This window comes from Myxocyprinus asiaticus, chromosome 27 (assembly GCF_019703515.2).
Source record: "Myxocyprinus asiaticus isolate MX2 ecotype Aquarium Trade chromosome 27, UBuf_Myxa_2, whole genome shotgun sequence".
Taxonomy (NCBI): domain Eukaryota; kingdom Metazoa; phylum Chordata; class Actinopteri; order Cypriniformes; family Catostomidae; genus Myxocyprinus; species Myxocyprinus asiaticus.
Window position 1 is genome coordinate 25,467,832 of NC_059370.1, and position 70,996 is coordinate 25,538,827.

Sequence of the window (70,996 nt, forward strand, 5' to 3'; positions counted from 1 at the left end):
ATTTAGCAGAGAAGGGCCACTTCTATTAAAATGAATGGAAGAAATCAGAATGCCCAATGGCAGCCAACTGTCAACCTGATGTAGAAAGGAAGTAACACCTTACATGTTAAATAGCCAATCACCTTTTAGTTACAGAAATCGCCTGTCAGTCAACTCGATAACGCGCATTCGCATTAGCTATACAAGTTTTTTTTAGTGAAATCTGAGTTAAAGATGGACAATTTATTATAGCAGTTGTGACGGAACGACATGCCCCTCCCGTGGATCATCGTCGCCACCGTTTGCTGGTGCGAGATGGGGCTCACCTGAACATAATGAAGAGTCTCATCACTGCTGCCTTTAAACACAGAGCAACCGGTCTCCCGAGCCTCTCCTCGGGAGACCGGTTTCTACCTGCTGGTGTCTTCGCCGGTCCAGGAAAGGAGCGGGGAGGGTTCCAGTGCAAGTTAGATGCATAGCTTGGCCCGCACCCTAGAACCCCGGTGCGAGTTAGATGCAACACTGGAGATTGGAGCACTCGTCGCCCTGTCTTCACTACTCTTCCTTCACATAGCACTTTCCACCGCGAAGGCCCCAGATTCCCCTTTATTTTGGACATTTTAAATAAATACCTCTGCGAGGCCTGATGCCACACCCACTGTGTCCGTTTCTTGCTCACCCGCCACACAGTGTTATCAGATTTTACTGCTTATTTGAAATATGTTCTTTTGTCGTAAACATGACCAACCGTTTTGCAGATTTCGGTCTTTCCCCATTCAAGATAGGAGCTGCTCTTTCATAACTGCACTTTTCATAACTAATTACCTTGTAATCAGATTACACTCAACACTGATAATAAATTGGAAAATCAGACTTTCCTAATTGAATGGAGCACAGTATAAAACTTATCGCCTCTTCCACTAAATCTCCCAGTCTTGCTTTGTTCAGACAAACAGGTTGTCCCAGCCAAAATTCACAGAAATTGGTTGAGCCAGCAGCTGACATGTTGGATCACTTAATAAAAGTTGGATAAAAGAAAGCAATGCTTTTTTAGCATCACAGTATACACTGTCTAAGAAGTGGCTGAGAGATAAGGAGGAAACCATTTTGACTTTGAAAATATTAGACACTTCACCTTCAAGAGCTTTATTGATTTTATCGTGTTTTAGATATATAGCAATTTTAAAAAGCTGAAACCAAGCAATGAAAATAAGATCAAGTGCAATTTTGTAGATTGTGAGGGTAACAGTCTGTTGTATCTGTTAATTTCCCAGTTTATGCCTCTCAAAAGAATATTTGTGGTTTCTATCACAACATGCTCAGTTACATAAAGCACATTAATACCCTTGCACAGTGGAGAATCTCTCATGCATGAGCTGGGTAATCACCACACAGAAGTGGTTGCTATAGAAACTCATGCAGTGTGAGGCTGCAAAACACTAGTTGAACTTTGGCACAAATGAGTGTGTTCAATAACTAACACAGCCAGTGCCTACACGTTTGTGAGGTCGAAAAATCACATGATCAGTTGTTGCAGACATGTGTTAATGACTTGTAAGGATGGCATGGAAACGTTTCAATTACAGCATCATCTTCAGATCGCACATGCTAAACGGCATCCTGTTCCTCACACAGGAAAAAGCACAGCCAAAGCTGTTTCCATGACAACTCAGCCAGGGGATAACAGGTTCTATTTTTTGCCTCCTGTGCCGAATCCCAACCCATTACAGCAGGAGAGAAAAAAATATATGATTTTTGTTCTGTTGTCTGACGATAGCCTCAAGAAAACAAAAGCAGGGACGAATGAAGATGAGCTATGAGCGATGTCCCTGATGTCAGCCCTACAGAGAAAAGACTTCATATCATATGTCAAAAAAGCAGATGTCATCTGCAACTTTGAGACAGGGCTGGTGGTCTGTTCCCTGTGAAACTATCTCCCAGCTGAATTGTGGGTCATAGACACACATATCACATATGTGTGTCTATGTTTAAAAACATAAAGCATGCTTTAGGGAGGGAATTTGTTGAGATTTTTATCTTTCCCATCTTTCAAATATTGATATGGGTCATTCCTGTCATACAGTCTCACTTTAATGTATAGTATTCCATAAAAAGGTAGGCTATATTAAACCTTCAGAATTATGCTCTAGTCAAGCTCAGGCACTTAAAATATTCATCATAACTTGATTATTTGCACACTGACAAGGAAATGAACAGGATGACCAAGAGAACCTAACAAGATGGAAATAAAGAGCTAAAGTTAGCCATTGTTCAGTGAGGGACTGAAAGTTAGCTTACATGTGGGTGTCAACTTGAAGGTAATTTAGATTTTTTGTTTTTAAACCAACTTTTAACATTTTTATATTATTACACCACTTGGTGTAATTTTATCACAAACCATCATATAAATAATAAATGCTAGTACTTACACATATCTGTGCTGTTTCCCTACTAAAAATGATTTAATTTCCTGGAGGATGATGTCATAAAGGAACTGACTCTTGTTGGTTAAAGGGATGTTATAAAAACTACGAGGATGGAAAGTGAAATTTAGGACATAGAATCTGAAGAAAACATGTTTTGCTTGAAATCTTTTATTTATAGAAGAAAGAAAGAAAGAAAGAAAGAAAGAAAGAAAGAATGAAATAAAGAAAACACCTAGAATATATATATATATATATATATATATATATATATATATATATATATATATATATATATATATTTAAATCTGATCAAACCAAAGTACAATTATTTAAAATGAATCCATGTAAATATGATTTCCATCTTTACTGTGAGTTTAATATTTTATCCAATAAACTGAGACATACTGTATATGATGATAGGGTATGTAAAAAAAAAAAAAGAAAAAAAAAGAATATACACATATATATATATATATATATATATATATATATATATATATATATATATATATATATATATATATATATATATATAGTGCCTATTTTTAAGATTTACACATTTGAATTTCATAGTAAATTCCATAAAAGTTAAATTAATAAAACTTAAAATATTAAGGGTTTTTTATTTTATTTTTGATTACTTGTTACTTTGATTACTTGTTATGAAATTGAAATGCATTAATCTTGAAATTATTTTTTTCTGTGTATAACTGAAAAATTTAAGACCACTATTATTTGAAGAGTTTTAATGATATTTGTGGACTCTTCTATTTCTTTGCAATGTTTGTTTAAATCTCTGTGCACTCTGGGCCATGTCCATGAATCCTTTAATTTGAAATGTACTGGAAACAAGAACAGAATACGAGTTTGTACTGCTTACAATGCTGTCATTATCTCTGTAATGGAAAAATGAAAATAATAGTGAATGAATACAAATTATTTTTTAACGCGAATTTAGCCTCTGATCGTAATTTCAAATGATTATTTCCTTGAATTGTTCACAAATTCAGAATTAGTTGCTAGGGCAAATTTGTGAATTCAAATTCAATCCAATGGGCTGTCAGTCAGTCAATTGCACAAATATACTTTTCTTTACACCATTCTAGATGGAGGGATATTGAGGTCAGGTTACATTAGAGGCTTATCACCATCCATACTCTGCTTGTTAAATAATTAAATATATATATATATATATATATATATATATATATATATATATTATGGAAGAGGATATATGTTCTCATGAATATGTAGATACATGCAGGAATGTTTGCATGTCTTATGCCAGAGCTTGTTATTTGAATTAACCACTGTACTATTTCATACACAATCACATTTTGAAGTTGGGGTAACTGAGATTTACCACAAGTAATATGCTTGTGCCAGTTTTGCTCCACTTAGAATGTTTTCATAAAATATGCAATCATATTCTTGCAGCCCACACTCTGGCTCCTTTGCAGACCCCTTCAGGAGTAGAGAGATGAACGGTAAGGCTATATGAGGTATTGTTGTCTTCAATGCACTGGCATATTCAGGGCAGTCCTGTTGTTGCTTCTGCTGTGCTATGCTTGAGTTAATCAATGGCTGCTTTGATTGAGTTGCAAAAAGGGACACTGCAGCACAGATAGCCATCTGAGCCCCGGCAGTGGGTTTTTAAGTTTAGCTCACCAACCCCCATTGCTTATCATTGACCAAGTAACTCGTAAGTACTGGATATAACCCAAAAGCCACTGTTTCATTGATGTAGATTTAAAGGGATAGTTCACCCAAAAATGAAATGAAATGAAAATGAAAATAATTTACTCACCCTCATGTCACTCAAGATGTGTGTGACTTTCTTTATTCTGCTGAACACAAACAACAAACAAAGATTTTTAGAAGAATACTTCAGCTCTGTAGGTCCTCACAATGCAAGTGAATGGGTACCAAGATACAGATATAGACCAAGATATATGAAGAAATAGATTTAACCACTGGAATCCTGTAGGTTTCTTTTATGCTGCCTTTATGTGATTTTTGGAGCTTTAAATTTTGGTACACGTTCAATTGCACTGTGAGGACCAACAGAGCTGAAATATTTAAAAAAAAAAAAATAGTTGTGTTCAGCAGAAGAAAGAAAGTCACACACATCTGGGGTGGCATGAGGGTGAGTAAATGATGAGAGAATCTTCATTTTTGGGTGAACTATCCCTTTAACCGGGTTTATTCATCTTCTTAGTTGTGATTCAGATGATACTGTCTTCCTCTTTGTAATCCATCCTTAATGGTCTTTTGAGGAAGCCTTTAATGCAATATCACAGCAGTTTGACTACTGTATATTGGATATTTTTATTATTACATACTATTGCTCAAATATAAATAAAAACAGTATCCAGTGTTTGGACCATACAAAAGAACAAAATTAGGACAGGCAGAGTCTTTCAACTGCAGGTTTGGGAAGAGCCTTAATATTTTAAAACTAAATGTTAGATGAAATATAAAATGGATGTCTCCAGAATTATTGAGCACCATATGGGCTGAAAGTGTGGAAGGGGGATTATGTATGAAGAGCAGGGGGAGGGTAGCTGTCAGCTCAAACGTGTGACATTCATTAACACCAATGCAAAGATGTCACAGCATGATTATTTATGATCATCAGAAACACCTCTCTCCCTCTCACTTTCTATCGGCTAGCAGACACATTACAATCCATCTCACAGCAACAAGAAACGAGAGGAAATCACTTCATGAATTACCTATTGGGAAGAATGAAATCCTTGGTTTTGTCTGTGTGTTTGATTGTCATTATGCTAGTGAATAGAATAAACACTTATATAATAATCATCCTAAAAATACTTTAAACTTCAAGAAGAGCATTGATTAGCACATATTTTCCAGATGACTTGTAAACATATGCAAAAAAATAAATTCCATGTTGATGAAGCTCCATTATCACAATCACAGGGACAAGAGTCACATACTACTTGCAGGGCATATTTTGTCACATCATGCTTGAAAAGAGGATTAAGTCTCGTCATAAATCACTTTATGATGCAATCTGTCAAGTGAAATATACTGTTACTTTGGCATAAAGCATCTTTTTGAACACCTTGGTCAGCCAACATAATTGGCCATTGAAAACTTCAATTAACACATAAGACAGTTAGTCAGATTTATTTAGAAAGGATCCCAAAAAATAAACAAGTTGGCACACATTCATTTACAAAATGGTACAGAGAGCGGTCCTTAAAATTACATGGACTTGTTCAACTTATATAAAGTATATTATGACAAAACTGAAAGTGATACCCAGTATCTGCCCCCTGTCTAGGATGCAAGAAAAACTTTCCAGAGAAGAGCTGAAGAAGAAAAGGTTGAAGAGAGAAAAAAATGACAAATAAAATTTACAAAATTGTACATTTTGACAGTTATCTGTGTGTACAAATGTATTCTGTCTGCAGGGAACATCTTTTTATTTTTATTTTTTTATCTTATTGCGGTGTCAAGTATTAACTATTTGTCATTGTTTTTGTAACACATACTGAGTTATAAACTGTGGTCATTATGGAACAAAATGTTGTTGTGTCCCTTATGGTATCCTAAATACTGTCTGTAAATACTGAAGAATAAGCACAGATGCTTTGGCCTTGTAAGAATATATTTAAACTGGATGCTCTTCCATATTACTATAAAAATGCAAACAAATTCTAGAGTGAAAATGAAAAGCCATATAATGTCTCTTTGTGATGCTAGTGCTAACATGGCTATAAGCAAATCATAAAAATAATCATAATAAATAAAAGCATTGATAAATCACTGTGTATACCATCTAACTGTACATTTAGTAACAAAACTTACAGAATGTATTGACTACATTCACAATGATGACAGATTAATATATGACTATATTTATCAGTAATTTTGGCACAATTATTTGGCTTTTTTTAACAGAGCATTTTGTTGATGTGTATACTTCTATTCATTTTACAGCAAAACATATGTAATAATACAATAGGTACTTTTCTTTTTTTAAATCTTTTTTTTCCTTTTTTGTCATGTTCACATTGTAAACATCGTTTTAATGTTATAACTGCTACCCTGATTTTTGATCAACAAAAATACAAACAGATTCTTAAAACCAAACAAGTTAATGAAGGTACTGCAGCACCCACTTTTCAAATGTCAAGCATTGCTAGATATTTCATATTAACACCAAAATGTTAATGAATGTATCAGAAACTTTAGAGGACTAATAAATTACAAGATAAGCAACATATTTGGCATTAAAATGTTAAACTAGTAGCTAAATTCTTGAAAGTATATCAAGATTATGATTTACAGGTTTACTTAACTGGTAATGTAAGCAGATTTATTTAAAAGCCATTTGTGTGAAAATACATAAAAATACTTTTTGATAAGAGATTTTTGCTTGTTTTATTAATAAAAAGATATTTCACATCCTGATGCAGACAATGTAAAGTGTGCTCGAGCCGAAATAGTGTCAGCTATGAAAACATACATTATTATGTTATTACCTTCTCTTTTTCTTGCTCACAGCATTTCACAGAGCTTCTGTGAGTTTCACGTTAGTCATGTTTGTTGTCAAAAATATCCATTACAGGGAGATATATGTCACCAGCACAGCAAGTGACTGTCTTTGTGTTAGTTGGTGCAATTCCAATACAAGAGTGCATCTTTTGTTATAAAGGGCCTAGAAAGGATTATGTCTCTATGACATCAAATGAGGCCTCCATCCTCCATTCAGCCAAAAAGAAAGGTGAGAGATAGACAGGAAAGAGAATAGAACACGCTCTATTGAAAACCATTGTGTAAGGCACTCAGCAGGTTCTTATCCATCAGGAGAGATCAGTCAGACTAACGTTCATTCCCACACCAGGTCTAACAAAGGGCACCGCATGTACTGCTTTGGGGAACTCAGGACTCATCACACGTCCATTCTCACCAGTACTCCCAGTTATAGACAACCTTGCTTTGCTCCTCATGGCATCTGAGAAGGTCACCTGGAACATACGCACACAGAAGCAAACAGAGAAACAAACACACACACAAACACACATGCACACATTCACACAAAAGAGAGAGTGGAGGAGGTTAGATCAAATCCCGCAAACTGACTTCAATCTTATTTTTAAAATGTTTATTTCAGGGGTCTTCAAGTTTTTTGAGATGGAGATGTTACATATTGTATAGAGATTAATGTTGCATTTTAAGCCTGCCCAATAATACCATGTATAGTCCCATATTAATGTATTAACATGTATTTCTTTTTGATGGTTACATTGAAAAGCCATTTTAATAATCATTAAAGGAATATTCCAGGTTCAGTATGAATTAAGCTCAATTGACAGCATTTGTGGCATAATGTTGATTACCACAAAAATTACTTTTGAATTACTCGTCCCTACTTTTCTTCAGAAAAATGCAAAAATTCAGGGTTACAGTGAGGCACGTGCAATGGAAGTGAATAGGCGCCAATTTCTGAAGGGGTTTAAAGGCAGAAATGTGAAGCTTATAATTTTATAAAAGCACTTACATTAAAGGGTTAGTTCACCCCAGAATGAAAATCCTCTCATGATTTACTTACCTTTAAGCCATCCAGATGTGTATGACTTTCCTTCTTCAGTAGAACCAAAGTGAAGATTTTTATAAGCAGATTTCAGTTTGATTTCAGCTCAGTTTGTCCATACAATGCATGTAAATGGGTGCCATCAGGCTGCTGGATCTTTGATGGTCCAAAAGGCATATTTAGGCAGCATAAGTAATCCACACGACTCCAGTCGATCAGTTAATGTCTTCTGAAGCAAAAGTATAGGTTTGTGTAAAAAAGTTATCGATAATTAAAGCTTTATTAACTTAAAAAAATCACTTCCTGCCAGCAGTCGACACATCAGTGACGTAAGTGCTATTGCACGTTCACGCAAGAAGTCGGAAGTGCACACTTTGTTTACAACAGAGGATCGAACGTCATGCGAGAGTTAGTTCATTTCAGACAGAAATACAGTGCTGGGCGGACGCAACGATTTAAAGTTAAAAATGTTTTAATAATCGATTTGTTTCTTACACCAACCTATCGGTTTGCTACGAAGACATTAACTGATAGATTGAGTCATGTGGATTACATTTATGCTGCCTAAATATGCCTTTTGGACCATCAAACAGCCATCAGACTGATGGCACCCATTTACTTGCATTATATGGACAAACTGAGCTGAAATCTGCACATACAAATCTTCACTTTGGCTCTGCTGAAGAAAGTAAGTCATACACATCTGGAATGGCTTAAAGGTAAGTAAATCATGAGAGACTTTTCATTTTTGGGTGAACTAACCCTTTAATTCATCTCTTAAAACTTGTGTATTATTTGAGCTGGGAAACTGTAATCATTACATCGTCATGGCAACAAAGTTGTAAAACTGGATATACTGTAACTTTACACAGAAAAGGTTAGTAAGCGATCATGTTAACACGCATTTTGTTTAAATTTTGTGGCTAAACTTATGAAACAGTGAGTATTTTAATGCTTACGGATTGGCCCCATTTACTTCCATTGTAATGCCTTACTGTAACCCAGATTTTTGCTTTTGTTTTTTTTTTAAGGAGGGAAATTATTTTTTTGTATTCAACAAATGCTGTTGATCTAGCTTAACTTGTATTGAAGCTGGAATATTCCTTTAATGATTAATGTACACTTTAATACATTTTAATGTGGGAAAGACAAGGAAACATTTAGCTGAACTTTGGCCTTTTAACTTTAGCTTCGTCTAACATAGCTTAATATTGCATTTTTGTTTAATGCATATTTTATTTTTTTCCACAATAATTATTTTGAGATCAAACAATAATGAAACCCCTGTTGAAGACCCCTGGTTCAATAGTATGTGAAAATGCAGATGTGAATCTGATATAATATGGTGTAAATACATGAAAATGATACTATATACAAGTACACTGACTGACAAAGTTACAAGCAATCACATAAGCATATTTAGAAAATCATATTGCAAGCAGGAAATGAGGGAGATGAGTGAGTGATACAACAGTCATACATGACATTGATGTTTACGGAACAAAATCAGGTGGATGTACAAAAAAACTTTTCTCTCCAATATGTGTGCAGTGGGCGAGGAGAAATTAAGTTTTTTTTTCTCTCTCTCTAGAAACCAAAAGCAATCAGAACACCAGTACATACTACTGTGCATACGATCCAGCTTTGTCCAAACCTCAATAGAACATTCAGGGAATGGGACAGATGGAAGCCAAAAGAAGCGTGCACGGGGAGAGATTGGAATGACGGCCGCGTATCCTACCCCCTTAAATTTTTACACTTTCGATCCCATATACGTTGTACCCTTCCTTATAAGTGGCAAAATTCTGTGAATTCTGCGAAGAAGGGGGATTAATGTTCTGTGCATTCTTTGCCACCTTCATGCGCTTGGCCTCAGCTCGGGACTTGTAACAGAACTCGACCAGAGCCACCAGCATGGCCAAGCCCAGGCCACCCACTAGGATGTAGAAGACCCCAGCTACATTGCTCAGGCTGAGAGCACTGGTCTTCTCCTGCAATTGCACATGAGACATAGGTCAGCAGTCAGGCATAGAGCAGCAATGACAATACAACATGCATATACATAAATAACTGCATAGTTATGTGGCGGTTTTATTCTATGTGAACACAAATGCACAGCTCAGGACGGTAATGTTAAAAACAATAACTGTGCCAAGTAGAATGTGCTGCTGGTTAATGTTGTGCCCTTAAAGCAATGCAAATGGGCATGTCCAACAATTCTGCTTCAATGGGATGGATTTACTAAAGCCTTTAACATTCGCTAATAAGGTTATAAACAAAACCAATAACATGGTATGTGCTGGATAAATGACAAGTCCTGATATTCTAACATGCTAACGGCTGTAGTAAATATTATTTCTACATTGAATTTACAATTATAGCAGGGGTTAATGTGCCATGCTTGGCTATGATATGAATTACGCTTGTGTAAGAAAGCCTACAGGACCATTTAAAGGGATGCTCAAGAGGGGCATCATCATGAAGGGCATAGCATTAAACACAGGGATGGCAGATGACAGGCATTGTGCTTAAAAGAATGGAGGAGATAAACACACATATGCATACCTACAAAAAGGTCTATGGGGATTAGGGGCTGTCATTTAGATATTCTTTCCAAACATTAGTGTTCTGTACTGTGCACAAAATGACCACGCAGAAAAGACACAACACAGACAGATAGACAAAGCTCACTTTCTTTAAAGATCCCATGAAATCCAAATTAGAGTTTTGTGGCTTTAAGGTCCATGACTATTAGCTTTGAGGTCATCTATTTGTTAGTTCAGTCCTAAATTTTAACAAAATTCACTTAAAGCAGATATACACATTTAAAATTTAGTTTTTTCTTCCAGGAAACAGACCTAAAAATATTGATGACTCATACAGCACTCACTCATTTTGTCCAATCAAATGCTCTCTAGAATGACAATGTCCCTCCACCTAATAACCTACTTCTGATTAGCAATAGAAAGTAGAAAATCACGTTCATGGCTGTAACATAAAATAAACCATTAGAAAATAGACCATTGGCTATTTGAGATGAGCACTTTGACATGTCCCGCCAACACAGGAGAGACAATTGCTTGTGCTTTTCAATTGATTTCATGGTGTCTTTAAGATTAACTTTTTTTGTAGTCAATAACAGCAATAAATTGGGGGTGGGGGTGTTCAAACATAAAATTTGAAGAATTGGACATTTAATTTGTTGATAGACCATTAATTTAAATATTTGGGGGTACATGGCCCCCTCAATGTCTATGGTGGTCATGGCCCTGAATCAAAGCATAGCAAGCCTGTACTTTGACTTTCGGAGTTCATAAGACTGTAATAATGGCAATCTATGCCTTGTGGCAGAAAGTATATTTCTATATACACATTTTTTGTATTCTAAATGTGCAAACATGGCAAAGCATGATGTATCAGGTTTCACATCCATATAAATATTTTAATTAGCATTGAAGTAAAACTAGGACACACTAGGACAGTTAGACAATCGACAAAACACAACCAAACACCTTAACACACAATGAAACAAAGACATTTATTAATCTTGGACACCCTTGTAGATGGTCCTACAAATGTCCTGAGAGAGATCATGTTCATACTTGAACAAATTGAAGTCTTTATTTGCTGAATATGAACATCTGAGAAAGCTATTCTGAACTAGGCACAGCTCAGGTCTGCAAGTAATAGCAGTATCCATGATTCTTAAATTGAGAAGCTGAAGGTGGACCACTGGTTGTGTTGCAGGTATTACACAGTGCATATGACTTTAGTGGCATGCATTACTTTATAATTATCAGTGGATGGGACCAGATATTAGTAGCTCTGCAGGCATTAGTCAAAAATCTCACCAAGGCATCTCATGCTTGTCTGTGCATTGTCTGTCTAAAATTTTTGTTCTTTAGTCATTATTTCAATATGGGTCATTCCCACTAATCAAAAATGTACTTGATCACATAGAACCTGCAGCGACTAACCTTACTTCCAGAGTCCTTGGCTCCACATTCACCTTTATCGTACCACCATTTGTTTTTCAGCTTGTCTAAGGTGCCTTGCTCACTGAGTTTCAATACTGCAAGGTTTACTGGCGTTCTTCACGTGGGAAATAACATAAATAACATTATCAATGTTATTTTATGTTATTATTACATCACACTGATTCAACTTTCTCCTAGATTTCACCATTTCTCTCCTCTTTTCTGTATTGCCATAGCGATTATGACGTTGATGCCCCATTTGGCCTAAGCAAATGCAAGTTTTGCAGAGCCAAATGTGCATTAACGTATCGCCTGAAGTAAGCAGCAAGAGCAACAGCAATGTGTCCAGCAAACAATAGCCAATCAAAGACTTTATAGTTGTTTATGTGTCCTCTTTATGCTGTGGGCAATATATATGTTTCACTTGTCAGTGTTTACAATGTGGCCGCTTTTGAAGTTTTGGTTCCTGTGCGGTTTTGCTGCTTACTTGAGTGTTGCATAGAGTTACCCATCACTTTGCTCTTTGGGGCTGACCTTGGAATCACCTCCCCCGCTGCCGCACTCTCCCTTGTCGTACCACCATTTGTTTTTCAATTTGTCCAACAGGCCTTGTTCATTCAGTTTTAGTACTGCGAGGTTAACCGCATTTCTTGAAACGATAAAACATAACTTGTAAGACAGGGTGAGCCAACTTAGCAATTGTCAATGGTCCTCTTTCAAACCGGATGATTGCTTTCCTCTTTTTCCTCTCCCTTTTAAAATGTGTAGGTGTTAGAACTACTATCTCATAACATAATAGTAAGGCAAATCAACTGATAGTATCAATTAAATGTATTTTAGGGGTGCTGTCCAGATGAAGGTAGCTCTGAGCTATTTGAGAGGATAGAAGGCAGAGTGCCATGGATATAAAAAGTCTAGCGCAGTACTCATATATTTAACAGTGGCCTGTAAGTAACATTACTAGGAGGACAGCAGAACAGCACTGGCAATATAAGTCGGTTATATCTTTATCGTACATAATTCAGTATTCTCCTAAGGCCCACCCACCCACTAAATGATGGCTGTCTCTAATATGGCTCTAAGATGGCATTATGAAATAAATCTCAATCAAATATCAGCACATTGTCAATACATGCATAAAATCCCAACACAGGTAAACCCAAGCAGTGCCACCTATTACGAGAATATGACTAAATTTTGTTTGATTGGCCAAATTTGAAGTTCAAAGAACATATTTGTTAATGTCCTTTAAATAAAAATGTGTACTGCAGGGGTTTGGTAAAAACATTTCAAGAATTGTTGCATTATTAGAAATAAGCAAAGACAACATAGTAATTAGTGAATAAAGAGAGATAACAGACATGATAGAAGAGGATATTAGGCAGAACCTTAAAACATTTAAAAAAGACATAAAAATGAGACAAAACTCTTGAAAAGACTAACTTCAGAGACAGAATTGTGGGGATTAGCATTCTGTTAAACTTGTATCTAAAGCATTAACAAGGGTACTGACATAATGTATATATCTATAATATTTATATAAATATAATAATGATAATATATATATATATATATATATATATATATATATATATATATATATATATATATATATATATATTTAATTTGTAAATATATCTGCATGATAAATGTATTTTTTCTACTATATTTCCATATTTCTTCTTTATTTTTTCTATCATTCTTTCTTTGGCTCTAAATGTATCCGGTTATCTCATCTCTTTTATACAAACCAGGACACATGAGTACAGCTACATCAGGGTAGGTGGGATACTATAACAACATTGGACACATTGTTATACTATTCCACCCACCTTAATGAGGATCCTTTGGGGGTGGCGATGCCATAGCCTTTGGAGTCCAGGTTCCCTCCGACCTTCATAGTGTCACAGGGCTTGCGCTGCTCGATGTACTCGTTCATCGTGGATTCCAGCAGGTATGCGTACTTCCCTTTGGATTTCCTTACCCGCATTACTCCCTCTGCTGTTGTCTTAACGAACACGGAGGGTTCCGCACTTTTCATGTATGTCCACATTTTGTCAAAAAGAGCAATTTTGGAACGCTGTAGAGGAAACGAAGGGAAACAGATGCATAACAACACAAACTGTTTAAAACTGTCATGAATAATACTAAAATAAAAAATAAAAATGCAGAAGACAGTGAAAGTAAAGTTTAAGTAAAGCTGTGTGTTTTGGGGTGTTGAATTTGGATCATTTTCATATTATCAGTGAATATACAGAACACAGGCATAAAGTTAATGGAATATGCAGAAGAATTAATGTCTTACCCTGAAAAACTCTTTTGTTGAACCAGAATCTAAAGTTCCATAAGCAATCTCTGTTTGCTTTGCTAAATCCTCTGCACTCTCAATTGGAGACACCATCCTCTCAACTGTTAGAAAGGCAGCCAAGTTAGCTGTGTAGGATGAAATTATGATCAGGGTGAAAAACCACCAGACTCCACCAACTATGCGGCCAGAAAGAGACCTGATGAAAAATTAACCAATAAGGTTCATTAGACACGACAGTAGGAGCACAATTAAGTTTTCATTCTCAGCTAATAGGCTATGCAAATGATGACCGTAAAATACTCTCAGTATGAAACTCACCAGTCTACATTTATGTTTGTATTAGTGCTTAATCACCATTCTGCAATTCTGAATACAGTGTTATATTAGTCACTTCTGCACGATACTAATAATTGATCATATATCAAAATCTTTAGGTATTTAGAGAACTGTAAGCTGTATAGTATAGTATGACACTTTTAAGGGAGTCAGAGCATTTTCTTCTTGTGTATTATCCAATTTGGACCTAATCTATATTAGTATGACTTTGTATTTCCTGTCTTGTTAGATCATTAAAAGGCCAATAACACTTACATTGAAATCAAATAACAATGAAAAAATAGAAATTAAATGGTTGGTTATAAAGATCACTATATGAATTTACATGTGCAAAGCAAGCCCTTTATAATCAAAGACTAAGGATGTGGCTACTGTTTGGCTTTATCTTTCATACAAATACAAGTCTGGATTTGCTATACTAAAACTAACATTTCTTTACAATATCAAGAGATGAAGAACAAACCTTGGTGAAATATCACATCCTTGTCTCATAAAAGCTCCAAGAGAGAACCAAAGGCTGTTGAAAATCCCAAACTCATTGGTTGACTCATTGGTCTGAATCTGGCCATCCTCATATTCTTCTGTGTGCCACTCATACGGGCTGAAACGACTGACCAGGAAGAGCACCACACTCACACCAATGTAGGCAAAAACAATACACATCCAGATCTCATAGGCAAGTGGGTCCAGGAAGGAGAACACACCAGGCTTGGACTTCTGAGGTTTCTTAATCATGATGGAGATTCCCAGGCTCATGAATGGTTTTGAGAAGTCAATGACTTCTTCTCTGACTAATGTGATAGTCAAAGGAGCCACTGCTATGTCAGCTTTCTAAAACAAAATAAATAACATTTTGTTAAAGGAATAGTTCACCCAAAAATAAAAATGTACTCATACTCACCCTCATGTTAATCCAAACCCAACTGAATTTCATTGAACACAAGAGAAGTTTTGTAGATTGCCCTGGGTGCTCTTTTCCATACAATGAAAGAATGTTCACTAGGGCTGTCAAGCTCCAAAAATGACACAATAAAAGTACCATAACAGTTGTCTATACAACTCTGGCACTAAATATTCTAAGTCTTCTGAAGCCATACAATAGATTTACTGCCTTTCTGTCAGCTCGAACCAGTCTGCCCATTCTCCGATGACCTCTCTCATCAACAAGGCTTTTCCGTCTGCAGAACTTCAACTCACTGGATGTTTTTTGTTTTTGGCACCATTCTGAGTAAACTCTAGAAACTGTTGTGTGTGAAAATCCCAGGAAATCAGCAGTTACAGGAATACTCAAACCTGAACTGAAGCTCCTGACCCGTATCTGAATGATTTTATGCATTGCACTGCCACATGATTGGCTGATTAGATAATCACATGAATAAGTAGGTGTACAGGTGTTCCAAATAAAGTGCTCGGTCAGTTTATGTGAGGAAAAGGCCGAACAGATCAATCAATCAATCAATCAATTTATTTATAGAGCACAATAAAAACAACAGTAGTTGACCACTGTGCTGTACAACCATAATAAAAGAAATATCACCAAAATACATCAATACAGCTATGCTGTACAAACCATAATGCAAGATAAAGAGGTACATCAAAGCACATATATAAGTTTACACCTTTGGACTCTAAGGACAATCGTAAGCCTGTGCAAAAAGACAAGTTTTTAACTTTGATTTAAATTCTGATTTTGTAGAAATTTCTCTAAGGGATAATGGTAAACTATTCCATAGTTTAAGGCCGGCAATGGCAAAAGTACGATCATCCTTCGACTTCAGTCTAGACCTAGGAACCATCAATAATCTCTGATCAGATGACCTTAGACGTCTAACAGATGTATTTGCTCTCATATCTCTCATATCTCATTCTCACCTATGTATACAGTATTTAAACTTTGTCGCATGACACACAGAAAACAATGACAGTTGGCATCACTGACGTCAAACCTGGTGCAACGTGCCATATTTAAATATACACAAACACGAGAGTTGCAGTGAAGGGGAAGATTAAACTTACAGTCTGTTCACCAAACAAAGCTATCTTGGACTTGGAATACAGTGCATGATTTGTATCAACTACTTTTTATGGTACTTTTATGATGCTTTTTTGTCATGTTTGGAGCTAGACGGCATCTGTCCCCATTCACTTTCATTGAATGTAAAAGAGCAAATTGGACATACTGCTGACTTGAACATACTCCTTTTGTGAAAGAAAGTCATACAGGTCTGGAATGATATGATATGATATGATATGAGGGTGAGTGAATGATGACAGAACTGTTTTTTCTTTTTTTCTTCTTTTTTTTTTTTTTCTTTAGGGGGGACTACCCCCTTTAAAATCTTCAATCTATTGTTTGAACCAGCATTTTTAATGATCGTTGGAAAATGTGGATTTTGTTTGAACTGAGGAAGTTCTTTTACTGTAGATAACTACTCAGTTAAGACTACAACAAATACTAAATATAGATAATCTATTATGTAAACTTGATGTTTAAAAACCATCACTCTCTTACCCCGTAAACTAACTCTCCAACCATACCATTCCAGATTTTTGTCTCTGCATCTCTAGCTCCATATTTGCCATCTCCTACTATTTTTAGCTGATATTTAAATACACAGTGCTTGGCAATTTCAGCTGCCAAGTCTACACAGTAGCCCTCATATCTGTCATTATCCAGAAAAAGGTCAGCATTCTTCTTCAGCATTACATATGGTGCTTCCTGAAAAAGACGGCAGGAAACACCTCATCAAAGAGCTGTGCTTTATCACAGTGCACACATTTCAAAAGACCACAACTAAGACTTACAAGAATGGTGGTGACTATCACAGTCTTGTTTTCCAGCCCCATTGTATCATTTGGAAAGAGATCAGACTTTGTCACGACCATTTTATCCACTTCATTCCAATAGCCAATCTGAAAAAGACAGGGATTTATGAGGTTTAAGTTGAGAGTCATTGTAAAATGTAAGAGCTAAGTTTTTTTCCCCCCTTTCTTTCTATATATTTTTCCTAGAACTTAGTCTTACCTTAACTGGACCATTGTTTTTCAGTTCCATGACATTGACAGTGTAATTCACCCTCTTTCCATATTGGTCAAATTGAATGTTACCCGTGAGACCATCAACTCTCACCTGCATGAAACGGATATGAATGTCAGTATAGGGAAAGTTATGTTTTTGAATCATTGCTTTCCTTTCCATTTTCTTTAAAAGGTGCAATATCTATTTGGATCATTAGTAAAGGATAATGTACATTCAGCCAGACATTATGGTGAAATAAATGACTGGATTCATACATAAAAGTAGCGCAGAGTAGGAGACTGATTGCCAGGGACAAAGGTTAAATATACAGTTTAGTGGACAGTAAACAAAAACATATGCTGAGATTGACCAATCAGAAACAGGAATTCCAGAAAGGCATGTAATAACACAAATTTAAACACTCCACAATACTTAAAAGTAGAAATAATAAAAGTACAATTTTGTCCAAACAATGGGGTCGTTAAGTCTTCTCATCTATCAAACTCTGTTGTTGTAACATGGCCTCACCTGTTTTAGGGCACGTTCTATCTCCACCCCCTGAGCCCATGGTACAGCAGGATTGGCCAGGCAGTCACCATTATTAGCTCTGCGGGAGATGTCAATTCGCTGTTTGTGCAGGTAGCGGAAGGCCTCAGTCATCACTTGTACTGCATCATAGGTCAGAGCTGAAGTATACTGGACACAAAGGGAGGTAGTGAGGGATTAGTTATCATTTATAAGGTACATCGATGATATGATGTGCATATTTAGGATTTAGTGGTTATGTTAGATGAAACACTTGACTTGTAGTCTCAGGGAATTAAACACCTACTTAGCCATAAGTGCAAAGTGAACTGGCTAGAAGATGGATGAGACCACATTTGAATCTAGAGTGGAAAATGACTAAAAGCTTGTCCTGCAGATGGTCTATTAGTTGGCCTGTACAATAAGGACATTTAAATTAAGAGGTTTTATATGCTTGTAGTAATTTCCTGAATATCTCTTTTAATCATATTCAGACAAATTGCCTGAAACACACACACACACTCGCACACACACTGTTCTAACCCTTATCTTGCTGTCAGCTCCAGGATATTCTTTTTCTTCTAGAGCTTCCCAGCGCTGGTCAAATTTGGACACCAGGGGGTCATCAAAATCGACAATTTGAAAGCCTGACACATTGGCTCCACCATACTGAATTTTTGAAAGATCCCCATCCACAAATCCCTGAAAACAAGACATGGTTTCATGGCATTTTCACATGTAAGATCATAATTATTTTATTTTTGTTATCAATTTTAACAACTGCACACGCCTTCTTGAAAACAATGTTTTGAAATAGGTGAAAGTTTAAATAAATTTTTTAACATTTATATTTATCCAAAACAGTGTACAGTGCCTTAAATTGGTGTATAGAAAGATAAGTACACAAAATTTATCTTTGGGATTGTTAGGTAAATAAGTAATTTACCAGGTTTGCTATGATGTAATGATATCCCTTTACATGCCTGCCAATAGTTATAACCTGAAAAGAGAAACATTTTAAATTAAAAATTGCATGAAATCATTGGGTGCCATAATAAAGGAATAATTAAGTTAACACAAAAAGCAAATGAAATACTATATTGTTATATTACAGTTAACCTCTAAACCCTTACAAATACATTTATGAAATGACAAGAACAGGCGTACTGGTCCACACTGCCAGTCAAAGAGACAAACCGAAATAAAAAAAGCTAGAATGGTTTATGTGTGACCAAGGAAAAGGTATTGGTAGTGTGTGTGAAGAGCTATAGTATAGAGCCCAGATTAGCTGCATTGATTCTGAGGGTTGGTTAAACACACTTCTGCAGGTCTTAAATACAAATCAATAGCTCTTCCCTGAGGGCACAAAGTGTGAATTAATTACCCATATACTCCTAATTAAGGCACCCTTTTGCTTCTGTTCTTTTACTGCAATTATTATTTATTTAATTATCATATGGGTAGTTAACAAGAAATACTTTTGGAAAGTTGACGTGCCATGCAGTGTGACATGCTACATACTCTAAAACTATTTTATACAACAGTTAGTTCCAGTCCTTTATTCTGATTGGACCAACAAAAGAGTGTGATAGTATAACAGCACTGAGATGATTCACTGTTTGTTTAACTTTGCTTGTCTGTGTTCCATTCCAGTCAGTGTGTTGCTCAGTGGCACTCAACAGTTGATCCTAATAGGTCATTCTTGCTAATTCTTTTATAATTATTATTAATGCAGTTTTTTTTTTTTTTTTTAACCTCATATTAATAAAGAGACTACATACTATTTGTACTTTAAAAATATATTTGTCATACCACAGGACCACTTAAAATGAACTAGTGAAGGCAAAAAGGTGATAAAAAAATGATGAAAAATAGTAATTAGTAATAGGATTTAAGATCTCTAATACACTGTCAAAGTTAAGGCTGGGTGTTGATACAGATTTCCTGATTCGATTCATTTACGATTTACAAGCTCTCGATTCGATTTCAATTTCAATTTGAATAAATTAGGATTCATTTGGGTATATACACTATATTGCCAAAAGTATTTGCTCACCCATCCAAATAATTGAATTCAGGTGTTCCAATCACTTCCATGGCCACAGGTGTATAAAATGAAGCACCTAGGCATGCAGACTGCTTATACAAACATTTGTGAAAGAATGGGCCGCTCTCAGGAGCTCAGTGAATTCCAGCGTGCTACTGTGATAGGATGCCACCTGTGCAACAAGTCCAGTCGTGAAATTTCCTCGCTACTAAATATTCCACAGTCAACTGTCAGTGGTATTATAACAAAGTGGAAGTGATTGGGAATGACAGCAACTCAGCCACGAAGTGGTAGGCCACGTAAAATGACAGAGCGGGGTCAGCAGATGCTGAGGCGCATAGTGCGCAGAGGTCGCCAACTTTCTGCAGAGTCAATCGCAACAGACCTCCAAAGTTCATGTGGCCTTCAGATTAGCTCAAGAACAGTGCATAGTGAGCTTCATGGAATGGGTTTCCATGGCCGAGCAGCTGCATCCAAGCCATACATCACCAAGTGCAATGCAAAGTGTCGGATGCAGTGGTGTAAAGCACGCCGCCACTGGACTCTAGAGCAGTGGAGACGCGTTCTCTGGAGTGACGAATCACGCTTCTCCATCTGGCAATCTGATGGACGAGTCTGGGTTTGGTGGTTGCCAGGAGAACGGTACTTGTCTGACTGCATTGTGCCAACTGTGAAGTTTGGTGGAGGGGGATTATGATGTGGGGTTGTTTTTCAGGAGCTGGGCTTGGCCCCTTAGTTCCAGTGAAAGGAACTCTGAATGCTTCAGCATACCAAGAGATTTTGGACAATTCCATGCTCCCAACTTTGTGGGAACAGTTTGGGGATGGCCCCTTCCTGTTCCAACATGACTGCGCACCAGTGCACAAAGCAAGGCACATAAAGACATGGATGAGTGAGTTTGGTGTGGAAGAACTTGACTGGCCTGCACAGAGTCCTGACCTCAAACCGATAGAGCACCTTTGGGATGAATTAAAGTGAAGACTGCGAGCCAGGCCTTCTCGTCCAACATCAGTGTCTGACCTCACAAATGCGCTTCTGGAAGAATGGTCAAAAATTCCCATAAACACACTCCTAAACCTTGTGGAAAGCCTTCCCAGAAGAGTTGAAGCTGTTATAGCTGCAAAGGGTGGGCCGACGTCATATTAAACCCTATGGATTAAGAATGGGATGTCACTTAAGTTCATATGCGTCTAAAGGCAGATGAGTGAATACTTTTGGCAATATAGTGTATATTGTCCATTTTGCTTACATATGAAAGGAATTCTCTTTCAGCTAATGCTGTTAATCATACAGGGCACCTTTGAATTTGGTACATTATGAAAATATTCATTTAAAATTTTTATTTTATTATTAGTTCTTCATAATTTTGGTCACATTTTAGCTTTTTAAAATGTACAAATTCCATTTAGTCCATCAATAAATATGATTATAGACCATTTCAATGATGTAAACAATAACAAAGGAATTCGAATGCTGCCAGCCCTGAAGCATTTTCGGTATCATTACCGGATCCTTTAAATAAGGCATTATTTATGAGTTGAGTTGACATATTTTCTCAAAGAACATCAAACGTTTACCTGAAGTGACTTATACAGACTTGTTGTTAATACTGAGCATCTACGCGAGAGAGGAGATTAAACTGTATCGTAGTTTGGATGATCACAAATCTTTCCTCATCTGAAAGATCTGGAATATTGGATAGTTCCTATTATAATCAGTGAAGCCTTTCATTGAAGCTGTCTGTGTGACCTGTGGACAAGTTAAGGATTTATTTTTTCATTATAAAAATACTTTTCTTGTCTCCTTCTTCTGCGATAGCTCTTATACTACTCTAGCTACTCTGAGAACTTAGCAGTTCGATGCTGCAGATGTTTTTATTTGTGTGACAATTTGCTTATTTTCCTCATTCGTAAGTCGTTTTGGATAAAACCGTCTGCTAAATGACTACTGTAAATGTAATAATAAATGACTTGTGCAGCTTCATTTATTATAATGGGAGCAACCTATAGTCACTTTTAGAGCTCTTCCTATCAAACTTACAATTAGTTGGCATAAATGTTGTTCACCTACCAGAGATAAGATATGTGCTAAAGTTCTTAGTACTGCACGAATCCAGCCGTCTTGCTTTACTGCTGCGGTTCATGCGTCCATTTGTTGTTGCTTTTTTGGAGATCTAAACACTTTAATTTCCCTTAGTTCCAGGCATCCAGGGAGAATTCAGCCATCAAACAACATGGTCCACATTTTAATAGTGACATTTTATGACAATCATGTTAACGTTAGTATCGTTTAATCTTGTCAAGAAAATATTTTCACATATTCCTGTTTGTCGGTTGTTAATGAATGTTCGGTGTTCATGGCTTTGTGTGCATCGTACAGTGTAACGGTTTGCTTCTGTCTGTTCCTGCTCTGATCTAGATTTCCCCGTTCTGTATTTGGATTATTTCTTGTGTTTGGATTTTGCCTGTATTCTGGATTTACCCATTTGTATTGACCTTTTGTGTTTTGCACCTGGATTACATGTGAGTTTTGCACTGTTTACGTTTGTTCACACCTGTCTGCACTTCAATAAATTTCAGCTTGCACTTGGATCCATCCCTCCTGTGATTACTCCTGGCAATCGTCACAACTATGAATGAAGCACCTCCTGCTGTTGTTTTGAATGAGTATGACAACTAGCAGGAAATGTTCACGGGACAAAGACGTTACTTCTCTAAACCAACAAATAGTCCTTGAAATAGTCTTTGCAAAATTTCTGTTGCTGTGAATAGTTAAGTGAGTAGAAGATGAACTGATCTCCAAAAGGCATAAAGATGAAACATTCTTTTCAACATTTTAAGCAGGATTAGTGTATTATTTTTGTTTTGCACAATTTTAGAGTGAAAAAAAGGAGCACCATGCAAAAGTTTGGGCACCCCAAGAGATTTTAGCTCTCAGATAACTTTTACCAAGGTCTCAGACATTAATTAGCTTGATAGGGCTATGGCTTGTTCACAATTATCATTTGGAAAGGCCAGGTGATGCAAATTTCAAAGCTTTACAAATACTCTGACTCCTCAAACCTTGTCCCAACAATCATCAGCCATGGGCTCCTCTAAGCAGATGCCTAGCACTCTGAAAATTTTAATAATTGATGCCCACAAAGCAGGAGAATGCTATAAGAAGATAGCAAAGCGTTTTCAGGTATCCGTTTCCTCAGTTCGTAATGTAATTAAGAAATGGTAGTTAACAGGAATGGTGGAGGTCAAGTTGAGGTCTGGAAGACCAAGAAAACTTTCAGAGAGAACTGCTCGTTGTATTGCTAGAAAGGCAAATCTAAACCCCTGTTTGACTGCAATAGACCTTAAGGAAGATTTAGCAGACACTGGAGTAGTGGTGCACTGTTCTACTGTGCAGCGACACCTGCACAAATATGACCTTCATGGAAGAGTCATGAGAAGAAAACCTTTCCTGCGTCCTCGCCACAAAATGCAGCATCAGAAGTTTGCAAATGAACATCTAAACAAGCCTGATGCATTTTGGAAACAAGTCCTGTGGACTGATGAAGTTAAAATATAACTTTTTGGCCGCAATGAGCAAAGGTATGCTTGGAGAAAAAAGGGTACAGAATTTCATGAAAAGAACAGTGAAGCACAGGGGTGGATCGATCATGTTTTAGGCTTGTATTGCAGCTAGCGGCATGGGGAACATTTCACTGGTAGAAGGAAGAATGTATTTAATTAAATACCAGCAAATTCTGGAAGCAAACTTCACACCATCTGTAAAAAATCTGAAGATGAAAAGAGAATGACTTCTACTACAGTATAACGATCCTAAACACACCTCAAAATCCACAATGGACGACCTCAAGAGGCGCAAGCTGAAGGTTTTGCCATAGCCCTCACAGTCCCCCGACCTAAACATCGAAAATCTGTGGATAGACCTCAAAAGAGCAGTGCATGCAAGACGGCCCAAGAATCACAGAACTAGAAGCCTTTTGTAAGGAAGAATGGGTGAAAATCCCCCAAACAAGAATTGAAAGACACTTAGCTGGCCACGAAAAGCGTTTACAAGCTGTGATACTTGTCAAAGGGGGTGTTAATAAATACTGACCATGCAGGGTGCCCAAACTTTTGCTTCGGGCCCTTTTCCTTTTTTGTTTTTTTTTTAAACTGTAAAAGATGGAAATAAAAAAGAAAAATTGCTTAAAATATTAAAGAAACGTGTCATCTTTAACTTTATGCCTTTTGGAAATCAGGCCATTTTTTGCTATTCACAAGAACAGAAATTTTGATCAGGGGTGCCCAAACTTTTGCATGCCACTTATATATAATATGTATATATAATTACAGTTGCAATCAAAATTATTCAACCCCCCTAACAAGCAATACATTCTGGTGATGTGAATTAAAACACATCAACTAAAACCTCAGTAAACAAAGTAAGTTTTTAATACACATTTGAGTGATTTTGAGAACAAAGAGTTCAGTTTACCCAAATTTTAAAATAAAAAAATAACTAATTCTCTCCACAAATGTCATGTCAAAAATATTCAACCCCCAAAGTCGATCATTTGTGGAGCATCTTTATCCTTAATAACAGTAAATAAATGTTTCAGGTAAGTGTTCTCAGGCTTCGGACACCTCTCTATTAGAATTTTTACACATTTCTCATGAGCAAAAGCTTCCAGCTCATTGACATTCTTTGGTTTCTGTGCTGCCACTGCTTCCTTGAAATCCCAACAAAGGTTTGCAATGGTATTTTAATGATGGACTGAAAGGGCCATTTAAGGACATTCCACAACCTATCCCTGAACCACATTTTGGACAACTTGGATGTATCCTTGGTGTTATTGTCTTGCTGGAAAGTCCAGTGATCACCAAGCTTCAATTTACACACTGAAGGCATCACATTTTTCATGCCAAAATGGCCTGATACCTGAAAGAATCCATGGTGTCAGTCACATAGTCAGGATAGCCGTTTCCTGCAGCTGCAAAACACCCCCATAACAGGACTGACCCACCTCCATGCTTGACTGTGGCAATGGTGTCGTTCTTGTCATCACCTTGTCATCTTACTCCAGACGTACTGCTGACCCATGGGTCTAAAACTCATTTTCAGTTTAGTGTCATACGTCTATAAAACTTTCTTCCAGGACTCCACAGGTCTTTCCTAATTACTTCTTGAATATTCAGGTCAACATTTCACTTGAAGTTTTGCTTTCTTCCACACCCCAAGAAGGTTGCTGTTGTGCCATATTTAAAAAATGTATGAATGGTGCTGCCAATTTTGACTTTTGGAAATTGAAGTGCCTTGGAAATGTACTTTTAGCCATGACCTTTCTTGTGTAATGAAATAATCTCCTCTATTAGCTTTTGAGATTTTTAATTGCATTTTTTGCATAGACATTCATTTTTGCTTACAACACTATCTGCCATTGCAAATTGATGACTTAATTGTGTTTTAAAACAATTACTTGTGTAGCCTTACATATTTAAGAAACAGCTACATGCAGTAAGGGTTGAATAATTATGACATGGCTGTATTTTAAAAAAAATCCTGCTATTTAGAAATATTAGGTTATATATTCACACTATGACTTTGAATGTGTCACTCAACTGATATAGATGTAAAGTTTCAAAATTCTGGGTCATCAGAAAAGCTTACCTTTGTAAATCCTTACTGTCTTGGGGGGGTTGAATAATTTTGATTGCAACTGTATATACACTGTATATACACATTTCATATAATGAAATGTTTTTTTATTTATTTATTTAAAGAACATAAAGGGTATTAAGACAGATATTCAGTGACAAATGGATTGCATGGATCTTGTCTTTAGACACATTACACAGAACGAGTCAATCCAAACTTTAACTCTCAAAACGCAGTGAAAGGATCTCAGTGCTCAACTTCTACGCCCCTGTACCACTCAATCACTGGCAGGTGAAATCAGAATATTTACTAGCCAGTGGCCACTGACATTTTTTGTTGCATAGCGCAAAATTGTAGAGGGTTGCACATAGAGTAAAAGATCAATCTTGGGATTTTAAGAATCAATATTGGGATCGTTCAAATGAAGATTGTGATTAATTGGAAAATCTGTATTTTTACCCAGCCCTAGTCAAAATATTTTAGAAAATAAGTATTCAACTGAATTTTGTGCATGTGTTTGACCTCTGTACCTGTTCCATTATGTCTTTAACCTTGTCCTGCTCACAGTCAAGGATGACCCGCCGCTCCTTCTTGGTTTCCAGGTCCTGAAAGAGTGAGCGATATGCCTCATCCTTTCTCTCATCCTTCATGTTACCCACATTGATGGCAGTCACCTGCCATTTCTTCTCTGCCGCTGTGTCCAGCACAACTTGGAGTGTGGTAAGTCCTGATAATGAGAAAAAATAAATAAAAAATGGTTTGGGGATATAGGATGATATTGAAATTATTTCTAGGATTGTCCTCAGTATGTTTTTCTACATCATGAAATGTGTTTTCAATGGGACAAAGGCATATATTCTAAATCTTAATTATTAGAATTATCTTTCTAAATATCCAAAAGTGAAATTAAGTCACTAACAAGCCAGAAATGGTTCAGGTACATTTATTTTCTTCAGTGACGAAATACGCAAAAATGAATTAGGTTCTTGTGGTGTTTCTCTGCACTGATAAATTCCCCAGTTTTTGGACCTAGCATATTCTTTTTTTTATTCTTTTTAAAATTTGTTCTATTTCTAGGGTCTTTTATCTGTGCACTACAGATAATAAGTTACACATTATTTGTCTTCAGATTGTTTTTATTTAGTAATGTTTTTCCTTTTCTTAAACCATTTACAGTGCTTCAAAACCATTCTGGGCTTGCAGTTCTCTCCTTATTAATTCTCTATAAAGGATTTGATACAGATAATAAAAATCTAAACTTGGCATTTTCATTTCCGCCAGTCAAAGAGGAGGTAAACAACTGAAACAATCGATTAAGCATGACGACACAACAGCTACATGTTCATAAATAAGTACATGTCAAAGTGAGTGAATATTCCAATGCTTGATATGTGTATTGGATGATTAAGAATATGAATCACTGTATTTGTGAGGAATTTTTGTTGCTCTGTTAAATTAATCATGGGTAAATGGTGGAAATCTTAGGGAGTGCAAGGAACAGAGGGGTCCCATGTTTAACATTTGTCAGTGTGTGTCTTAGAGACTTGAGGATCAAGGCTTAAAGATATTATTGGATATACTGTAAGTGGTTAAAAGCTCGCTAGTGAGGGCCATTAGCATTGACTTTATAGTAATTGTTGCCTGCAAGGCAAATGAGATGATGGCATTGGAATTCATTGTTACTCCAGCACTCTCCAATTTTAGGAAAAACGTGTTGTGGATCACTTAATAAAGACTAAAGAGGAAATAAGAGAGTAGCACTTATGTTATTATTATTCCGGCATACTCCAATCACTTCCGAATCTAGGAAAGCCTGATGTGGGTGACATAATAAGGACTAATGCAGCCATTAAACAAGGGTAAATAAAACAGTACCACTTTAATTTCAAAAGAGACCTGACAATGCTAAATCCATGTGATTCATGTACTGTAAATATAACCAGGCAGTGGAAACTTTATTCAGTAGATTTTCTGTTTATGTCAGCACCTTGTAAGCAGGCCTAGCTGAACAGCTACTACAGAAGCAAACATGCTATTGTTATTGCTGTTCTTGCTGACAAAACAGAGATAACACTGCCAAACATTGTAAAAGAGTGCAGTAAAATATCTAAGTTCCCCAAAGTGGTCTTATTACTCAAATTATTACTTAAAAGTAAATAACAACTTAGTCTCAGCTTCAGACAGCACGTCTTCCAACCACCTACAGTCAAGTGCTGACTAAAAGCGGCAGTTCCTATATGAAACACAACTTCCGAGAGTCAGGTGGTGCAAGCTGTGTTTTCAAGGTACCAGATACATACAATCAGCATTTGAAGTAGAACTAATCACAGAATTTGCCAAAGTTTTCCAGGTTAGTGGCATAAAATCTAACATTTGTTTAGGTGCTTAAGAGCAAGTAAAGATAACTACTACATAGAAACAAGATATCCTTTATTTAGCTTATTATTATTACAAAGTCTAAGAGAACAACCACCGCAACAAGAACAAAATGAATTCTGGTTGGTCACTTTTAATGTCAGTCAGACAAACCTTTCCTGTCTTAGAGGGTTTTTGGCCAGAATAAACAAACTGGACCAGACTTTATGACAATAGTCAAAAGCAAGTTTTTTTCACCCCTAAATCTACATAAAAAAAAAAAAAATGATATTTGAAAATCACAACATTTAAATACTTGTTTAAACAGAACCTGGAAAAAAAGACAGGTAATGTATTTGTGGCATGCAATGTTTTACATTTGACACCCCATAATCTTGATACATACAGGTGCATCTCAATAAATTAGAATGTCGTGGAAAAGTTCATTTATTTCAGTAATTCAACTCAAATTGTGAAACTCGTGTATTAAATAAATTCAATGCACACAGACTGAAGTAGTTTAAGTCTTTGGTTCTTTTAATTGTGATGATTTTGGCTCACATTTAACAAAAACCCACCAATTCACTATCTCAACAAATTAGAATATGGTGACATGCCAATCAGCTAATCAACTCAAAACACCTGCAAAGGTTTCCTGAGCCTTCAAAATGGTCTCTCAGTTTGGTTCACTAGGCTACACAATCATGGGGAAGACTGCTGATCTGACAGTTGTCCAGAAGACAATCATTGACACCCTTCACAAGGAGGGTAAGCCACAAACATTCATTGCCAAAGAAGCTGGCTGTTCACAGAATGCTGTATCCAAGCATGTTAACAGAAAGTTGAGTGGAAGGAAAAAGTGTGGAAGAAAAAGACCAAGAGAACCAACCAAGAGAACCGCAGCCTTATGATTGTCAAGCAAAATCGATTCAAGAATTTGGGTGAACTTCACAAGGAATGGACTGAGGCTGGGGTCAAGGCATCAAGAGCCACCACACACAGACGTGTCAAGGAATTTGGCTACAGTTGTCGTATTCCTCTTGTTAAGCCACTCCTGAACCACAGACAACGTCAGAGGCGTCTTACCTGGGCTAAGGAGAAGAAGAACTGGACTGTTGCCCAGTGGTCCAAAGTCCTCTTTTCAGATGAGAGCAAGTTTTGTATTTCATTTGGAAACCAAGGTCCTAGAGTCTGGAGGAAGGGTGGAGAAGCTCATAGCCCAAGTTGCTTGAAGTCCAGTGTTAAGTTTCCACAGTCTGTGATGATTTGGGGTGCAATGTCATCTGCTGGTGTTGGTCCATTGTGTTTTTTGAAAACCAAAGTCACTGCACCCATTTACCAAGACATTTTTGAGCACTTCATGCTTCCTTCTGCTGACCAGCTTTTTAAAGATGCTGATTTCATTTTCCAGCAGGATTTGGCACCTGCCCACACTGCCAAAAGCACCAAAAGTTGGTTAAATGACCATGGTGTTGGTGTGTTTGACTGGCCAGCAAACTCACCAGACCTGAACCCCATAGAGAATCTGTGGGGTATTGTCAAGAGGAAAATGAGAAACAAGAGACCAAAAAATGCAGATGAGCTGAAGGCCACTGTCAAAGTAACCTGGGCTTCCATACCACCTCAGCAGTGCCACAAACTGATCACCTCCATGCCACGCCAAATTGAGGCAGTAATTAAAGCAATAGGAGCCCCTACCAAGTATTGAGTACATAAACAGTAAATGAACATACTTTCCAGAAGGCCAACAATTCACTAAAAATGTTTTTTTTATTGGTCTTATGATGTATTCTAATTTTTTGAGATAGTGAATTGGTGGGTTTTTGTTAAATGTGAGCCAAAATCATCACAATTAAAAGAACCAAAGACTTAAACTACTTCAGTCTGTGTGCATTGAATTTATTTAATACATGAGTTTCACAATTTGAGTTGAATTACTGAAATAAATGAACTTTTCCACGACATTCTAATTTATTGAGATGCACCTGTAAGTGCTACTCTGAAACCTTGACACATAATAGTGGTAGTGGTCTAGGAGCTGGTCTACAGTGCATCTGGAAAGTATTCACAGCACTTCACTTTTCCCACATTTTGTTATGTTACAGCCTTATTCCAAAATGGATTAAATTCATTATTTTCCTCAAAATTCTACAAACAATACCCCATAATGACAACGTGAAAGAAGTTTGTTTGAAATCTTTGCAAACTTATTAAAAGGAAAAAAGAAAAAAAAAAAAAAGAAAAAAAAAATCACATGTACATAAGTATTCACAGCCTTTGCTCAATACTTTGTTGAAGCACCTTTGGCACCAATTACAGCCTCAAGTCTTTTTGAGTATAATGCTACACGCTTGGCACACCTATTTTTGGGTAGTTTCTCCCATTCTTCTTTGCAGGACCTCTCAAGCTCCATCAGGTTGGATGAGGAGCGTCAGTGCACAGCCATTTTCAGATCTCTCCAGAGATGTTCAATCGGGTTCAAGTCTGGGCTCTGGCTGGGCCACTCAAGGACATTCACAGAGCTGTCCCGGAGCCACTCCTTTGTTATCTTGGCTGTGTGCTTAGGGTCGTTGTCCTGTTGGAAGATGAACCTTCGCCCCAGTCTGAGGTCCAGAGTGCTCTGGAGCAGGTTTTCATCAAGGATGTCTCTGTACATTGCTGCATTCATCTTTCCCTCGATCCTGACTAGTCTCCCAGTTCCTGCCGCTGAAAAACATCCCACAGCATGATGCTGCCACCACCATGCTTCACTGTAGGGATGGTATTGGCCAGGTGATGAGCGGTGCCTGGTTTCCTCCAGACATGATGCTTGCCATTCAGGCCAAAGAGTTCAATCTTTGTTTCATCAGACCAGAGAATTTTGTTTCTCATAGGTGCCTTCAGGTGCCTTTTGGTAAACTCCATGTGGGCTGTCAAGTGACTTTTACTGAGGAGTGGCTTACTGCCTGATTGGTGGAGTGCTGCAGAGATGGTTGTTCTACTGGAAGGTTCTCCTCTCTCCACAGAGAAATGCTGGAGCTCTGTCAGAGTGACCATTGGGTTCTTGGTCACCTCCCTGACTAAGGCCCTTCTCCCCCGATCGCTCAGTTTGGCCGGGCGGCCAGCTCTAGAAAGAGTCCTGGTGGTTCCAAACTTCTTCCATTTATGGATGATGGAGGCCACTGTGCTCATTGGGAACTTCAATGCTGCAGAAATTTTTCTGTACCCTTCCCCAGATCTGTGCCTCGATACAATCCTGTCTCGGAGGTCTACAGACAATTCCTTGGACTTCATGGCTTGGTTTGTGCTCTGACATGCACTGTTAACTGTGGGACCTTATATAGACAGGTGTGTGCCTTTCCAAATCATGTCCAATCAACTGAATTTACCACAGGTGGACTCCAATCAAGTTCATCTCAAGGATTATCAGTGGAAACAGGATGCACCTGAGCTCAATTTTGAGTGTCATGGCAAAGGCTGTGAATACTTATGTACATGTAATTTTTTTTCGTTTTGTATTTTTAATAAATTTGCAAAGATTTTAAACAAACTTCTTTCACATTGTCATTATGGGGTATTCTTTGTAGAATTTTGAGGAAAATAATGAATTTAATCCATTTTGGAATAAGGCTGTAACTTAACAAAATGTGGAAAAAGTGAAGCGCTGTGAATACTTTCCGGATGCACTGTATTTGTGTGTGTGTGTGTGTGTGTGGTGACTCCCTGGCTGATATGTGATGTAATCTATATTGCATAATCTCACTGTCTCTCTATGAGTACAATGCAGTTGGATCTCAGTAGACCATCAGAGGTGTTAGGTTGATTTAATTAGCCTTCCCAGTTATGTAGAGGTTATGGATGAGTCTCAAAATGAGGGAAATTAGACTCTGTACCCAGCCAATCCTTTATTGATTATATAAGAAACAACACTTTAGAACAAAGCAAACCACAACATGGAGATGGTAAAGGAAAAGGAGATGAGAAGCAGTGAGTGTTTTAGTACCCTATTAAGTTAAAACAAAAAACTGCTTCTATGACTGCTATCAGTGACGGAGAGATTTTGTTAGTCATGTACATTTATATTTTTACATTATGCATTATGCACATACAAGGTTCATTTTATCAATTTGTGTGTTCCCTGTGAATCAAACCATAACCTCCAGTTGAGCTACTTTAACAATAACATAGAACAAGATGCACGTCTCCATAGTATGTTTTCCAAATGTAAGCATAATTGTTTATAATTTATTGTTCTAATACCATATGCCCATCATATACACCTGTCCCTATGACACCACAACACCAACAGGCACTAGAGAGCACTTGTGAGGTCAGGCCCTTTGTGTGTGTGTGTGTGTGTGTGTGTGTGTGTGTGTGTGTGTGTGTGTATGTGTGTGTCACTGTCGTTCTGAGTCCCTTGTCTCATGTACTCCAGCACCATGGACAGCAACAAGCCAGATCCACATGGGCAGCAGGCAGGGTGACTGACCCTCAGCTGCATTCACTTTGTGCTTATCAGCTTTTAACACAAAAGCAAAGCTGGCATCCCAGTCAGGTTGGTAATGAAGAAGGTATCTAAAGAGAGTAACAGTCTTGCCCAAAGCAACTAAACTGGGCCAACCATCAACCCATGACTTGCTTACCATTCCGTAGAAGGCACCAGATCACACAACCATGCCACTCAATAAAAAACTAACTTAAATCTTCACACACATTCTATGAGTGCAACAACATTTACCCAGACCACCGGTCACTTTCTTTTCCACTCTCTATGTTTTAAAAATAAAAGCCTTTCCATGGTTATTAATTATGAATTGGTTTCCTGCTACAGTGCTAAATATTGGAGTTATGGAGAGAAAAACTCTTCATTAATGCATCAAAAACATTTTCACTTCAGTAAGAACTATTTATACCCCAGGCAAACATGACATTCTATGTATGCCGCTCATTGTTCTTCCACTGATTATTAATCACAATTATAAACCATGTCCAAAAGAATCATCTGAAAGTATTTAATACGCAGTGTCATAAATTAACTTTTTATTAAGGGGCAATAACTAGATCAATTTCAGGGGCATGTTGTCCATATACAGTATTCAGTACATCAATTGAATCAATTAATTTAAACAAATTCTGAATATATTTGGCTGATAACTATAAAATCAAATCAAAAATAAATGCAAAAGCAGCTTTCAATTATGCACAAAATATTATAGCACAATAAATGCTTGCAAAAATATAATTTGTAGAAAAGTCTAGTCCAGTCCAGTCAGTCTCTATGTTAGATTATACAGCTCTCTGAGGTTTTGATTCAAATGCTGTTTTAAGTTTTGGAGTTGTTTGTAGCAATTAATTTACATTTTGTATTTTCAGGGCTAATTTTAGTTCTTTTAATGAAAAGCTTCGCATTAGCAACACATTCAACAACACATAACTCTGAGACAGTGAATACAGATAGCTGACAGATACAGGTACTAAACCCATTACTAGATAGCAGTGGCGATTTCTCAGGGCCAGCAAAGCCTTCTCTGCTGCCGTAACATGCCTAATAAATAAATATTTTTTCATCCTTTCATTCTCATTGACCTTTTTGCCTATGTATTTTCAATCGCTTTAATCTACAAACGAATAGCAAAAAAACTAAAAATGTATCAGATCAGAATTTATTCCTCGATGCTTACAAGCACGTGAGTCTGAGCTCCACCCCCTCAGACCTTCAGAATTTCCACAGAATTCCTGAACAGTGTAAGTGAATAGGCATCTAAAGACAGATTGTCAGATTCATCAGCCAATCAGATTGATTTATTTGTACTTGGTGGGTGTGGTCTTTAGGATATGTCCCAGTCCAGGCCATCACGCTTTAAGTGATGTATGTAATTTGAAAGCAAAGAGTGTGAGATCTTGCTGACGAGTCGGCTGTCATCACTGCTGTTATTGCCATTGAGAAAGAGATCCTTATGGATTTTAAAACCTAAGATGTTCTGCATGATCGTGCGATTAATTAAACAGGAAAGGAGGACTGATTTTCACTTCAAGCAAATTGGTAAGTGCTTTTTGCATTGTTATAGCAACATCAGGAGTTTTCTAAGTGTAAATTAGGCTGCTTGAGCATTCAGTGTTGGATCAAGTTTTGAAAAGTAACCATGTACCCTGATGAAACAAAATTTATTGCAAGCAAAATTTAAATCGCAAATATTATTAGAGAGTTTTTCTTGGTATTAGACCTCCTTGGTTCTGGCTTTTGTGCGTGGACGTGTTTTAAAAATTTCAATTGGTATTATTAGTTGACTGCCACGTAATGTATGATAGGCATACGGTGTCTTATTCATTGTGAAACTGTGTTTTCTTAATGGTATGAATCGCACTGAAGGCCTAGACTTAAAATGCACGGGCCACGGCTGCTAGATAGGCTTAGAATAGAACACTGTTCTTCTACATTTTAATATCTGGGGCACTACTGTCATTTTCAGAGGTATTTTTCTTCAGCACACCTGTTTAATTTTGGACCCTGATATTATGTAAATTTAAGATGCCACGTGCATCTCATTATGTGCCCTCAATATGCAGCCTTAAATGCACAAATGGAGAAATGAAGTGCTGGAGTCAGATATGGCGTCAGGTTTGCGTTCATGTTTGATATTACCAATGGGATACAATATGACCATAGGCGCTGTGCGCTGCTGCTGCTGCTCTCATTCTAGAAACACTGACACATTAATAAAATACACAGCACAATGGTTGCCATGGGAATACAGTGTTGATCTGACCTAATTAGAATAATAGATGATGAAATATGCACCTTGACGCACACGCTTAAACTCCCACGCAAACCGCAGGATTCTGAAATAAAAAGTGTACATTCAGCCTCCAGCACAAGCAAACACAATCACAAAGGCATTCATACATACATATACAGACAGACACATACACAAAACCCAGCACAAAGTTTTATCTTAAGAGAACATTGGGTTATGCATATATAATTAATATACATAAATTATAAATGACACACATTGTGTGCATACTGATTTTCATAACAGAGAAGTAGCAATCTCACAGTTAATAAAACCGTCCACAGTTCATTCATGTAGGACTTGACACCACAATCCTTAGAGAGCCACATCAACATAATTGGCGCAACAAAGCACTCAACCCCCACAACTATCAAAGACAGCGAGAAGGGTAGAGTGACATGGAAGGAAAAGAGAGAGTGAGACAGAAAGAGAGAGAGAAAAAGAGGGGGAGAGAGGAAGACAGACAAGCTTGAGGCAAATAGAAAGCTGAGAAACCAAGGCCAGTGGGTCTAACAATCACAAAAAAGGAACATTTAATAATGCTGTAGCCTATAGGTCCCGGCTCACTTCAATCCAAGGTCCAAAGTAAATCTGCTTTTTATTATAGACATAACATTTCACAGGCTATGCTCCCTCGATAATTGCCTTAAAGGCAAAGTGTGTAATTTCTGCACCATCAGAGGCACCAAACATTTTCAAAAGTTTTCAAACAAATTTCGAACTCTGCCAAACTCATTCCATTGTTATGCCAATGTTGTTATGCCCAGCCCAGTTGGGATTCTCAAATAAACATATTGCAATTCTGTTTGGTGTAGCTGAAGTAGCACAGAAATGACACCCCTCATCTTTAAAGGGATAGTTCACCCAAAAATGAAAATTCTCTCATTATTTACTCACCCTCATGATATCCCAGGTGTGTATGACTTTCTTTCTTCACCAGAACACATTTGAAGAAAATTTGAAAAATATCATAGCTCAGTAGGTCCTTAAAGTACAACTGAAAGGAGATTTGTCTTTTGAAGCCCCAAAAATCACAGACAGTTAGCACGAAAAAGATCAGTATTTAATGTTTATTTTTTAACTCTAAATTATGCCTCCAGTCAGAAGCGGTATGCGTGTGTGACGTAATCGCATTGGCATTTGAACTGAGGGACGTGAGTCACAGCCGGAAGAGCAGCGCTGTTTACAAGTGAGGAGGAGAAACGCTGTACAGTAGCTTGGTTAGTTTTGGTTTAGATCCGTATTTATCTGTTTCTTTACTCACAATGGTGCGTTTGTGTGCTTATCCTGGATGTCTCAACCGAATGGAGAACGAGAGATTACGTCTTATCATGGGAACACAAATGCGTCACACTTCAACACTCGTGAAGTGTTGGATTATAGTTAAAAAGTACAGTGCACCATTATGAGTAAAGAAACAGATAAATACAGATCTAAACCAAAACCAACAAACATTCTGTACAGCGTTCCTCCTCCTCACTTGTAAACAGCGCTGCTCTTCCGGCTGTGAAAGCACGTGCCTCAGTTCTTGCGTGTTTCAAATGCCAATGCGATTACGTCACACGCCCGTACCGCTTCTGACCAGAAGCAGGATTTAGAGTTAAAAAAAAGTACTTAAATACTGATATTTTTCAAACCAAAAGCGACCGCTTTAGAAGACATTAATTTAACAGTTGGAGGCGTATAGATGACATTTATGCTGACTGTCTGTGATATTTGGAGCTTCAAATATCGGATCACCATTCACTTGCATTTTCAGAACCTACTGAGCTAAGATATGTTTCTAATTTTCTTCAAATGTGTTAATTAAGTAAGTCTTACACACCTGGGATATCATGAAGGTGAGTAAATAATGAGAGAATTTTCATTTTTGGGTGAATTTAAATATGGTCTTCGCACGGTTATGGAAACCCAACCCAGACTCATAACAAGTCTTAATAACAGGACAAGATGGCAAAATCATAAGAAATCATATGACTTGGCTCGCTTAACCCCTAAACCTAACCATAAAATCAAACCTCTTACCAAATCCAACTTAACCATAACTTAAATACAAAAATCTCTGGTGTGTACCACGGAGGGAAAGAGAAACATCAGGGTTTTGAATGTGTTCCTACAATATTTTCTAAGTTTATCTCCCAACCCAAACCTCAAACCTATACCCAACTATTATTTTCATAGATAAATAACTTCTGTGTACCACAAAAGAAAGAAAAACATCAGGGTTTGGACTGGAACAAAACAAGGTTAGTGTATTACAGGTTATTATTAACATATATCAGTTATTTGTGTTGCATTTATAAATATGGAACGAGTTACCAAATTTGTTCACAGACATTTCCTTTCTCAAAATAAAGTGTTGGGTTGGAGGCTAATTAAATTTGATGCCTGCACTGCATCGCATTGAAATACTGTTCGTTAATTGGTTGGTCTCTATGAGAATAAAAGTCATCAAAAGCCAATTTATACAATATCTAACGATTTCACCATATTGTACAAATCATTACTAATTGCCATGAAACTACAGTATGTTAGGAAAACCAATCATAGTTTTAGGCCACTTAAAAATTGTTTTCCAGACTTAAAATCATAGAAAAGTCATGGAAATTTCTAAAGTGAATATAAATTTTTCTAGTTTATACATTTTTTAATTGGCTAGATATTGCTCTTGTGTGGAGTAAAAACTTGCTCGTATTCATAGTGATTTGTGTAACAATGATGAGGGTCAGCCGAGTATAAGTTTAGAACGCAAGCGCAGAACTTTGTTTATAATCAAGAAAACCAAAACAACAAAGAGCGAAACAAAAAAGAACTCACCAAATATCAAACAATGCAAGACAAGAGACAGGGAGAACACAAGGGCTATTTATACACACAGAACAAATAAAACAATCTAGAAGCACCTGGAAACAATCAGGAAGTGATGATGAACTAAGATGAGACAAGAACAGAAAAATCAACTCCAAAATAAAAGTCATAACTCCTAGTGACCGCTACTGGATGTTAGGGGAAGGACCCATACATTACAGTTTGTAAGTGAATCATGTTTTTGTGTTGGTTCTTTTTAATGAATCAGTTGAACCAGTTATTCTAAATTATTCTGTATTATTCTAAGTGAACAGTTCTGAGTTTTGATTATGTTGGTCAATAAAAAAAATAAAATAAAAAAAAAAAAAAAAATCATCATACCCAAATCACAAGCAATTGAAAAGTTATTGGAAAAGTCATGGAAATTAATTAGTCAAAAATTTTTGGAACTTACCAAAATTCTGAATCACACAGCCATAATCCTATCTTTACCAGGAAATATTGTAAATGGCTTTTGCTTACATATAGCATGAGTATTAGTTAATGAAATTCCATCTCATTAGCTAAATGTCCAGATTCCATCACGCTTCCATATTTACTGTCATTCGACTATGCAGAACCAGACCCACTCTACTCACCACCTTACATAACAAATCTCCCCAGCATTTCACAATATGGAGCCCTCATCACATTTTAACACTTTGAGATTTTTAAACAAGACACTATACTCACGTTTATTTGAAAATGCTAGAGAAATGGTTTCATCCAATGGGGAAAAATAACAGATCACCTAATAGGTCTGAAAGATGTCCCACTGGACATACAGTAAAGAAAAACGATTTAAGTAGATGTAATGGGATAGATAGCTGTCTTCCTTTAATCATTCAAGTGGTTTTATTATGTGTGTTTTATATTGTGTAATATTAATGATTACTCCTTTAGTCACTCTACTCTAACTCAAATGAGACCTAAGTTTATACGGGAACAGTGCATCTGACCATTTTATTATGCCATGTTTTGCTCTTGTTTTGTTTTGGTGTTTTGGTTCTACTTTGTTTTTGTTTTTTGTTTTTTTGTTTTTGCTAGTTTTCTTTTAAAATCCTGACACTTGCTCTAAAAATGCCATTCTGGGACTCGCAGAGAAAATGGTAATCATCCTCTCTGAATGTACATGTCTGGAGCCATTGAGATCGACTTGGGTTTGGAAACCGCTTAATTTTTTACCTATTAGAACTATTTTCATTTGTTTTTTGTGTTAAGTTGATCATAGCAGGGTGATTTGTCATCAGCATCTCTCCCCCCTGTTCTTCACACTAGAGGTCTGCATTCCCGTGGAACTCCCGCAGGACCCGCGGGCCCAATCAGATTTATTGTGGCATGGGATTCAATTTACGAGTTGAAGGTGGTAGCAGATGGTACATCTACGAGTTGTGTGCAGGAGCGGGTGGTCAGAGAAGCCTGAAAAATCTATTTTTATATTATTTAATTATGAATGCAAAAAAAAAAAAACTAAATAATTATTATTTTATTTTACAATTAATTTCATTTTGATAACAATAAACAGAAAATCTAACTCAGAAATGTGCATGCAACATGTGCATCAAATTATCCAATATTTAGAACAGGCTATAGTCAGCGGAGCTTTACAAGAATGTCAGATCATATCATGTACACACTGTGTCATCAAAGGATGTGAAACTTGGACTGGAAAATGGTCAATTTATGTGTTAAGAAATCAACCTCAGGGAAGTCAGATGGGCATCATGTCACACGCGGTCTGATAATAGCAATTACAATAAAACATTATTTAAAATAAAATAAAACATTATTTGTGTACACGTTATCTGTTTGTATGGCTTTTGCCCTATGTGGAAAACAATGCGGGGTTGCAGGAACAGGAGCGGTCGGAAAGAAGATCACTGCGGGCAGAGAGCTGAACATGGTATAAAATTCAGCGGGAGCTTTTGGGTGCAGGATAGAAACTTATGAAAGCAGGATGCAGACCTCTGTGTTGTATGAGCAAGTATATTGTATGCTTGTTTCTCTTCCTTTAGTATGTGTGTGTAGCCTATTGTGAAGCACGCAGTTTATTGTCTATTTGTACTTTAATTCACTTTTATATAATCAAATGAGTGACTAGTGCCCTCCTGGTTCATCTGCTAGTAAAATAAAGAAAACGTATTTTTGTAAATTGGTATCCATGTCTCTTGACCATTTTTTGTTTGGAACTTTGAACTTGTGTGTCCTTTCTGTTGTTCTGATAGGGTTAGTATTTTCCTGTATATAATAACAGGGTGACGTAGTCAACTTTACTATTGGTATTCCCTAAAAAGATAATGATCCATCGACGCTAATGCTGCATCCTTTTTCCCTTTTCCCTCTCTCCCGCTCTCCTGCCACATAAATTTATCATTTCTTCTCAACCACACATTTCTAGGTTATAATAGACTTTGTGAATAATGCAGATGAGTGAATTACCTCTATCACTGTCGTAAAGGTAGGCAAACTTGTCCCACTTGTAGTACTCTATCAGACTCAGGAGAGGTCCTTTGATGTCTGGTCGCATCTGAATGATAAACTGCTGATTTCTGTCCAGGGGAAAGCTCGGTGTGATGAAGGAGACATGAAGTGTCCCACAGAATGATGTTATTGTGTTCACTGACTTCTTGTCGTAAAATCCAAAAATAGCATAAACTCCCCTTGAGAACTGAGAACAGACTGAAAAGAGAGAATCAGTTAGAATCTGATGAAAAATGTAGACATTATGAGAGTCTTACAAAAATGTTTTGCAACCCTAGACTCTCATTTGTAAAAAAATATTTTCTCCTTCCACTAAAGATTGCTGGAAAAATCAGAAGGGTAATACTGTCACAAAGGGATAGATATTTTTCCAAGCAATTGTACCAAGAAGACTGTAATGTAACAGTTTTAGGTTCAACGATCTAGCACAAGAGTTTGTATTGCTTTGTTTCCTTCAGCTACAAATTTATTGGAAGAAAAACCTTTAAGATCGAATAGAAATGTATTTCTAATTAAATGGTTAAGATACATTAATAAATAAAAGGCACAGTTTGTCTTAGTAGTTCTACATCTAATCACTGTATATTTCTTTGTTCCTGAATGATGTAGAGTCAGCAGAAGTAAGAGAAGAAAGTTATTTTAGGGATGGCCTAATCAGAATTACTGATGAAGTATTCATTGCAAACAGTAAAATTAACTCAGAGTTATAGTGACTAGCTGACTAGCATGGATCAACATTTATGACTGCTACAAACTTTATCTTTTGATCTGAGCTAAATTAGTAAATTAAAATTATTTAGGATGGTTGGTGAAACTTAATGAGTCCTGATGTCTCACACATTGCACCTCTTTATGGCAGCCATAAAGCCTCATAGTAAAGTATTATGGAACATAGTTCCAATGGATTGCAAGTACAGTGTGTCCTTATGTTCCAAGAAACATAAGTGGGCAACCTCTATAACAATGACCATCTGGCTCCGAGCCTCTGGAATTTTTTCCTGCATGGACCCTTCCCCAATTCCTACAACTACGACAGCAGCTCCATTTTCATTACCAACCCCAAACCGAACTACCAATATTTCCCAGGACACTTTTCTGCCTGTCACTTCCATGTTTTATACAATGAAAACCTCTCCATGGCATGTGACAGCTATACCATTGCATCCATCTTCATTCTCTGCCACAAGGCTCATAAACAAAAGTGCACAGCTGGTCTTAGACATGTCCCTAATGAGTGTGGACTGTAGCTCTGCACTATTAGTTAAAAAAAACTGGGTGAGGCAGCACCATTCTAAACCACTAATGAACATTAAAACATTCTTATCTCAAACAACTTTCCACCTTTTCTATTGATTTGGTTATCAAAGGGTCAATATGAGGTCAGGTCATCTGGTGAGTCAGGTCAACCGACGAATCAACATGATGTGCCACCTGCCCACATTTCCATTTGGATTTACATTAGGTATAGCCTAGCATGTCCACTGCTGATCCAAGCAAAGTTGCAACCAGTCTTGTCAATTTAAAGGTGGTGTGTGTTATTTTGTTTGATGTTAAAATACGTTCACCTATCACAGCCTAACATGCAAAGGCAATTGTTAAGTAAGCAATTCTAATTCTGATTCTGATTCTGATTTGTAGGTTGATTCCCCCAAAAAGCATACTGTGGCTCTGTGGCACTATCAAAACATTGCTCTGTTTGTTTGTGCATCTCCACCACCCCAACACAGTAACATTGGCTCAAACAATGAAAGACAGGGGAGTGATCAGGAAACTTGTTTACAAACATTCATTATTACATTCATTATTGTTACAAAACATACCATTTGGTAACGTTAGTGCCGCAAATATTAATCACTTCACTTTTAAATATATCATACAAATTTCATCCAAAAGACATGCTATTTTTTTCCATCTAGCAAAATAAATTTGTGAATACATTAAATTCAGTTAGTGACAATTTTAATGTTGTACTAATAACTTCATGTTACCATTACCAGCATTATTACAAGAAAATAGGTGAGAAATTGTGTCAAGTGCAGATAAAGATGCACTTTTGAATTGACTTGCCACAGGCTATTGCTGTATACAAATGAGGGGACTGGTTCTTCTGAGTGCTGCAAAATGCTTTATACAGTGTAAGGGAATAATCCTCAGTCTCTATTCCAGAAAGGCTATGAAGGCAGACCATGCATCTTCTTTGAATTAGTTCCCCTCTTTTCTTTATGTTGTGTCAAACCATTTGAATTTTAGTCTCTTTGTAACAATATCTGCAATAAGAGCAACTGACACAAGCTTGAGACTTTTTTAAAATGTTTTCATGGCCCAGTCAGCCAAGTGTGGAAGAACAGCAAATGTACATCTTATTAAAGTCTTTTAATCAAGCGCAAAGCCAGCACTGTGTGCAGAAAGAGAATGAGAGTCTCACAAAGTCCATTAATAACACTGTCACATATGACTGCTTTTCAATGGCATAGAGTCATAAGCATACAGAAACAACTCTAATGAGTGGAGTGTGTGGATAAATTGCTTCATGTTGTTTATAGCTAATGCTCCAGAAAGCTTTACTTATTTATTTAATTTCTGGTATTATAATATTTACATTTAATTGAGCAAACACAAAGTGGCTTATCTTTCTTTGAGTATATACATGGAATCTGTAAAGTTTCTGTCTTAAAACTTTGCTCTTGTGAACTCAAGCAAATAAACAAGTCCATCTTCTTTTAAGTAAACATGTGGTTTTAAAGAATGGAATCTTCTGCTTAAAGGAAGACAAAATAACAAAAAAATACCAGACAATACAGGTGCATTATTACGGAGCCCCTTAGAGGACAGGGCGGTATTTTTTTTTTTCTGAAATAGTTTTGCGTGCCCTCGCATTAAGTTTTGCATTCTCTCGTAATAGTTTGATTTTCCCTCGCAAAAGTTTTGTGTTCCCTCGCAAAAAGTTTTGCATGCCCTTGCAATAGTTTTGCGTGGCCCCGCAAAACTTTTACGTTTAACCGATATTCATAGTAAAACCATAGTAATAATACAGAAAAATTAGAACTATGTGATTTTGTGGTTATTATGGTTTTACTACTAATACAATGGTATTTCAGCTAAAAATAAAATAAAACTAATATATATATATATATATATATATATATATATATATATATATATATATATTAAAATTGTGTAAAACAACTAAGAGAATGTTTAAAATTTAGGTGTTTAAAAAGTATGATCGAATGGGTTGTTGATAGGAACATTGTATTATGTATATATGTATTTTATGTTTGTATAAATGTATGTGTCATGTAGAAATTAAGCAGTGAAATTAAACACTAAATTTTGTTAAGTTTGATTCAAATAATTTATTTGTTAGGGTGAAGTTAAATGTATACATTTTATATAGCCATTTTGCTCTTATTTTTTCTTTGTTTTTGTTTTTCTTATGAGTTGTGACTAGGACTGTAAATGGAAATATTTAAAGAGAGAATATAACACTAGAGAGGCAAAAAGGACATTTAAAAAAAATAGATGATGTTGGATGGATTGAACTGTCATGAATTGTATAAATGCTGAAATAAATGAACAAATAAAAATAGCATGAAAATGAAATGATACAGTATACTGTATTAAAACCATGGTTTCCACCAAAAAAACATGGTTGCTTAACTTAATTTTCATAGTTACCACAATATTACTACAGTAAAAGCATGGTTTCCACCAAAAAACAAAGCATAATTAGCCTACAACAGTCATGGTTACCACAATATTACTATAGAAAAATTATTCCTGCCAAAAACTATGGTTACAGTCTACAATATTACTATAGTAAAACCATAGTTTAACTATGGTAGGCCCTATTTGTATAGTAAAACCATACTCACCACAAAATTATGGTTTTTATTACCATAATTTTTTCTGTATTATGACTATTGTTTTACTATGAATATCAATATTAAAATATGGTTACTGTAGTAAAACTATGGCAAATTCATTGCGAAGGAATGCAAAACTATAGCAAGGGCATGCAAAACGTATTGTGAGGGAACGCAAACTATTGCGTGAGAATGCAAAACTTATAGCAAGGGCATGCAAACTATTTCAGAAAAAAGAAATTCCTGCCCTGTCCTCTGAGGGGCTACGTACATCATGCATCTATTTTTAACATTTTTTTAAAGAAAAAAGTCAGATGTGTTTAGAGCGACACGAGGGTTGGTAGATTATGACATCATTTTCAATTTAAAGCAATTGATCTGCAGAAAGTACGGCTTAAATTGGACTAACCAAATTCATGAGGTCATTGTGCCACAGTATTTTTAGACAAACAATTGTATTTTTTAACACAATTTACCACGTTTTTTTTTTTTTTTTTTTCTGAAGTTGCATTCAAAATCCATTTAACTTAAAATCTGAGGGGGTATACAGCATATGGGGGGTGCATTGGATAAACATAACACTTCAGAGTCAAAGCAAACATATCGCTTGATTTGAAAGGATTTATTTTTTTATTACTGCCAAAGCACATGTAAATGTTATTGAAAAAAACAAACATATTTTTTTGTAACCAAACTCAGTTCTCTCAGAAAGACTAATGTCAATGAGAATTGATCACTAAGTAGTGATAAAATAATTTCCCTTGGCGCAAGCCCCGTCCCACGGTTCAGTGCTCAGATACATCACTCAAACCGTCAGATCCTGCCGGAAAGCAATGATGGCAGGTGAGAGGAGCTTGCCCCAAAAGGAAATTAGAACCTACTTTCAACTATATCCCCCAAAAGAAGAGGAGACTAGTACAACTCTGAGCACGGACAAGATCTTCAGAAGCAGGAACAAATCTGAAAGAGAAATAATAAGTAAAAGATTATGAACATAATCCTGGATATGACATTGCGACTAGACCTCTACAAAATGAGCACTAAATTTATCATTCCCTGAAAAGTGTAGACTGCTTTATGAAATGTTGAGCCTTGAGAGAGAGAGAGAGAGAGAGAGAGAGAGAGAGAGAGAGAGAGAGCATTGTTTGTGCAATACCTTTGCAGAATGGTAAACACTGCTCTGTAGTGCATACAAGCCCCAAAAAGGGTGGCAATGTTGTGCGATACCCTTTGAGAGGGATAACAATGCTTCTGATGCTGTTGGGCCCCGATGGGTGCTTGAGGAGTATGAGGGTGGGGGAGCATCGTTTGTGCAATATCCTTGAAAAGGATAACAATGCTTTTGAGGAGTATGAGGGTTGGGGAGTATTGTTTGTGCAATACCCTTGAAAAGGATAATGATGCTTTTGAGGAGTATGAGGGTGGGGGAGCATCGTTTGTGCAATACTCAAGAAAAGGATAACAATGCTTTTAAGGAGATAAGGGTGGGGGAGCATTGTTAATTGTATTATTCTCCTTGGGAAGGAGAATAATACTTGATGTATTTGAGCCCCGAGTTGGGTAAGCATTCAGTTGTGCAATACCCTTGAAAAGAGTAACCAATGCTTGATGTCTGTCCGCAAGGTCTGTCCAAGGGCTGAACAAGTGGCAGCAGACTGGTGTGATAGCCATGCGATGTGTGCCACGGCGCCGTGCCCATCTCGGGACTCGGGTAAGAATTCAGTGCTGAAGTGGTCTCATATGCATCAACCCGAGCGGCGTGACCGCCACCGAGGATGCCATATGCCCCAGGAGCCTCTGAAAGTGTTTCAGTGGAACCGCTGTCCTCCACCTGAATGACTACAGGTAGTTCAGCACCGAACTGCGCCCTTGCACAGAAGGGTCGCGATTTCTACACGTAGGGTGGCGGCGTTCTCACCCTTCACTGAGAACTTCCATTTCTATCTTAGGGCCTGTTTACACTTGGCCACTTCATGCATTTTCACTTACACAGTGTGCACACAAACAGAAACACTCACGTAGTCACGCACTGTTCAAAGTCAGTTGTAATCAAATAATAAATCATATCTTTTACATTTTCTGCACAGCATTAGCATAATCACGATAGTGAACTCATTGTTATATGCATATAGGGTGGGAACTGAAGATCAGATTTATATCCATTTGACGGAGACACATTGATGTGGCCAAGTGTAAATGGAATGTGCTTATTCAATTGGATAGCAATCCGATCAGTAAAAACACATGAAGTGACCAAGTGTAAATAGGCCTTTAAATGCTCGAGCACTGGTCATATGTCAGTGTGTCCTCTTTAAGATGTTCCAAACCCTAGATAAAGCTCTGTTTGGCCAAGTACTGGCTCACTGGGCCTGGCCATAGCACTGATATTAAATGTGTCCTTGTGTAATAAAAGCTAGGTAACCTTCAGAGAGAGGGAGAGAGAGCATAAGACGATATAGAAAAACGCCTGTAGTGGTATATTTAGCTGTCCTCTTTAGCTGGCCTTATTTTCTTGTGTCTGACACATTCTGTTCTACTTGGCTTCCAGTTCCCTGGACCTGTGATCAAGTCCCCTGCTTTCAAATAGTTTTCCTTGATGGAATTGTAAAGCTGGCTAAGCAACTTAATTGGTGATATGTACATTATAGTACACACTATAGTAAACGCACCATCTCCACATAATTTTCCAGCCTCCAGGTTCTGTGTCACTTATCTATGACCATTTATTAAAAAATGACAACATTATAAGTACTGTAGACAATAACTAAATAAAGGCAGAGGCTATTTACACAAAGTAAATAGGGGTAGAGACTACTGGAACCTCAATGTAAATACTAATATACACTATTTGCATTTTGTCTAATAAGATATACTATTACAAAATATTGTATAATATAATAACATATTATTTGTGCAATATTTGGTGTGTTAGGGGGAGGGGTGTGTGGCCAACTGATGCAATTAGTAATGCCACTTTATATCACAAAGCACAAATCACTTGTGCAAACAATCATTTACAGTAGTTTATATGTGTATTTTACACACATAAACTGTGTATGTACATATACTGAATGCAAGTGTCACAAAAGAGCACCATACTCTTCCTAAAACATCATCTCTGTTTGTGTTTGTTTACTCATCTTCACATTCATTTGTGTATATTGACTGAGAGTGCACAGTGAGACTAATTAAACATGGATTTGTTAGCATGATAGTTTGTGCTGTTCCTCCTCCTCTGTTATGTTCTGCATGGCAACATATTTAGCCCTTATCATTGGTTGCCAACCCACTTTATAGAGTTTGTACTGTTAGCAAATAGCATTGTAATATCCCTTCATACGGTTGGATTAATAAGCACTGGCATTCACAATCACTTTTCACAGTATGTTTTGCTATGGATGTGACAGCTGAAATAGCTTTTTTGGTTATGTTTAATAGGCTCTGGCAGTTATGGTCTGGTGCTGTGTGTGTTTAAATCTGTACGTGTCTATGTGAGTAAAAGCGAGTTTATCTGAGCAGACATAACTGAGCGGACACACTCCTGCCATTCTGTTAAGAGGAGCATTGTGGGATGGATGAGGTTCTCGCAGTCTCTTCCTGCAGCTGCTCCACTGAAACACAGAGAGCCTCAGTCTCCTGCAATCTTCTTGTTTACAGAGGACCGGATAGAAACATGCAAAAAAGATAGGGGAACTTCAGCCAAAGGCCTGACATATGAGGCCTAACTTACAAACCCTGATTTTAACACATGGGCCAAAAGTTGCACAAAACACACCACTACATTCGTAGGTTGGTTCCAGAGAAAAGCGGCTGTGTGAAAACATTGCTATGTTTGTTTAAGAATCCTGACCTGCCTGACAGAGCAACATTGGCTTAACCAATAGACTGAGTTGGGGGTGGACTTTGTGTTTGTTGGCCAGTGGTAGATTGGGGGAGTGTTTGGCTAATTTTGTGCAACTCACACAGAAATTACACACTTCATTTCTAAAAGAGGATCTACTAACAGACTAATCTTACTTTTAATTCGGTGACTGTTCTGCTGCTGAAACCGGTCTGTGCTGATTGAAATTAAAATCACTGCCTCTAGTGGCTGAAGCTGGAAGTGCTATTGTATGTGTGAACTGCAGTTTCTAGCTTAAATGTCCAAAAAGTGGTGCCAAAAGTGAGTTATATTTGTAAGTTGTAAATAATGTAATACAGTCGATAGGAATGCATATTTTATTTACCATACACCCTAATCCAAACCCCAACCCTAAACCTAACTGTCAGTGGTAACCATACAGCACATTCAAGATACTGACTTCATCAGTTTGTGTGTTCCCAAGGAAACAAACCCATGGTCTTGGCATTGCTAGCAACATGATCACATGGGAAAACGACATGCTGCTTTTAAATGTTCATGTATACTGAAATTGACCCCATTCCGCCAAATTAGAGACCAGCGCCATACCCATCAGACATTTTTGCATACAATACAAGAGTAATCACCTTCGACTGTGGCACTACTGATAGCCTGTCAATCAATCTCAGAGACACAGGTTTGGGTCCTGTGAAAATCAGCTAGTAACTGCATTCACATAAACAATGGTGAGCATGATACGGAGGTTGCGTTTCACTTCAAAGAGTAAATTTTTACTCCACTGATGGTTAGGTTTAGGGTTGGGGTTTGGGTTATGCGGCAGGATCAATAAAATGTGCATTCCTGTAGACTGCATAACATCATATACGATTAAAAATAAAACTTGCTTTTGGCACCACCCTGTGGACATTTAATCTGGAAACTGGTCAACAACACTTCCAGCTTCGCCAACTGGGGGCAGTGGTTCGAATTTTGGTAAGCACAGACCAATCTCAGAACTTTCAACCTCCTGCCACCGAATTCACATTGTGATCAGTCTGTTGATAGCACCATACCATATGTGCTACAGGAACAATATGAAAACATGAAATCAAAATGCTCAAAAGTTTAGGTGTCAAATGGCTGGTGTACTTTCAATGTGCCAAGTGTCTAAATTGCAGCTGGTGTTTTTATTTCTCTGACATGAGGACACAATCAATGCATTCAGACAGAAATAAAAGCATGAATGCATAGCGTGTGTGTATGACAAAAACAGACAATGTGAAAATTGTGTAAATGGTTGGATGAAGAGAGTGCAGTCAGCACACTAGTTTGTCACAGCACCTAATAAGGTTCTGTAAGTGGCTCGGAGTCGGAGTCCAGTATAATAAACACATGAGACTTGATGTTTGCTCATTATTGACGTGCTGCTGCCATAGCAACAGCCAGACCCTCAATAGTCTGAGCGGAAAAGCAGAGTGTCTTAGGAACTGTGAACAAACTTGCAGAATGATTAAAGAAATAGACTTTGTATAAGAGATACACAAATATAGAAGCTGAATCAGGTGTAGCGTAGCTTATAATATAAAAGTATGTCAAATTACCATGCTTTTATAAACAATTATCTGTGGAATGTTTCATAATAGTGCTTCTTCAGTTAAATCCCTCATTTGTATAGTTGATTGTCTGTTAGATTGTTTTAATGACTTTGTATTGACATCAAGCTTAGAGGCGGCTTTTAGAATTAATCTCACAGCCTGAACAGACTGATAAAGTGAAAAGCAAGGTGGAGGGGGGTTATTGCAACGTAGTGTGAATGATTTTCACAGCAGATTTTCAAACAATTGCAGACACTGCTCTGAATGGACTTCTGAAAATCCAACTTCAAATGTGCATACTGTACAGACTAACTGAGAGAAAAAACTATGATTATTCATGCTTAATTTCAGTCATGACCACTTTACTTTATATGGATTATAGCAGAGCGACTGCGATAGATGCAATGTTTTACGAGGACTTTTTTTTTTTTTTTTTTTGGGTTACAAACTGGTAATTACAAGGGTATTATGCTATAAGGTTTATGAGAACATTTCTAGTGTCCCCATAATTCAAATCACTTAAAAAACATACTAAACGATGTTTTTTTGAAAATGTAAAAATGCAGAAAGTTTTCTGTGAGGGTTAGGTTTAGGGGTAGGGTTAGGGTTAGGGGATAGAATCTATAGTTCATACAGTATAAAAATCATTATGTCTATGGAGAGTCCTCATAAGGATAGCCTCACCAACGTGTGTGTGTGTGTGTGTGTGTGTGTACAGGTTTTGCTGTACTTGTGAGGACCAAGTATTGAGAATCAACCTGTTCTGTGAGGACATTTCTGGTTGTGAGGACCTTTTGGGTGGTCCTCACAAGGGAAATGGCATATTAAATTATGTTTTTTTGAAAATGTAAAAATGCAAAAATGTTTCTGTGATTGTTAGGTTTAGGGTTAGGGGATAGAATCTATAGTTTGTACAGTATAAAAATCATTATGTCTATGGAGGGTCCTCACAAGTATAGCAAAACCAACATGAGTGTGTGTGTGTGTGTGTGTGGGCAGGTTTAAGTGGTTTACAAGGACTTTTTTGAGGTTACAATCTGGTAATTACAAGGGTATTATGCTATAAATGTGGTTTATGAGGACATTTCTAGTGTCCCCATAATTGAAATTGCTTAAAAAATTTACTAAATGATGTTTTTTGAAAATTAGGGTTAGGGGACAAAATCTATAGTTCTTACAGTATAAAAATCATTATGTCTATGGAGAGTCCTCATAATTATAGCTGCACCAACATGTGTGTGTGTGTGTGTGTGTGTGTGTGTGTGTGTGTGTGTGTGTGTGTGTGTGTGTGTGTGTGTGTGTGTCGATGTTGATTTCCCACACTGGCAGGACAAATCATATTCCGCCCACATGATACTCACACACACACACACACACACACACACACACACACACACACACATACATGTGCCCATTCTGAAGGAGTTCTGTGTAGAGTGTGCAAGCTTAGGAACAGATATATAAACCACAGGGTATTAGAAGAGTCTTCCTCCCTATAAGGTGCACGCTCATCACTATGGAATCTATGGAACAGTCTGGAGCACCGGCTCCGAGGAATGCTAATGCAAGACTGCCTGTTGGAAGTCCCTTAGTTCCCTATAAGTAAGACCTGATGTCCATAAAAGTGCACAATGCAAGACAATTTTGGGATTATTATGCACTGACAGTAGTACTGGTCTGGCGAGGAAGTCTGGCTGAGAAATGAGTGCAGGAGATTTCAAGCTTAATGACAAACTTCCTTTCAATTATTTGTTGCTGTTTTTTATATGTTCACTAGACTTGTGGATGTGTTTTGTTTCCTGCAAACTCTGCTCAGGTTGCTTTTTTTTTTCTTTTTTTTTCTAGAATTGGCTCCAATTGGACAAATATCAACAAAATTTTAATCTATAGTTTCATGTTTATTCTTTAGTGGCATTATGTATAGATCTTAGTATCCAGACATGCAATGTAGTCAAGCACACTTTCAGCATGTCAAAGAGATTCATACAAATATACATATATGATTCATGTGAAAAGATACTGCGCTTTTGTCGGGCACAATTTATTTTTAGTGAATTCACCCCTTATTCTTCTATCTCATACAAACAGTTATTTGAAGACCTCATGAAATAAGGTCTAATGATGGACCACATTCTTAAAATCTAATACATAAACATCAATTAATTGCCAACAAAAGCCTACATCAGCCAAATAACAAAGGACAATGCATCAACGTGAATTCTGCAGTTAATCCAGGATGGACTTCAAAGACATTATCATTAATTTTACAGTTCATACAAAATCTTTGCTTAAACACTGGCCCTTAACACTTACTTAGTTTACTAATTTTAAACCATGACTTACACCACACAAAAAAACAACAACAACTAATGATTGCGTTATATTCATGTTGTTTAGCCAGAAGGGAATTGGCCCCCACAGTAAGCCTGGTTTCTCCCAAGGTTATTTTTCTCCATTAACCAACATCCTATGGAGTTTTGTGTTCCTTGCCACAGTCGCCTTCAGCTTGCTCACTGGGTTTCTCAATGCAATTATTATTTACTTAATTATATATTTTTATACACAATTTACAATCATATTTTAATCAAAATACACAATGATGACTCTAAGAATTTATAGATATTAGAGTTTCATTTTCTGTTAAAGCATGATTTTCTGTAAAGCTGCTTTGAAACGACGTGCGTTGTGAAAAGTGCTATACAAATAAAAATTAATTAACTTGACTCATCTTGCATTTACATATTTTGTCCAATAAAATTGTCACTCTCCCTAATAGCGACTATTTCTGACTAGCAATAGCAAGCAGCAAATCATGCATGTATATATATATATATATATATATATATATATATATATATATATATATATATATATATATATATACACAGTATATATGTATGTGTGTGTGTGTGTGTGTGTGTGTGTGTGTGGGCGGGTTTGGGTGGTTTACAAGAACACATTTTTTTAGGTTACAAACTGGTAATTACAAAGGTATTATGATATAAATGTGGTTTATGAGGACATTTTTAGTGTCCCCATAATTCAAATCGCTTAAAAAACATACTAAACAATGTTTTTTTGAAAACAAACAAAGTTTTTTAGGGGTAGTGTTAGGGTTAGGGGATAGAATCTATTGTTCGTACAGTTTAAAAATAGTTATGTCTATGGAGAGTCCTTGTAAGGATAGCCGCACCAACATGTGTGTGTGTGTGTGTGCGTGCGTGCGTGCGTGCGTGCGTGCATGTGTGTGTGTGGGAAATATGTCATAATAGGAAAGAAAACTGCGCTCATCAAGAAATTTCATGTGGTCTTTAAATGGGATGGGTATATAAAAACACAACAAAAACAACATCGTCCTAGTCCAAACAGCATGGTCCCTGAGCATAGACTAGAAAAGAGGCCATACTGAGATGTTAACAAGTGCTGACTCTGACTCCGTTGTCATGTTGCGATGATATGCTGGACTTAAGAAGAAAATGAAAAAGCTGCACTGTAATATAGCTTAGGAATGGTCAGCCTTAAAAGCTCTTATTAGATGGCACACAATTACTGCGTCTCTCTCTATGACAAGGCTTGGGAAAGTGGAAATCGAACTGTCAGATAATTTATGCAGGCCATTTCTGCTCAGTAGCTGCAGCCAGGGAAAAGGGGCTTTTAATAGATGGGGGTCATCCCTGTGCAGGGTGGGGGATGAAAGTATAATGCCGCTGTTGAGCACTACACTTCACTGAAGATGCCTTCACTAACCCAGCCAATTTCATTTGCCATAGTGAATTTTCTTTATCTTTCTTTTTCTTTCTTTCTTTCTTTCTTTCCTTCAGTTTTGCACATTTCAAATCAGCATGTATTGATACAGTATGTGCTATGCAGTCACTTCATATTACTCTTTTACTCTCACTACTCAGTTTCTATGGCTCTTTTTCTCTTCTGTGCTGTTTCTCAGCAGTGTGGCACTAATGCCTTTCCCAGACTACTGTGTGACAGCCAGATCAGAGTAAGCACCCCCGAGAACCCTGCTGTGTCAGGTAAGAAAAAACAGCAGGTTGTTTTAATTGAAAAGGTATTGAATTAGCCAGTAAGCAGGTGATAGTCAAATGGTTATGTGTATTTTTTGACAAGCAACAAGGATGGAAGCACAGCCATTGATCATGATCACGATCACATAATTTATTTCCCATGGTTAACAGGCTCATTCACTAAATGTCAGATTGAGGGATGGCGGAAGGTTATCAGCTTAGATACGATCCTTACTGCTTCTGATATATTTGGATCATCTAAACACAAGATTATTATTTACATGTTCTATATATTTTTTAATGATAGCATTTTGTAAAGCGGCAATGTATTGAAGCGAGATCCTACAATGGAAGTGCTAGCAAAAGCAGGGGCAAAACCTCACTACACATCAATCAATGCTCCAGTCCAAAATGAAATTTTGTCAGCTTATATGCAAATAAATGGTCTGAGAATCTATTCATTAAACAGAATGATTCATTGCATATACATAATTGATTTTGTATTGATTTGTCTGGTTAAATATTTTGATATAAAACTGCCCAATCTGTATCTATTATTTATTAGGATAAATGTGTGTGTGACCAGAATGTTACACACATTTACTTATGTGTATGGTAAAAAGACATGGAAATAAACAGTCAAACTGTTTAGAAGACCCCATTATTATTTCATGATTAATCTCTATGAAATGCAAAAGAGCTGCAAAAACTCTTTAAACTAATTTGTCTACCACTAATGATTGTTATATTTTGTGTAACGCTTTAAAGAAAGGTCTGCAAAAAAAAAAAAAAAAAAGAAATGTGTTCTAGATATGTATTCCAGATAGACGGAAGGTCTTAGGAAAGCTGACCAGCACATCTGCATTCTTTTTTCAAACATATGCATATACACGAATGAGCAAAAACCTTATGACCACCTGCCTAATATGCTGTTGATCCTCCACGTGCCGCCAAAACAGCGCTGACCCGCTGAGGAATGGACTCTACAAGACCACTGAAGGTGTCCTGTGGTACCTGGCACCAAGACATTAGCAGCAGATCCTTCAAGTCCTGTAAGTTGCGAGGTGGAGCCACCGTGGATCGGACTTATTGGTCCAGCACATCCCACAGATTCTCAATCGGAATTTGGAGGCTAGGGCAACACCTTGAACTCTTCATCATGTTCCTCAAACTATTCCCGAACAATGTGTGCAGTGTGGCAGGGTGCATAATTCTGCTGAAAGAGGCCACTGCAATCAGGGAATACCATTGCCATGAAGGGGTGTACCTGGTCTGCAATGATGTTTAGGTAGGTGGCACATGTCAAATTGATGTCCACATGAATGGCCGGACCCAGGGTTTCCAAGCAGAACATTGCCCAGAGCATCACACTCCCTCCACACTCATCTTGTCATCTTCCCACAGTACATTCTGGTGCTATCACTTCCCCAGGTAAACGGTGCACACGTACACAGCCGTCCACGTGATGTAAAAGAAAAGGGGACACATCGGACCAGGGAACCTTCTTCCACTGCTCCAAGGTCCAGTACCAACGCTCGCGTGCCCATTGCAGGTGCTTTCAACAGTGGACAGGGGTCATCATGGGCACTCTGACCGGTCTGTGGCTACATAGCCCCATACACAGCAGGGTGTGATGCCCTGTGTGTAGTGTCACATTCCATCATTAAAATTTTCTGTGACTTGTGCCACAGTAGACCTTCTGTTGGTTCAGATCAAATGGGATAACCTTTGTTGCCCTTGCATATCATTGAGTCTTGGGCGCCTAACACACTGCTTGTGGTTTGTTCCTCCTCAGAACACTGTTGGTAGGTACTTACCACTGCTGACCGGGAGCACCCCAAAATCCTTGCCGTTTCAGAGATGCTCTGACCTAGTCGTCTGGCCATAACTATTTGTCTCTTGTCAAAGTCACTCAGGTCTTTACTCCTGCCCATTTCTCCTGCATCTAACATGTTGACTACGAGAACTAATTGTTCACTTACCATCTAATCTAAACAGACCTTGACATGTAGCCTTGTTAGGAGATGATCAACTTTATTCACTTCACCTGTGAGTGATCATGATGTTTTGGCTCATCAGTGTAAGCAGCTATATGCTGTCTTGACATAGATAGTATTAATTTGTTGAGTGTGAAAGAGATAAGGAGTAAATCAGAATTTTGCATTATGACTAACCCTTACCCTCCTCTAATCACATAAATTTTTAAAGCACAATCACAAAATCTTGTTTTTGTGGTTGTTATGTGGCTTACAATAGATAAACTGACAAAAAAATGTATAGAGATTAACACGTAAGAAGTATCATTATAAAACCCATATAACACTGAGCCCAAGTCACAATATAGAGAAGTTATCATACTACAGTAACAAGATCATTCTTTACAAACCGAATGCCAAGACAAAAAACACAGAGCAAATGTCAGGTTAAGAGTAGATGTTAGGTTAAGAGTAGATGTTTTGAAGTACAACAAGACCTCTGAAATATTACATTTATCAGAGAGCAAAACCCTTAGTCTGATCTTTGTTGCATTGTTGAGCATAACATCAGCTCTGCTCATTGGCTGATCTTCAAAATCCAATTGCCATATACCGTGATGGGTCCAGACTTTATATGACTGATGGACACATTCTCCCTAGCTGCTTTAAAAGGACACACTAGACTGAATGTGAAAGATGGAATCGATAAAGTGTATTGCCTGTAAATGCATAGTGCCATCTAGGGGCTTTTATGTATGAGAAATAAAAGGAACCAACCTGAAAGACCTATAGTTACATAAAACACTTATCTTGGGGAATAATTTTTTTTAACAGAAAATCTAGAATTATGTGGGAACAGATTGTAAATTGCATAGCAAAGACTGACCAAATTTTAAAACAATATTTATATCTAGATTCTGAGAGACAAACCCCATTGGACACATTCCTCTCAAAGAGGCTCCATGTAAGAAGGCTAATATACATATATTGCAATTAAAATTATACATCATAAGCACTACATTATTAAAGAAACATTCTAAAAAAAAAAAAAAAAATTTTTTTTTTAAATGTATAATGGATAACAAATCTATGATCATTATCCTTTAGAATGCTCTCAATAGGCTGAAGTTCTGCATTTAATTAAGCAACAATTTAGTTTTGTTTTGTTTTTTTGTTTAGTTTTTTTTTGATAAAAAGAATAGAAGGGAGGTCAAAATATTGCTTAGCAACAGCTCGCTGAATACTAAATGAAATCCTAGAATATAAGTGATCCTCTTTATGAAGGCTTAATTTATTCATGATCATCTCATAGAGTGTGTTGATTAGATCTAATGCTGTGATGGTCAAGGAAAGTAAGAGAGTTTTTCAAGCATTTTTCCCTCACTCTTTAGATTTAGTTTCTTGATCAACAGTCTAACCACAATAAAAGAAGCAAACAAGTTGTATGATATTATTTAGTGCCCCGATGCTAAAAGACTATGTCAATTGTCCTGTCAAAACCAATAAAGTGCCATTGCTTCACATGATGGAATATTAATTGACCTCAAGAAATATTTTCTAAATGTCTTTGGAATTACCTATAAAGTCTCAAAAATGTGTTAAGAGGGTCATTTTTTTTAATTAATAGATGCTCTTGTAAGTCTATCCATTCTTTTCTGTGAAATTAAGCAGCTTCTGATGATGAGAGCTCTTTGTCATCTCTGTTACCGTGGAAACCAACTTTACATCCTTCTATTTAAACCAGTTCCAACCAATAACCACACTTAAGCTTTAGCAGTAAAGCAGAATTCATTTAAATTGGCAAAACTGTGCTTTTCAAAACATATAACAAATTCCAACAAGAAGAGTGAACTTACAGCAGTTAGTTACAGCGAAACTGTTCGCTACTTCCAGATTGTCGATGTGAGGCGTCAGTCTAAATTCAGCCGTTCCGAACTGAACCATCCCTATCCGAAAAGCACTGTACTCCTGATCAGCTCCCCTCGGAAACAAACCCCCTGCACGACACACACAACAAAATCTATTAATCAAATTAGTTTCAAAATAAATTTCTTTACTTTTCTATATTATTTGTTACAAACATCGCAACTGAACTGAATCGATCAAAGCTCCGAAAATGATTCGAGTATTCACAAATGTAGTTTTCTAGACAGTTAATAAAAAATGATTAACATTAATTAACGTTAAGTAAAAATGACACCCATATTAAACATACCAATTTGAACACTCGGAGACCCTCCAATCGTCAACCCACATACTAGGGAAATGAGACAAATCGCTAAATTCTTCAACTGTTGCATCTCCACGACAACGTGTCTTCATCCACTGTATAAAGGAACTATTTCTCGTTTACACAGTGTTCTCTCAAATCCGTAACATATTGAAGGCGTTCCAAGAGAATGAGTGCGGCTGCTTTCTGCAGGTGGTTCCTCTATCACGGACTCTCTGCTTCAGTCCCGTTTCTGGAGGAATGATCTCTCTCTCTCTCTCTCTCTCTCTCTCTCTCTCTCTCTCTCTCTCTCTCTCTCTCTCTCTCTCTCTCTCTCTCTCTCTCTCTCTCTCGTCGCGCAGCCCTCCTATGAGTTCATACCTTCACTATCGTACAGGAACACGCACACACTCTCGCACATCCTCGGTAGCTGGCGACGAATGATAAGGAGACACGTAGAAACATAAATTTCCCCACCCCCCCATATTTATACAATGATAAATGGAAACATGTAAATTCTTTTCATGCATACCTTTCTCGGCTTTACTGCAATATATGACAATACTGGACTTGAGGAATGTTTAGCACCCCTCTACTTGCATAGCCTTCAGCACCATGGACAGGTCCCCTTACCTCCACAAACCAAATGACAAAGTGATTACTTGATTAGATTAAGCTAGAAATACTGCCATGCTCTGTATAATTCCTTATTTTACTAGTTTTCCATGTCTGACACAAATGCGATTAAAATTTAATGAACATTTTGCCTTTCACAGCTTTGCACCACCACATGGATATGCATAACCTGCTATGAGACCATTCATCTGTCACACTATTTGTGCTCATATATATGTATATCTGTTCCAACCACAATCCCTATGTAGATCAGTTTATACTATATATCTATAGTATGGAGTGACATATGCACATCACAAGGCATGTTTTGGCATCTCTGATCTCTTCGATTCCAATTTCAATAAAAAACTAATACATAAATAAATAAATAAATTTAATCAAATGCTTCACCACCAAACATTACATTCCCTGTCCTCCCCTTAGCGCAGACCACATGTAACACCTTAATCATCATCTGTTATAGCTCTCCAACTTCCATGTCCCAGTTTCATTCCCCTCTGCCCATTCTCCATACTGCATGAGTTGCTATAATGAGTTCCATTGCAAATTTAACAAATTGTGATTTTTCAAATCATTCAGAGTCAAGTAACAGAAAGTTCATTTTTTATTTAATCACCTTTTTGCCTTCACAAGTTCATTTTAAGTACTCCTGCGGTGTGACAAATGAATTTTAAGTACTCCATGTAGTCTTTCAACTAATATTAGCTTATAAAAACATTCTTGCACTCTTCAATGTCTTGCATTCTTTTATTTTTACTATCTCTATCTCTCTGTAATGTTCATGGCTGATAACTCATCTTCACATTAATGCGTTGTTCCTCCATTACTTTTTCATACTCCTGAATAAGCCTCCATGAATCTGCACATATATGCAGAGGAAAGGTCATGCAGTGGCCAAGGATATTTTGCACAGCATGGACCTGAGTGTGACACACTGAGAGAAGTTCACATGATAAAGCATGATATAGCCTAAAGCAAATATTTACAATCCACCGAAAATCACTCTAGTGTGTCAAACTCTAAAACTTTATATTGCTGTACATTATATTGTATTGTATTTGTGGAGGCGAGGCATGGTTGAATGCCCATTTGGGGAGAGAGGAAGCGATAAGGAGGTTCACCTGAGATGAATTTGCTGGTGTTTGCAGTGAGAGATGAAAAGAGGATCTTTATTTGTATATGCTGAGAAGTCAACCCTTTTGTTGTGTGTAAGCTGAAAAGTGTTTTCTGTTATTGATAATTAAAATCTGACTTGCGTGGATCATGGAAAATAGCTCCCGCTTCCTCCTTTATTTGCCCAACAACAAACCTTTTTTACACTGGTGCCGAAACCCGGGAAGGAGGAAGCATACACTGCTATGGAGTCATCATCGCCACTGGAGGAAGTCTTCCGTTCCCTCGCCAGCATCCACCAGGCCCAACACCAGGCCTTCATGGATCTACGGGTGGAACAACAACAGTGTTTTGAGATGCTCCATCGAGGCCAAGAGGAGGACCGACGGGCATTGTGGAGCTTGAAACCCCAGGAGGGGGCAACCGCTGCAACCCCGGCAGCAGCGAGCCCCCATGTAATGCTTGCTAAGATGGGGCCACAAGATGATCTGGAGGTATTTCTGGAGCTCTTTGAACATACAGCCAAAGCTCTGAAATGGCCACTGGCACAATGGGTAGTCCATCTCCTACCACTGCTGACCGGGGAGGCCAAGCTTGCGGCTCAACAACTTCCAGTTGCCAACCTCCTGGAATACCCCCTGTTGAAGAAAGCTATCCTGGAGTGGGTTGGCTGCAGTCCAGAAGAACACTGCCAGCGGTTCCGATCCCTGACGCTGAGTGAAGTTGGCCGCCCATTTGCTTTTCCTCAACAGCTCCATGACACCTGCTGGCGGTGGGTGCTGGCTGAGAAAGAAAGCATCATCAGTGATGTCATCAATCTCGTGGTGCTGGAGCAGTTCATCTCCAGACTGCCAAAGGGGACTGTGGAGTGGGTCCTGTCCCATTCCCCAGGAAACAGGGGAACATTCTCCCGAAACCAGTTCCCCGGCCTCGGGGGTTCCCTGACATGCTAATAACCCCTGTCTCTCTCTCTCCCGGCTCTTCCAACTGTTCTCCTCAGGTGGGGGAAGCCACTGCCACTGGTGTGGGCGTGAGGTTTGGGCCGGTCTGTTGGAGTTGCGGGGAACCAGGACATGTCCAAGGCCAGTGCCCAGTGACGGAAGTGGAGGCATTGATCCGGGTCCCCGACACTCCACAGGCCGCCCCCGACTGAGCAGGGATGTACCAAGTACCCGTGAGTATTAGGAGGGTACATACCAATCCTTGGTGGATTCAGGTTCCCTATCTGTCACTCACTCAATTTTGTGTCGATGTAGTGACACTTGGGGTCACTCTTGGGAGCCCGAGACACCTCTGGTCTTTGATAAAAGGCCAATGAAAATTGGCAAGTGGTATTTGCATACCAAACCCCCGGACATACGGGTATAAAAGGAGCTGGTATGCAACCACTCATTCAGATTTTCTCTTCTGGAGCCAAACTTTCGATGTTTACTGAGCTGACTGTTCATTCACCTCTGCTGAATCTGACGGCGCATTTCAGCGGCTTCTCCCTCCTCTGCACTGGTGCACTGCAGAGAACACCCCTGGGTGCTTAGGCAGAAAAAAAGAGAGTATATTTTTCTAAAAGAGTATATTTCTCTAAAAGAGCAGCACACACGGAACGTCTTTTCAATGACGCATCTTTTTAAAGATGCCTTTCTGTTTGTGTGTTATTCCTGGTTGCGGTCGTTACCTCTCAACTTCTGATGGTCATGATCGCTGTCTTTCGTGTCTGGGCGCGACCCACGCGGAGACCGCGTTCGTGGATGGATCATGTACTCACTGCGTGAACATGACCATGGCAACGTTGCGGTCACCCCAGTGGCTCCTTTCTACCTACGGGTATGAGGCCAGCGTGGCTAGCACTGAGGGCGATTTGGGGACCCCAATGGGACCACCTCTGCCGGGTATCCCCCCACAGACCTTCCATTCCCTAGCATGCTCGTCTGCCCCAATCGGGCTTCCGGACTAGACCGCCAGCTCGTCTCACGGCGAGTTCAACCTCATGTTCGGAGCCCACAAAGCTGATGAGCTCTCGAGCGCAGCATCAGACAGCTGGGCTCCCCCCCTTGGGTACGGTTGCCCAGTCACAGGCTGATGTGGAAATGACGGACATGCTTTTCCCGCTCAAAGCAGCCACGCCCCGCTCCAGTCCCTTTCTTCCCGGAAGTGCATGAGGAGCTGACAAGATTGTGGGAGGCACCTTTTACTGCCCGGTCCCGATCTTTCAGCTCCCCCGCCCTCACTACCCTCGATGGCAGGGTGGCCAGGGGCTATTCGGCGATTCCCCCAGTGGATACGGCACTCGCGGTGCACCTATGCCCGCAGAGCGCCGGCACCTGGAGCGGATGTCCAAAGCTCCCGTCCAAGGCCTGTAGGTTTACGTTGTCCCTGACGGCCAAAGCATACAGTGCCACTGGACAAGCCGTCTCCGCCCTGCACGCCATGGCTATCCTGCAAGTCCACCAAGCCAAGGCACTAAAGGAACTGCACGAGGGTAGTTCCACCCCAGATTTGATGCAGGAGCTGCGCTCGGCAACCGACCTCACTCTCCGGGCGATGAAGGTCACGGTGCAGTCTCTCGGGCGGGCGATGTCCATCTTAGTGGTCCAGGAGCACCACCTTTGGCTCAACCTAGTCGAGATGGGTGAGGCCGACAAGGCACGGTTCCTTGCTGCCCCCATTTCCCAGGTTGGCCTATTCGGCGACACCGTCGAGGACTTTTCCCAGCAGTTTCTCAATGGTGAAACAGCAGACGGAGGCTATCCGGCACATCTTTCCCCGGCGCGGCTCAAGATCCCGCACCCCGCCTGCTCATCGCCAAGGGCATCCCCCTGCGGTGACTGCACCGGCTCCGCCGCAAACCGCCCCTTCAGCCTGGCCCCGGTGTGGAGCCCACCACAAGAAGCAGATGCCACCCGTCTCACGGCCGGCCACTAAGAACCCACGGAAGGCTTCGAAGCGCCCCTGAGACGGGCGACCCAGGGACGACAAAACCCACCTTGGAGCTTGTGAGCAGACCACTCCATTGCTTTTTCATTTAAATTCGCCACATGCCCAAGTGCCTGCGGTACCCAACAGTTCAGCAAAAGAGCGGTTTCCTACATCAACACAACGTCGAGTGAGTGACAGATAGGGAACGTCCTGGTTACTTGCGTAACCTCCATTCCCTGATGGAGGGTACGAGACGTTGTGTCCCTCCTGCCACAATGCTGAACTACCCAATGAAATGGTTGGGACTTTGTCTCGGCTCCTCAGCATAAAACCTTAATGAGTGGTTGCATATCAGCTCCTTTTATACCCGTATATGCAAGTAACCAGGATGTTCTAACCAAAACCTCCGTTTATCAATGCTTGGTTCAAAATGGGGCACTGGATGCAGATAATCGGGTGAGGGTGAGGTTTGTGGACGGGGATATTTAAGATTATCCTGTAGTGACCGTCACCTTTCTATTTCAGGGTCAGTTCCCGCCTCACCCATCCACTAATTTTGTGTACCAATTGTCCGGCTTTTTCAGCGTTGTTAAAGGGGTTGTGTGTGTGTCCTGTAATACAGTGAGATGGTGTGGGGTGTGCAATGCGCTGACTGGGGAGGCGGAGCCGGGGCCGTCTACGTCAGCTCCACATCAGGATGATGTATGGGAGGAGGAAGCCTCGGCTTCCCCAGTGCTTAGGGAAATTCCCACTGGGGATCAGTGGGAGCAGACACATGGACCTCGTCGGCCAGTAGAACGGTCAGAACACGGGCACCACTTTTTGCTAGTTCTGGTGGAATACGCAACGCAATACTCGTAAGCAGTGCCGTTGCGCAACATCTCAGCATGTAGTGTTGTGGAGGCACTCTCCTGAGTAGGGATTCTGAAAGAAGTCCTCACTGATCAGGGCACTACTTTCATGTCACGTACACTACGCGAACTGTACGCATAATTGGGCATTAAATAAATTTGGACAAGCGTGTACCATCCACAAACAGACAGCTTGGTCGAATGATTTAATAAGACCTTAAAAAATATGATTCGTAAGTTCATGCACAAAGATGCTTGGAATTGGGTTAAGTGGCTCGAACCCCTGTTATTTGCAATGTGAGAGTTCCTGCATGCCTCCATGGGGTTTTCCCTGTTTGAATTGTTATATGGGCGTAAGCCCCGTGGTGTGTTAGATGACATAAAGGAAAATTGGGAGGAGGAAACTTCACAGAGCAAAAATGAAATTCAATACGTTCTTGACCTGAGAGCAAAACTCCACAAACTGGGGCGACTATCGCAGGAGAATTTGCTACAGGCGCAAGAACATCAGTCCCGGCTGTATAACAGGCTATGGGAATTTTCACCGGGAGATAGAGTACTTGTATTACTGCCCACATCGAGCTCGAAATTACTTGCAAAGTGACAAGGGCCCTTTGAGGTCACACGGCGAGTTGGGGAAGTCAACTATGAGGTAGTGCCTACGGATTTACGGCACCTAAACCTACTAAAACCATGGAGGGAGGTGGTCCCCGTATCCTTGGCGACAGTAGTTCTGGAGAGGGAGGAGCTCAGTCCAGAGGTGAGTGTAAAAGCCAATCAGTTCACCGTGGTCCCTTGTGGAGACCACCTCTCACCGTCACAACGTACAGAGGTTGCCAAATTGCAAAACATTTCTCTGACCTGTTCTCGCATCTCCCCAGCTGTACTAATCTCATAGAACACCACATCGAGACAACCCCAGGGGTAGTGGTACGTAGTCGGCCCTACCAGTTACCCGAACACAAAAAACAGGTAGTATGGGAAGAATTAAAGGCCATGCTCGATATGGAGGTAATAGAAGAATCCCACAGTGATTGGGCCAGCCCGGTGGTTCTGGTGCCTAAGAGTGATGGCTCAGTCCGGTTCTGTGTGGATTATAGTAAAGGCAATGTGGTGTTGAAATTTGATGCGTATCCTAGAGTTAGAGTACTTGAGTTTGGACTCAGACTCGAGTCCGAGTCACGAGTCCAGTTTTAATGGACTCGGATGCACGAGTCCATGGCATTTGTGATGCAACGAAAAACAAACAAACAATGTCCTCTTTTTCAGACCTGAAAAAAGCGTCTGGCCGGGATTTTAAAATTGCCTCTAAATGTACGGGATTTGTCTTTGTCTTCATATTGATGTGCTCTCTACAGTTAGTACTATCATACATTCTGTGTATTTGATACTGCGCATCAGTTTTCATACATATATGTCCTTATGTGTGACTATTCTGGCTGAGAGCAGCAGTGCGCACTCTTTCAAAGTTCTTTTTTAACTCTCACGCCCACGCGCCTGTGCTGTATATGTGTACGGGAAAGAGATTGCCATTCGCCAGACATGCTCTGCCGCTCTCATCCAGAAATAACAATAACGTAAGTACACTTTAAAAAGTACATTCCCCAGCTCTGCAAATTATTAAATAGAACACGTTTTATCAGACTCACGCTTCCTGCGCAGTCACTTCAAACTGAAAAGTGTTGACTATATCGAGATAAAATCAAATTTACTGCATATCAGGGACATTTAAACTAATATGACGGATGAAATAGACCATGATGGAAATTGTACAACTCAGGGTACGTTTACACGGCAATGATGTACTAAAAACGGAAACGTTTTTCCTTTGCGTTTTTGAAAAGTTTCACGTACAGACGACAACGTTGTCAAAACGATCCCCGTTCACACGGATCCGTGAAAATGACTAAAAAAGCTGTATTATGCATGCCAGGCCAGTAGTTGCCAATGTTAATTTGTAAAGCAACACTATGCGCTTGCGCACATAAGCATTCTTCCACAGAGTGGTGAATACAAACAATGAAGATTGTGAAAGCATCAAGCAATTTTGTCTGGACGGACGATGAGGCTGCTTTATTACTACAATTACTTTGCTGGAGAAGCGTCAATAAACTCGAGCAGCACAAACACAGTCCTGTAGTCCGCCATTGTAGTTTTGAATGTCTCGCGCGTTGTTTTGAAGTACTCACGTGCATGCCTATAGACTGAACTCTCAAGATTATTCAATAAACTCTGCTCATTTTTACCATCACTTTGTCTCCTGCCTTCTTCTGTATTCCCCCTGCTGACTCTTGGGCTGGTAGAAGAGTATGTTAACATAAGCTGTTGATGTTGACTGGTTTTGGATATCAGACAGAACTCTGATATATGGATATCTTCTGATGGAGAGAGAGGTCTTGTGTACACTGGATCTAACATGCATTTTCACTGCCTCATGTTTTCATATTCTAAGCATATCACTGAATACAGTACATGGCATCACATCTCTGTCTATAGGCTATATACATAAGCGGTGGGTGAATGAATTGCAGGGTAAAGGTACATCAAATAAAATTAAGTAAATAAATAAATAAATAACATTTAAAATACAAATACATTTTTCCCATCCGAATCCATACATTAATTTCAAGATTTTCAAATTGCAGGTTCTGCCTACTGTACAATGTTCACACTCCATACAAAACGCTCCAGATGAATAAATTGTTGATTATTGTTATTTGCACAGACAACAGTATTCATATTGATAATTATATCAATTATCAAAATTATGTCAATCCATCATTCTTTATATAACACGTAATACGTGTGCGCATGACTTTGAAACCACTTTGAAATTTGTTCAGTGGGATACTAATCTTTTTTTTTTCATTTATATTGACAAATTGTTTTTCTTAGTTGTGAATGTTAAAATAAGCTTCACATATTGATGTTGAGGTTACGGTTACAATTGTAATTCAGATTCGTGAACAGATTCATTCGGACTCGGCCTTTACTTGGACTCGGCCTGTTATGGACTCGGTTTTGAGTCCGACTCGGCCCCTTTTGGACTTGGACTCGACTCAGACTCGATTGTTTAAAGACTCGGACTTGACTCGGAATTGACTGAGGTGGAACCCAACACTAGCGTATCCAGTGCCTCGTATTGACGAACTGCTTAATCGGTTGGACACGGCTCGCTTTTATTCGACACTGGATTTAACAAAGGGTTATTGACAGATCCCCTTAATGCCAATGTCTCATGAGAAAATGGCCTTCTCCACACCGTTTGGGTTACACCAATTTGTGACCCTTCCGTTCGGTTTGTTTGGGTCCCTGGCTACATTTCAGTGTCTTATGGACAGTGTCCTCGGACCGCATGCTGCGTATGCTGCTGCTTATTTGGATGATATCATTATTTACAGTAATGATCGGCACATGCAGCATCTGGGGGCTGTTCTGTGGTCGCTGCGATAAGCAGGGCTCACAGAAAACCCAAAGAAGTGCACAATTGGGCGGGTGGAGGTACGGTATCCAGGGTTCCACTTGGGGCATGGGCAGGTGCGACCCCAAATTCAGGAAGGGGTGGCAGGAAGACCGGACACTTCCACCAGCCTGAATCGGGTGGTGGGGGTATGTGGAGGCAAGGGTGTGTTTGAATGCCCATCTGGGGAGAGAGGAAGCGGTAAGGAGGTTCACCTGAAATGAATTTGCTGGTAATTACTGTTTCTGTGTTTGCAGTGAGAGACACAGAAAAACGGCCTGGTCCACAGAGAGAGTGAGAGGGGCACACGAGAGACTGCATGTCTGTTACCTGAATGTTTTGTGTATGCTGAAATGTGGATCTTTATTTGTATAAGCTGAGAAGCCACCCGTTTTGTTGTGTGTAAGCTGAAAAGCGTTTTCTGTCATTGATCATTAAAATCTGACTCTTGTGGATCGTGGAAGCTGGCTCATGCTTCCTCCTTTATTTGCCCAACAACAAACCTTTGTTACAGTATTGTATTGTATTGTATTGTAAGTTATTAATAATTTAACTTTTGTAAAGATCAACAGAGTTGACATACATATAATAAAAAATATGAAATATAAATGTGTTGTACAGTTGAGTATATGTACCTCCCCCCCCCCCCCCCATAAATCTGCACTGTAGACTGTAGCTGGCCTAATCCATGGTGACAGGACAGTGGGGCAGTAATCAGCAATGTCACCCTTGCTTCATACAGCTAGGGAGCAGGGAGAAAGAGAAAGACAAAGAGAGAAAAAATAGGGAACCAAAAGAGTCCTCCACACATCATTCCATCCCATTCCTGCCCTATCCAGTTCTGTCATGCCTCTATGTGAAAGATAGCAGCCCTAAATCACCAAAACCGGAATTTATGTACACACCATATTATGCACACACATTCCATATTAAAACACTCTGTCCAGTTTAACAGTCTGTCTGTGTTTGTAAGCAACCTTATCATTAGTTTAGATTAGACTCAACTTTATCATCAAAATTAGCCCTTCACACCCAACTCACGCAATGACACTGGAAAATAGCAGTGAGAACACTGTTTCACCGTCTATTTTCACCATGCCAACTCTTATGACATAGAATGCAATGTCTTTGGCTGAATATTCTCCATTTATCTTATAATGACACTGCCAATGTTATGATCAGCTAAAGATTTGTCACTAAGTATCATAATATGATAAAGGGCAGTGTCTGTTGTGTGGAAATTGCATGGAAGAGGAAGCTGTCACCCCACCCCCACGTCTCGCCACAGTGGGTGTTCAGGTTGCATTAGGCAGCAGTCTGTGTGATATAGGTTACAGAGTGAACTGACCAGTGGGGTGGGTGGACAGATGAACAGGAGGGATCAGACTAACTGCTTGAAACAGTGTGTGAGACAGCAATCATGGAGGAAAAGCGTGTGGGTGAGGAAACATGCAGAGTGGTGTCAAGCTCAAACACACAAGTGGCTTTTTCAAGACTCTGCAAGCTGCTAAAAATATGTTTAAAACCTTTAAGACTATTGAAGTTGAGACTCATTTTTTGAAGTTGTTTTACTGTTTTAGACATCAGCTGAGCTGAGTCACTCTCCTACCTTGAATTTCCCCTCTGGGATCAATAAAGCATATCTAATATATAATATTGAATTTTCAGAGTAGAAACATATCACTAGCGCTTCTTAACTTAAATCATCAAACTAACTTCTATATATTCAAAGGCTTAACACACCTCCACGTTGGCCTGTCTAGTTACACAAAGGCAGCAGCACTACCACAGTAATTATTCAAATGGCTATGGAGGTGGATTTCACTGCAGAATGCTTTGAGGAAAGAAATACACAAAGCAATCGGCCAGATAACTGAGACTTCATGAGTGTGGCTTGGGAACAGTAGACATTTCAGTAATTTTGCAGAAAGTTGTTCATCAAATATAAATGTATGAATCTCCTAATTTTCATATAAGTGGATAATACTTCTACAGTTATATTGTGACAAGGTATTTGTCATGATTTAAATTTAAAGAGACAGTTGACCTACAATTAACATCTGTCATCTTTTACTCATCCTAGTGTTGTTTCAAACCCATTTGACCTTCATTCTACCATGGAGCTGAAAAACTGAAAAATTCTGTTAGGCAGAATGTACCCCTCAGTCACCATTCACTTTCATAGTATAGACCAGAAAATGCAACGACAGTGAAAGTTGACTGAGGCTAACATTCAGCCTAATATCTCTTTTTGTGTTCCAAGCAACAAAGACAATTAAATGATGGTTAAATGATGACAGAATTTTCATTTTTCTGAACTATCCATTTAAGTTTCTGTTCTTTAGTGAGTGAGTTAATAAGAAGAACCCCCTAGAGGGCTCTAAAGTGCATCTTAACATATATATTTTTTAAGTCTGAGGCTTTGATCAACTTTAAGGAGTAGGCCAAGTCAAAATAAAGTACTAAAAGTACATAATGGCCAAGTTAAGAACATATCCAGAAGAAAGTTTTTAGACGTTTTCTTATGATGTTTTATAAGGAATGTTGTAAATGAGAAGATTTCCTCCACAAGTCTGATTCTAACATGACTGCTTAAAAGGTTGCTAAAGCAGACCTGGTTCGAGACAACCCTGTGAGACTGGGAAATATATCAGCAAAATCATGTAGTGGCAATCTCAGTGTCTGTTGCCATAGCAACTAACTAATCATTCAGCACATGCTCTGCAACACTGTGTATACCACAAAGATAAAAAATAAAAAAAAGGTAAATGGAAAATAAAAAAAAGGTGGTCAGACTTTGCACCTTAAGACATTTTTCTTTGACCCTTTTTTTAAATAAAGAACTCCAGGTTCCTCTTAGGTTTATTGACATGGCCTGTTTGTTGTGTGAATGTGGCAGGGAGGGGTAGGGAATTCTCCATTTAGCATGCTTCATTACGTTCCAGAGAGATTTCATATTCTGACAAGTGGAAAAGACTATCTTTTCCAGTCAATCTGCAGACATATTTCACATTATTATGAATATTGGGCTTGGACTCCAGGACAGCTGTGCCGTGTGTCTTATGTCTCAAGCTACATGCCGGGTGAGTAACACATGTAACAATTAACAGCCATTGCAAATGGAAAGATACTGACAGCTTTCACCTATCAGTTACAGTCTGGATGATACAGTATTACACTGTATATCATAATATATAAATTTTTTTTTTTTTTTTTTTAATAATGACATAATATACAGTTGAAGTCAGAAGTTTACATACACTTAGGTTGAAGTCATTAAAACTCTTTTTTTTTTTTTTTTTTTTAACCACTCCACAGTTTTCATACTGGACATCTACTTTGTGTATGTATTTTTCCAACAACTGTTTACAGACAGATTGTTTCACTTTTAATTCACTATATCACAATTCCAGTGGGTCAGAAGTTTGCATTAAGTTAACTGTGACTTTAAGCAGCTTGGAAAATTCCAGAAAATGATGTCAAGCCTTTAGGCAATTAGCCAATTAGCTCCTGATAGTCTATTTGGAGGTGTACCTGTGGATGTATTTTAAAGCCTACCTTAAAACTTAGTGCATCTTTGCTTGACATCATGTAAAAAAAATAAACAAAATAAAATAAAAACAAATCAGCCAAGACCTCAGAAAATAAATTGTGGAGGTACCACGTTCATCTGTACAAACAATAGTAAGCAAGTATAAACACCATGGGACCACGCAGCTATCATACCACTCAGAAAGGAGACACATTCTGTCTCCTAGAGATGAACGTAGTTTGGTGCAAAAAGTGCAAATCAATCCCAGAACAACAGCAAAGGACCTTGTGAAGATGCTGGAGGAAATAGGTAGACAATTATCTATATCCACAGTAAAATGAGTCCTATATTGACATAACCTGAAATGCTGCTCAGCAAGGAAGAAGCCACTGCTCCAAAACCACCATAAAAAAGCCAGACTACTGTTTGCAAGTGCACATTGGGACAAAGATCTTACTTTTTGGAGAAATGTCCTCTTGTCTAATGAAACAAAAATTGAACTGTTTGGCCATAATGACCATCGTTATGTTTGGAGGAAAAAGATTGAGGCTTGCAAGCCGAAGAACACCATCCCAACCGTGAAGCATGGGGGTGGTTGCATCATGTTGTGGGGGTGCTTTGCTGCAGGAGGGACTGGTGCACATCACAAAATAGATGGCATCATGAGGAAGGAAAATTATGTGGAAATATTGAAGCAAAATCTCAAGACATCAGT

General features: G+C 38.4%; 1 protein-coding gene across 7 annotated transcripts; it reads right to left on the reverse strand.

Annotated features, from left to right (window-relative positions):
• Positions 1-5,548: 5,548 nt before the first annotated feature.
• Positions 5,549-58,027, reverse strand: LOC127418054 (glutamate receptor 2-like). Of its 7 annotated transcripts, none has more exons than XM_051658391.1 (16): positions 57,783-58,027; positions 57,424-57,564; positions 40,232-40,471; positions 26,348-26,544; positions 19,083-19,136; positions 18,680-18,838; positions 18,140-18,307; positions 17,618-17,722; positions 17,398-17,505; positions 17,105-17,311; positions 15,056-15,423; positions 14,254-14,452; positions 13,781-14,028; positions 11,949-12,063; positions 9,828-9,962; positions 5,549-7,405 (listed from the first exon to the last, which is right to left on the reverse strand). In XM_051658391.1, exons 1-16 carry the CDS (start codon positions 57,865-57,867, stop codon positions 7,241-7,243), a joined length of 2,694 nt encoding a protein of 897 aa, XP_051514351.1. In that variant the 5' UTR covers positions 57,868-58,027; the 3' UTR covers positions 5,549-7,240. The 7 variants fall into 7 exon arrangements, 6 of the variants coding, with proteins under 6 accessions (XP_051514351.1, XP_051514350.1, XP_051514355.1 ...); XM_051658390.1 differs by lacking the exon at positions 11,949-12,063 and adding an exon at positions 12,483-12,597; XM_051658395.1 differs by lacking the exon at positions 11,949-12,063 and adding an exon at positions 12,483-12,597 and having other exon boundaries at positions 9,747-9,962.
• Between the last annotated feature and the right edge of the window lie 12,969 nt (positions 58,028-70,996).

Excerpts from the sequence above, each read along its gene's own strand:
- LOC127418054 (XM_051658395.1), bottom strand. The coding sequence starts at position 57,867 with ATGCAACAGTTGAAGAATTTAGCGATTTGTCTCATTTCCCTAGTATGT. Across the intron at positions 17,506-17,617 it reads AAAACAATGGTCCAGTTAAG|ATTGGCTATTGGAATGAAGT; the intron begins GTAAGACTAAGT and ends TGTCTTTTTCAG. Across the intron at positions 14,029-14,253 it reads CAACAAAAGAGTTTTTCAGG|CGTTCCAAAATTGCTCTTTT; the intron begins GTAAGACATTAA and ends TTTCCTCTACAG.